This window comes from Labeo rohita, unplaced genomic scaffold, assembly GCF_022985175.1.
Source record: "Labeo rohita strain BAU-BD-2019 unplaced genomic scaffold, IGBB_LRoh.1.0 scaffold_203, whole genome shotgun sequence".
Lineage (NCBI taxonomy): Eukaryota > Metazoa > Chordata > Actinopteri > Cypriniformes > Cyprinidae > Labeo > Labeo rohita.
The window spans coordinates 16,775-71,561 of record NW_026128253.1 but is presented as its reverse complement, the minus strand read 5'-3'; the positions used below and the strand labels follow the sequence as shown (position 1 = coordinate 71,561).

General features: G+C 37.9%; 1 protein-coding gene across 1 annotated transcript; it reads left to right on the top strand.

Moving 5' to 3' along the window:
* The first annotated feature begins 25,058 nt into the window (after nt 1-25,058).
* LOC127159247 (stonustoxin subunit alpha) lies at nt 25,059-49,107 on the top strand. Its single transcript, XM_051102135.1, has 3 exons — nt 25,059-25,228; nt 47,931-47,977; nt 48,373-49,107. Exons 1-3 carry the CDS (start codon nt 25,068-25,070, stop codon nt 48,894-48,896), a joined length of 732 nt encoding a protein of 243 aa, XP_050958092.1. The 5' UTR covers nt 25,059-25,067; the 3' UTR covers nt 48,897-49,107.
* The last annotated feature ends 5,680 nt before the right edge of the window (nt 49,108-54,787 follow it).

Sequence of the window (54,787 nt, the reverse complement as noted above, 5' to 3'; positions counted from 1 at the left end):
AGACAGGAGCAAAGATATCCACAGTGGAACTAGTGACATCCATAGCAGAGCGGAGAGTTCATGATAGGTCTCCTTGGCCGTGACATGACAGGCAGAGAGTTCATGATAGGTCTCCTTGACCGTGACATGGCGGGCAGAGAGTGCATAGGAGGACGCCGCCCCCATAGGAGGTGCTGCAGCCGGAGCCGCAGACTCGTGGTTAGACATGGCAGTGGATGAGCTGACACCTCTGGAGGCATAGGCGCAAATTCTTGGACAGACGTGGCAGTGAGTTCATGGGTGGATGCCACCTCCTTAGGAGGTTCTACAGAGCATGCTGACACCTCAGGAGGTACTGGCGCAAATTCTTGGACAGACGAGGCCGCTGGAGCAGACTCGTGGATAGACGAGGCCTCTGGAGCGCAGTGTGTGGCCCACACGCTCAAAATGGCAACAGCCATTACAGGCAGCACAGTAGATAGTGGGATGCCTGTCGGCCTTGAGGGTGTGGATGCTGTGGACTCGTGGCTTGGGAGCGTGGGCTCTGCGTGGCTTGGGAGAGTGGGCTCTGCGTGGCTTGGGATGTCAGCTGATATGTGACGAGGCTCTGGGGGGTCCGCTGAGACGTGACAAGGCTCTATGAGGTCAGCTGAGATGCGACGAGGCTCTAGACAATCAGCTGAGATGTGACAAGGCTCTTGGGGGTCTGCTGAGACGTGACGAGGCTCTAGGAGATCAACTGAGACGTGGCGAGGCTCTTGGAGGTCAGACGGGACCTGGCGAGGTTCTGGCATGACGGCCGTGGCTTGGCGAGGCTCCATACTAGCAGCCATGTTGTGAAGAGGCTCCGTTAGAAGCGCAGCTGAGACTTGACTTGACTCAGGGAGGTCTGCCGTGGTTTGACTTGACTCGGAGGTCTGCCGTGGCTCGACTTGACTCGGGGAAGTCTGCCGTGGCTCGACTTGACTCGGGGAGGTCTGCCGTGGCTCGACTTGACTCGGGGAGGCCTGCCGTGACTTGACTTGACTCGTGAAGAACAGCTGTGACTTGACCTGGCTCGTGAAGACCAGCTGTGACTTGACTTGGCTCATGAAGGTCAGCTGCGACTTGACTTGGCTCATGAAGATCTGCTGTAACTTGGCTTAGTTCATGGAAATCAGCTGTGGGTTGGCATAACATAGACAACCCAGCTGTAACTCGACTTGACTCAGGAACAACAGCTGTAACTTGACTTGACTCATGGGGAACAGCTGTGACTTTGCTTGACTCATGGGGAACAGCTGTGACTTGGCTTGACTCATGGAGAACAACAGCTCTGTCTTGGCTTGACTCATGGAGAACAACAGCTGTGTCTTGACTTGACTCATGGAGAAGAGCAGTTGTATCTTGGCTTGACTCATGGAGAACAGCTGTGACTTGGCTTGACTCATGGAGAACAGCTGTGACTTGGCTTAATACAAGAACTATAGCTGTAAATTGACGTGGCTCAGGAAACACAGCTGTCACTTGACTTGGCACTGAAAGTGCAGCCCTGACTTGACTTGACACCGGAGGATCAGGCATCACTTGATTAGTTTTGGGTGCGGCAAACATGAGATGAGATTCAAATGAGATGATTGATGTGGCTCAGGCATGGCAGCCATCTTGGCCGGGGACTCAGACGGGGCGGCCATCTTGTGAACAGGCTCAGGGATGGCGGCCATCCTGTGCACAGGCTCAGGGATGGCAGCCGTCTTGTGGACAGGCTCGGGGATGGCGGCCATCTTGTGGACAGGCTCGGGGATGGCGGCTGTCTTGTGGACAGGCTCGGGGATGGCGGCCAATTTGTGGACAGGCTTGGGGATGGCAGGTTTGGCGTGAGCGGTCCCTGGAGCAGCAGGCATGGCGTGAGCAGGCCTTGGAGCGGCAGACGTGACGTGAGCAGACTGGCTTGGTGGATGCAACTTGATCAGGCTTTAGCTTGGCAGGCTTGGCATGAGAGGTCTCTGGCATGATGTTAACAATACCAGACATGATGCGTAAGGATTTAGGTGTGGCTGGTACTGGAGGATGGTATGGTTTGTCATTAGCGATCCCCACAGTAAATGCCGATCCAGCCAGCAACAAAGCATAGTCAATATAACGGACTAGAGACCAGTGGCGGTGATGACTTGGCATTTTAACTGAAATGTCCTCGTCCAAACCAAAGAAGAAAATGTCCTTAAGAAAGCTGTCTTGAAAATCCATCCAGTGACAAAGCTCACAAAAGTCCATAACATACTGTTCAATGGGCCGGTTACCTTGACGGAGTTTAACGCGGCGTGATGCAGGATCCATGGTTGATCTGTGTTACTGAAAGCCGCTGGATCTTTGGTAGGCGAAGTATTCTGTAACGGGACCCCAGGGAAGCGTGTAAGATCCAGATGCGAGCTTTATTATAACAAAGCGTAGTCAAGACAGGCAGGGTCGATCACCAAACAAACAGTAATACCCAGGGCAAGACAAAAGCAAAATCCAAATAAACAGGCAGAAGGTCAAAATCAGTCCAAAAGTAACAAAGAAGCAGTCCAAAAGTAACAAAAAAACAAGGCTATGAAACTAGGCAAAAACTATGGCAATGAACTAGACAAAACTATGGCAAAAAATAAGACAAAAACTGACAATGAACCAAACCGTGGAAATAACAAAACAAGGCAATGAACACAGGGAAAACGCTTGGTAGAGTCCGCACAGGCAAAACAATACTTCGTGAGGGCCTGTTTGGTTTAGGCCTCCTTATATGGCCACCAAACAGGAAGTAAAAAAAGAAGCAGCAGAGGGAGTGGTAACAGTCAGTCCATGGGAGAGGGCTCCCTCTGCTGGCGTGGCATTACACAAACACAGGTCACTGTTCTCAAAACAGTGATCTGAACCACTTTGTAATTATCCTAACTGGATTGTAAGTTTTCATTCATTTCATACAAATTACAAATCATGCTAATGTTTTTCTCAAAACACTATGCATAAAATTCTTAAATGTTTTCATAATATATAAAATATAAAAATTAAAAATAAATAAATTGTAGCTTCTATTGGTTTTACACAAATCACAAGTATTTATGTATCATTTGTCCAAACACAACAAATAAAACTCTGTAATTTGTCATATCAAAGGCACATGGTATTATTTCAGTTTGCCCTAAACTAATAACTGTTCATTTAATAACACACAGAAAACACACTTTTCCTAACTGCTTACACATTCACAATTGCTTTAACTATAAAGCGGAAAATACACAAAGAGAAAGAGAAAATCTGATGACAGAAATTATCAGAGAGGTGGATGTAAAAAAGAGGAGATTGGTGTAGAAACTGTAAGAAGACATGGGCAGAGAAGAAGTGTAGAGTGAGGTGGAAGGACAGGTAGCAGGTAGAGACAAATAGTTAGAGTTACCCTATTAAACTAAGAAATTATGGCCTCTCCTTTACAGAAACTATAGGGAACAGATCTAAAGTCTTTAGAAGAGTCTTTAAAAGAGTGTCAACTTACTTATAAATACTTATTTAAATATTGTGGTATGATTTTTGATAGTGCAGATTTGTAGTCCTCCTAGGTCAACTTCTGTTCTTTACATGTAAATGTCCAAACATTCTTTCGAAATTTAAGTTTGAGAACAGGTGGACATTTAGCTGCTCTTTTGGAAGAAGAGGTCCAGAACGACACCACCAGTCACAAAGGAAGAGGCCAGTGGAGATGATGAGAGGAGCTTATCAAGAATGGATTCAACCTTCTCACACTTTTTGTTTCCTCTGTGCTGTTAGAACAGCAAGTATGTAGTGTAGATAAAATGCAGTGAAATAATGTCCTGTCAACCTGCAGTGTCTCACTACACAATAGGATGAATTGGAACAACTTCAACTTAAAGAGAAATTGAAAACTTTAAATAACATGTTCATATAACAACAAAACATAAGTTCTGTCAACTTTCTGTGTGATGCGCATGTGCCAGAAACTCTACGTCATGATGACGTACTGTTGTAACGAAGTTGAGAAAGACGCGCTATCTGCCATTTTCTGCACAAAAAGTTGCTGATCATACAAGAAAAGACGAAGGAGCCTGCATTTGAATGAAAACAGATGGACTTTATGGACTGCAAATAATGAATTGAGTAAGTATTCCTTGATTTGTGCTTTCTTTAATGTTAATTTAGGCTTGTTTCGGTCACCCGCCGTGTTCTGATTTCAGGCAATCACATTTTGCGAACGAGTACAGCTTGATTACTGATAGGTTACGCCATTAAGTTCGAAAGTTCACTGACATGCTGTGCCGAGAACTGTTGAACACGAACAGCTAATACTGAGCACACGTTACAGAATTTGGCAAAATGTAAGTTAATAACAAATAAAACGTACGCCTACTGGAAAATGCAAATGCTATTAGTTATATCAAACAGCACTTTTAACATGATGAACATGCTATAACTGTTCAGTGAAAACGTAAGTGGAATTTGATATTTACTTTTGTATGCACGTTGTTAAGCTTTATGAGTTTGTTTTTGTACAAAGCTAATGAAGACTAGTTCAATTTATATCTATTAGACTTGTAAAACATCTGTTTGCACATCCTTGTGTGCTTTTGCAAAACGCTAATGTAAGAAACTTTTCCAAGATGACGATGATGATGATTTAACTGAAGTTATGATTACAAATTACTCTATTTGAATGGGTTTGAGCGTATTGTCATCCGCTGGGACGGCATCATTACATGAGTAAGTAGAAGAACTGGTGAACGGGTTAATTAAAACGAACGGCCGAAAGAACCTGGTCACGGAAAAGAACCGGACTTCCCATCACTATTACAATTGTGGATCAAGTTAATGTTGATAAATAGATAAAACAGTGTAAAGTTTTATATAAGTGATTTTTGAGCGTGTTCATTGGATCTTCTTATCGTTATTTTTTTATCTTAGAAATACGAATGACCAGTAATATCTAAAGCACCGCTGTCAGTCCATATTTGTGTTTTACACAAATATCCTGCATTATGTTTTAATTTAGTACTGTTAAGGACTGTCACTGAGACCCTGGCATCTTTGTTAAATTTGTAAATGTATTTGTTTTTATAGATCAGCAAATAAATCACCTGGCTTGTGTCTTTTTTGAAGGCCAAGATGATCATCTCTCAAAGCTGATACGGTTTTTCAGGTCAAAGTGTGATGAGGACATTCCAGATATGACTTCAATATTGAAGAGCCTTGATAAGGATGTGAGTCTATTTATGTTAAAGCAGTCTTTCTCTCCCCAAAATGACAATTCTGTGATCATTTACTCACTTTCATGTTCAAACCTCTATGATCTTTTTTCTTCTATGGATCATAAAACTAGTGATAGTGACATCTTTTCATACAATGACTTCAGAGTAAGTGTCTAAAAAGTAACTTATATGATTTGTGCGTAATATTCCAAGACTTTCAAAATCATACAATATTTTTGTATGATGAAAACCTAAAAATTAAAGTCTTTGTTTACAAGAATGTTTGATTGTATTAGCTTCTACATAAATATCAGACCTCACTGGTTCTTGCAAGTCTTTTGATCGAGTCATTACATAAGAACTAATGAGGTTTGATGTTGTTGTATTATGTCATAGTAAAATCAAATCTGACATTAGTTCATTACACAAAGTTATTATCAGAAAACTTTTAAAATAGGCAACATGACTAATCCACTACTTTTACTGCATTTTTTATAGTGTTGACATGTCCTTTATAGAGCTTAACAGCTTAACACTGATAATTTTCATTGTATGGAATGAAGATATTAATATTTTTGCATGTGTTTGGAGTGGCATGTTAGTGAGTAAATGACAGTTATCATCTTTGGTAACCTATCCTTTTAAGTCCTTCAAAGTGTTACAAAGTGCATGGTACATCCACTATTACATCTTATTTTGGTGCTGAACAAGAAGGTAACAAACAACTGTTGTTGCATCACATCACTGGTGATTTATTTACAACAAATGTATATGCATAAAAAGCATCAGAAACAGAGGGAGAGCGAGAAACGATAAATGAATAAAGAAAAACATAGGATTGAACAAATAAAGCTGGTACTTTAACCATCCTATATTTTACAGACAACAACCAAAGGATGAGGACAGAAGCATGGCTGGGCCTGCCGTGGTACATGCAAGAGACTCCTTCAAAATTCATTAAGAGATATGCAAGGTAAGCTGAAACATGTAAGGCCCTTAAAACAGCATTTTCAAATGAAAATGATCCTCATCTACACTGGTGTTTTCGCTGCATTTCAGAAATGATCTCCGTCTACACTACACAACTGAAAATGCATGTCACATGACCATTCATGCAAGTACAATCATAGCTATGTATAGGTAAATGCCCTATTATTTAGATGGCGGATGTGTCTACGTGCTTGAAAGCGGTTGAATGGGGAATCTACCTATACATATCTATGGTGTACAACGAGCATGATGTTATTGTTTACACGGTCATCAAGGATACACAGAGTAAACGTGGGCAGCCATGCCATCATTTTAAAAAGTCTCAGTTTTGGTCCATTTACACTGACATGCAACCCCAGAGTTTTCAAACTAAAACAGGGTCTGCAGCATTTTCGAAAGTCTCCATTTTTGAAGGTCAAAAACACCAGAGTAGTGTAAACGGTAACACTTTATTTTGATAGTCCACTTTAGACATTCTACTAACAGTAAGTAATTTTGCAACTGCATGTCAACTAGTCATTAGAATATTAGTAGACTGTCTGCTTAATATATTTTGTAACACTCTTCTAAACTTTGCAAGTACAGGTGCTGGTCATATAATTAGAATGTCTTTAAAAAGTTGATTTATTTCACTAATTCCATTCAAGAAGTGAAACTTGTATACATTCATTCCACACAGACTGATATATTTCAAGTGTTTATTTCTTTTAATTTTGATGATTATAACTGACAACTAATGAAAACCCCAAATTCAGTATCTCAGAAAATTAGAATATTACTTAAGACCAATACAAAGAAAGGATTTTTAGAAATCTTGGCCAACTTAAAAGTATGAACATGAAAAGTATGAGCATGTACAGCACTCGATACTTAGTTGGGGCTCCTTTTGCCTGAATTACTGCAGCAACACGGCGTGGCATGGAGTTGATCAGTCTGTGGCACTGCTCAGGTGTTATGGGAGCCCAGGTTGCTCTGATAGTGGTCTTCAGCTCTTCTGCATTGTTGGGTCTGGCATGTCGCATCTTCCTCTTCACAATACCCCATAGATTTTCTAAGGGGTTAAGGTCAGGCGAGTTTGCTGGCCAATTAAGAACAGAGATACCATGGTCCTTAAACCAGGTACTGGTAGCTTTGGCACGGTGTTCAGGTGCCAAGTCCTGTTGGAAAATGAAATCTGCATCTCCATAAAGTTGGTCAGCAGCAGGAAGCATGAAGTGCTCTAAAACTTCCTGGTATACAGCTGCGTTGACCTTGGACCTCAGAAAACACAGTGGACTAACACCAGCAGATGACATGGCACCCCAAACCATCACTTACACTGGACCTCAAGCAACGTGGATTCTGTGCCTTTCCTCTCTTCCTCCAGACTCTGGGACCCTGATTTCCAAAGGAAATGCAAAATTTACTTTCATCAGAGAACGTAACTTTGGACCACTCAGCAGCATTCCAGTCCTTTTTGTTTTTAGCCCAGGCGAGACGCTTCTGACGCTGTCTGTTGTTCAAGAGTGGTTTGACACAAGGAATGCGACAGCTGAAACCCATGTCTTGCATACGTCTGTGCGTAGTGGTTCTTGAAGCACTGACTCCAGCTGCAATCCACTCTTTGTGAATCTCCCCCACATTTTTGAATGGGTTTTGTTTCACAATTCTCTCCAGGGTGCGGTTATCCCTATTGCTTGTACACTTTTTTTCTACCACATCTTTTCCTTCCCTTCGCCTCTCTATTAATGTGCTTGGAAACAGAGCTCTGTGAACAGCCAGCCTCTTTTACAATGACCTTTTGTGTCTTGCCCTCCTTGTGCAAGGTGTCAATGGTCGTCTTTTGGACAACTGTCAAATCAGCAGTCTTCCCCATGATTGTGTAGCCTACAGAGCTAGACTGAGAGGCCATTTAAAGGCCTTTGCAGGTTATTGAGTTAATTAGCTGATTAGAGTGTGGCACCAGGTGTCTTCAATACTGAACCTTTTCACAATATTCTAATTTTCTGAGATACTGAATTTGGGGTTTTCATTAGTTGTCAGTTATAATCATCAAAATTAAAAGAAATAAACACTTGAAATATATCAGTCTGTTTCACTTCTTGAATGGAATTAGTGAAATAAATCAACTTTTTGAAGATATTCTAATTATATGACCAGCACCTGTATATGTCAACTTATTGTACTAACCCTAAACCTAACCTAACAGTCTGCTCTGATAGTAGACATGTAGTTGCAAACTAATGAGAATTAGTTGACATGTAGTTGCAAAGTTCCCTCCCTGAAGGAGGGAACGGAGACGTTACGGCGAGTGACGTATTTGGGATCGTACTTGGGAGCCCAATCACCTCTGAGCTAAAGAGAAAAGGCTTGCACGGCAAGCCACTCCCCCGTATATACGGGTATATAAGACGGCGGTGTGCATCCACTCATTCAGGTTTTTGCTGAGGAGCCGAGCCGAAACCCAGCATTCAGCGTAGTTCAGGATTGTGGCAAGGGGACGTAACGTCTCCATTCCCTCCTTCAGGGAACGAGGGTTACAGATGTAACCTAGACGTTCCTCCTCAGTCGTTCACTCCGATGTTACGTCGAGTGACGTATTTGGGATCGACCCATGGAAAACGCCACAATGCTGAACCACGTCACGTGGCTGAAAGCAAATGCTGACAAGCAAGCGTGTCAGGACAAATGGTTTGACACGTAACCTTCCCAACCCCCTGTAGGCCGAAGAGGACTACCAGGGGTGCCAGATTTCTGAAGCAACTGTTGGGGGGGCGGAGCACATTAAAAATTTGAATAATGTGGGATAAAGAGATTTTTTTTTTTTTTTAGGGAAATGCGGGTTCAGAGAGTTTTCCCATGGAACAACACTGAGACAGGATGCCACAACCGGAGGGTGAAGAAGGTCCCTACCGGAGAACAGTCACGGACTACTCTATAGTCCGGGCTGCGGGGCATGGAGGACCCGGTGTTCAAATAAAAAGGAACAACTGGGAAGGCGGCGCACGGATCCATAAGGAATGGCGCAGCAAGCCGACACCGAGCCTACCTCCCTGCGTTGGTGTTATGTTAACACACGGGAGGAAACAGGCTCTACGCGGAAATTATAGAATCTCGTGAAGGTGTTAGGTGTCGCCCAGCCTGCAGCTCTACAGATGTCTGCTAGAGAGGCGCTGTGCGCCAACGCATAGGAGGAGGCAACACTCCGAGTGGAGTGGGCTCTAACTCCTAGGGGGCATGGCTCACCTTGGGACTCGTACGCCAAGGTGATGGCATCTACCACCCAATGGGCCAACCTCTGTATGGAGACAACATTCCCCTTCTGCTGCCTAAGCGTGGCGATGGTCATGCGCTCGCAGTGCACACATGACGCCTCCGCGAGCCCTGCCTCAGCATGATCGCAGCCCAGACACGTGAGGCAGAGATCGTGCCCATCAAAAGAGGCCATATATGCCCCGCATCCATTTGCCCATGGCCGGAAAGACATCCCGCGAACGAGAGGCTTTCAACGGCCTTAGGAAAATTGCTCTTTTAGGATCGGAATGCCCAGGGAAGGGCTGAAGCAGCGCTTCACTGGAGTGCACAATTGCCGGCGTTGGAGAGCCGGCACACATGATCGAGCCGGGAAGAACTTCTTTCTCTTTCTTCGTCGTGGCGAACTCAGTAGGCGAGAGCTCTGAAACAGAAATCTGAATGAGTGGATGCACGCCGCCGTCTTATATACCCGTAAGTATGGGGGAGTGGCTTGCCGTGCAAGATCCACTCGTCAATTTTCATTGGCCTTTTCTCTTTAGCTCAGAGGTGATTGGGCTCCCAAGTACAATCCCAAGTACGTCACTCGACGTAACGTCGGAGTGAACGACTGAGGAGGAACTATAGGTGCAACCTTAGCAAAAATTAAGCATTTTAAAACGAATATGCACTAGTGTAAATGCAGCCTAAGGGGAAATTGAACATTAGATCTCTTAATTTGCAGGGGTCTGGGGACTACGTTTGTGTTATTGCTTTTAAGTAATAGTGCCTTGTTTTGTTTACATTCTATGGAGCCCAGTGACTGAAGAGAATGGGATCAAGGGTGTGGTGATTGGAATCCTAGTGGTTGCGGAAAACGTGATGAAACCTCTCCCAGGCTTCTATGACATTGCCCTGGTGATTGAGGAAGAAGTGGTAAGGTGTCACCTGAGTGATTATACCTAATGCTTTTCTGAACCTGATGGGCCTGGTGTACACATTAAACCTCGACTATCCAAAGGAATTAAAAGTCACTTTTGAAGTGATACAGCACCTGTTCATTGGAATCAGATCAGACTCTTGTACTGCAAGAGTTCACTCTCTGAAAAGCAAGTTGCTGTGATAAGACAGAAAACAGAATAAATCTTTTTTACTTTATGCTACTGTTTATACTGTTTAGTCATTGTATTGGTTTAAACTTTTAAGAACATTGTTGTTTTAGATCTCATTTTTTTAAGTCGAACATTGGAATTTTTTTTTTTAAACTGACTTCTTTTTTGTTACCTTGTAGTGCTTCCTCTTTCATTGTCATGTTTCTATAATTGGGAATTTACAGTTTTTGAACAGTTTAATATGAAGTATTTTTAACACAGCTTATTGTGAATTCTTCATGTACACTTGTTTTTGCAATAAAAAATATCTGACAATGACAAGGACAGTTATTTGTACTATTTTAGCACTAAGATGGGTGTGTGGATAGAGAAGTTTGCATGTTTTTGTGTGAGCTGTGTATATGTGAAGGATTTTCTTTCATAGTGTTTTTGCAAGACAATTATTTATGTTTGTGTTTTTGAATGCAATTTTGCAGTTGTGTTGATTTCATAATGTCACGAATCTGGTCGGTGTCCCGCTGTCCGCTCACCACCAGATGTCACTCTCACCCCATCATCACACTCTGACTCTTGTACCACACCCCGGACTACATCTCCCGTCATGCATCACGCTGATTGCGTCAGCACATGTGACCAATCAGCAGCACCATAAAAGCCCCATCTTTCCCCCATGCTAGTCACGGATTGTTGTTGTATTGTTGTATTCCCATTGTTAGCGTTTCCTAGTTTCTTGTTCCTAGTTCCTAGTTCCCAATGTTTTGTTCCTCCCGCCTGGTTATCTCGTTTTTGACTGTCTAGCCGCCTGCCTTTTGGACTATCACTTGTAAAGGATAATTCTCTACATCTTGCCTGCGTTTCCCCTGTTGCTCCTGTTTGACCCTGCCTGCTCGACTATGTATCTGTCTCGTCCATTAAATAAAGGCTCGCACATGGATCCGCTCGCCTCTCGTCTCGTTTACTCCGTTACACATAAAAAATCTGGTTCTAGATATCCAAAACTTCTTGCCAATGTCCAGTAAACTCAAATAGTTAAGTTATGATTTTGAGGAAAAATTAATAATTTATGTCAGTTAGACTGTTACGGGATGAACGAGACGAGAGGCGAGCGGATCCAATTGCGAACTTTTATTTAATGGACGAGGCAAAGACATGGTCAGACAGGCAGGGTCAAAATCACAGCAAACAGGTATGTTGGGGCGATGCACAATAGAAGTCTGTGAGTCAGGCGTGGGTCGATCCGTGGCGAACATAATCCATAAAGGGGCTGAGCGAAGGGAATAATCCGTAAACACGAGCGAGGGTTCAAAAGGCAGGCGGCTAGACAGACGAGAACGAGAAGACCAGGCGATAGAACTAAACACTAGGAACTTGGAACCGGAAACTAGGAAACACAACAATAACAACAACAATACTCCGTGAGTGCACTGAGGGGGAGCGGGGTTTTTAAGGACGCCTGATTGGTCACGGGGACTGACGCAATAAGAGCGGTGGAGGATGGGAGATGCAGTCCGAGATGCCTAGTGACAGTCAGAGTGTGTAAGTGATGCGAGAGTGACATCTGGTGGTTGGTGGACAACGAGACACAGACCAGATTCGTGACATAGCCCCCCCCCAAGGAGCGGCTTCCAGACGCTCGAGGGAAACAGCAGTCCAGGGGAGCGGTGGGGTGGGAGCGAGACAGGGCGAGGGCTGGAGGACCAGGTCCATGAGGGAAGCCCAGAGATTGAGGCAGGACCGACAGAGCAGGTACCCTCCAGGGTGGGGCCGGAGGCGGAGCAAGAGCCCTCCAGAGCGGAGGTGGAGCAGGAGCCTTCCAGGGCGGAGCCGGAGGCGCAGGAGCCCTCCAGGGCGGAGCCGGAGGCAGAGCAGGAGGCGCAGGAGCCCTCCAGGGTGGAGCCGGAGGCAGAGCAGGAGGCGCAGGAGCCCTCCAGGGCGGAGCCGGAGGCAGAGCAGGAGGCGCAGGAGCCCTCCAGGGCGGAGCTGGAGGCAGAGCAGGAGACCCCGGGACCTTCCAGGACGGAACCGGAGGCAGAGCAGGAGGCGCCGAGGCCCTCCAGGGCGGAACAGGAGGCGCCGAGGCCCTCCAGGGCAGAACAGGAGGCGCCAGGGCCCACCAGGGCTGAGCAGGAACCCGCATAATAGACTGGGACCTGGGGAGAACAGTGACAGAGGAGGCAGACAGAACGAGGGAAGAAGCAGAGAGTTTGTAGGGGGGCGCCACCTCCAAGGGAGGATCCACAGCCACGGCTGACACCTCAGGAGGCATTGGCGCGGCTTCTCCAACTGACGGGACCTCTGGAGCAGACTTGGGACCAGACGGGACCTCTGGAGCAGACCTGGGACCAGACGGGGCGTGACTTGAGTCTGGGCCGTCAGGCGGGGCGTGACTTGAGTCTGGGCCGTCAGGCGGGGCGTGACTTGAGTCTGGGCCGTCAGGCGGGGCGTGACTTGACTCTGGGCCGTCAGGCGGGGCGTGACTTGACTCTGGGCCGTCAGGCGGGGCGTGACTTGACTCTGGGCCGTCAGGCGGGGCGTGACTTGACTCTGAAACCGCTTCGGGAAGACCGGCCATGATGGGTGCCGACTCAGGAGCAGAAAACATGACGTGACCAGGCTGTGGCTTGACTGAGATGGCCTGAGCAGGCTGTGGCTTGGCTGACGGGGCTTTAGCAGGCTCTGACGTGGCGGCCATCTTGTGCGGTGGCTCTGGCGAGGCGGCCATCTTGTGCGGTGGCTCTGGCGTGGCAGCCATCTTGTGCGGTGGCTCTGGCGTGGCAGCCATCTTGTGCGGTGGCTCTGTAACTTGACTTGAGACAGGAAACACAGTTTTAACCCGACTTGACACAGGAACAACAGTTCTCACTTGACTTGCCTTAGGAAGAGCAGCTCTGACTTGACTTAACACAGGAAACACAGCTCCAGCTTGGTTTGACACAGGAACAGCAGCTGTAGCTTGACTTGACTTGGAAACTTGACTTGAATCAGGAAACGCAGCTGCAACTTCATATGGCTCAGGTATAGCAGCCGTGACGTGACGGGGCTCCGTTCTCGCCGCCATTTTGCGAATGAGCTCCAAGTTCGCCACCATTTCGAGAAGCCGATCCAGCGCGGCCACCCCTGCTTGAGCGTGCTCCAGCAGAGCCGCCATGTCGTGAGCAGGCCAGGCGGCCGGCGTGTTCGTGGCGTCGCGCTCCGGCGCGGCCGCCATTTTGCGAGCCGGCTCCACAGTAGCCGCCATTATATGACCGCGCTCCGACGCGCCCGCCACTCCGCGAGCAGGTTGCGCGATCGGCATCACTGGGGTATCGCGTTCCTCATTAGCGACACCCACCATGAAAGACGAGCCCACAGTCAAATAAGTACAGTCCATACCTGGATGATGTCCGTGAAAAAAGTTGCTGGATCCTTGTATGACGGAGTATTCTGTTACGGGATGAACGAGACGAGAGGCGAGCGGATCCAATTGCGAACTTTTATTTAATGGACGAGGCAAAGACATGGTCAGACAGGCAGGGTCAAAATCACAGCAAACAGGTATGTTGGGGCGATGCACAATAGAAGTCTGTGAGTCAGGCGTGGGTCGATCCGTGGCGAACATAATCCATAAAGGGGCTGAGCGAAGGGAATAATCCCTAAACACGAGCGAGGGTTCAAAAGGCAGGCGGCTAGACAGACGAGAACGAGAAGACCAGGCGATAGAACTAAACACTAGGAACTTGGAACCGGAAACTAGGAAACACAACAATAACAACAACAATACTCCGTGAGTGCACTGAGGGGGAGCGGGGTTTTTAAGGACGCCTGATTGGTCACGGGGACTGACGCAATAAGAGCGGTGGAGGATGGGAGATGCAGTCCGAGATGCCTAGTGACAGTCAGAGTGTGTAAGTGATGCGAGAGTGACATCTGGTGGTTGGTGGACAACGAGACACAGACCAGATTCGTGACATAGACATGGTTCATAGTTGTGAAAACATTTTTTCCAGTTGACTTAACTAAAAAATGTAAATGCTCATTAATTGATACAGTACGTTGGCTCAATTTACTGCAAATTAATTCAACAACTACATGTATTTTGAGCGAACTTAACACCTAATGTCTGCTAAACTTAACACTTAGTGTTTGCTAAGTCAAGTTGTGTCAACAAATCATTTTTTACAGTGTGCAGATGAAATTCCCTTCCAGATGTAAATGAAAGGCAAGATCAATAATTTAGTGTAATTCATGTACAACAGGAAACACACACACACATACATTTGTACATAAATGTGTGTGTGAAATATCAGGACACAAATTTGTATAATGACATGGGTATGACGTAGGTATTACAAGGAGAGGGTGACTTATGAGGACATTGCCCCATGTCCCCATTTTTCAAAAGGCTTATAAATCATACAAAATGAGGTTTAATGTGAGGCAATGGAAGCACTATAGTCAGGATTGTTATACTGCATCTTTACACAAACAGACTGACATTACCCTGAAGAGAACAGTTATCTGTTATAATGGGCATAGTCTCTGAACTTTTAAGCACCCTTTGGGTCCCTTTAGATAGCACAAATAGTGTACCTTGTAGTTTACATTTAGAAAAGCGACCTGTGCATATACCAGACGGTCACCAGACTCCTCCACTTTAGTAATATCATCATTCAATCCTTCATCTCTGGATGTGAAATAGTCCATTATAACATGGTTTAGGTCACTGACATCACCAACATTGAGCAGATTGAGACGAGCAAGATTGCTTTAATTGAGCAGCTACTTAAAACTCAAAATTCTGCCATCTCACTATATTAAAAAATAAATAAATAAACATTTTGTGCTGTAGTTTACACAGGACTGGCGGTAAATGTGCATTTCAAATACATTTATTAGTGTTAGGAGGATAACCCCTAGAGATGAAACATCTCATTTTCGAGGGGGTCCTCAAGACATAGGACAAAAACAATACAACACATGTACATTCACACTCGCTCAAACTCTCCCTCATCCCACCTCGGCCACCCCACCCACCCCACATACTCATTATTGAAAACAAATACATGTAAACAAGAGAAAACACATATGTGTATGTAAGTATTACTGTAGGAAGCATGACAACATGTAGCCCATACACATATGTATATACACATATTCACATAATATACATACACACACCTACACCCATACTAACATATACTCATAAATAATGATTAAATAATAAATAAATAAATAGATAAATCCAGTCACACATAAGAAAAACATTTACAGCAATACTTTGCTTGCAAATAGGTGAAAAGCGATATTTTGAAGGAATACAAAGAAGTGATAGATCTTAGAGACCCAGGCAGACTATTCCAATCTGAAGGAGCTTTAAATTTAAAGGTACGTCTACCAGTCTCTTTACAAATGTTTGGCACAGTGAAAGGGGATTCTCAGTATGTCTCAATCTATATCTAGATCTATATGGAATTAAATATTCCTTCAGATAAGAAGGACAATCATAATACACACATTTAAAAAGAACCTGGTACCAGTGATACTGTCTTTTGGCCTCTGGTGATAATAAGTTCAGTGAGTCATACAATACACAGTGGTGAGTAGTGAAGGGACATCTCAGGACAAATCTACAAATATTATTAAAAGCAACAGTTAGAGGTTTCAAGTTTGATTCTGAGGTGTTTTGGTAGACAACATCTGCATAGTCTAATAAAGGAAATATTAACTGTGACACAATTCTCAGCCTAGTAAGTTGAGTAAAACAATTAATAGAGCAATACAGTATTCGTAGGTTACAATTAATCTTTTTCACAACAGAATTAATATGACACCTGAAAGAAAGCTGTGAGTCAAGCCAGAGGCCCAGATATTTAAATTCAGCAACTTGTTCAAGTGGAGTATCGTCTAAGAATTTGAGTGAAAAATTATTACTTTGGTTCAAGGAGGCTGATCTAGTAGCAAACAGCATGCTATATGACTTTTTCTTATTTAATAGTAAATGATTGGACTGGAACCAACGTTGAATAGCATTAAAATTAGACTGTAGTAAGGATTGAGTCTTAGAGACCAAGACATTAGATGAGTATATCACTGTATCATCAGCATACAAATGAATACTACAGTCTGAGCAAATTTGTGGAAGATCGTTTATAAATAAAGAAAAAAGAAGAGGCCCCAGGGAAGAACCCTGGGGGACACCTTTCTCCATTATCACGGACTGAGATATACAACCATTTAAACAGACATGCTGACGTCTACAGTGAAGATAAGAGTTGAACCAAAGAAGAGAGTCTTTAGAGAGGCCTATTGCTTGTAATTTATCAAGAAGCAGATAGTGGTCAACCATATCAAAGGCCTTAGAAAGATCTATAAATATTGCACCAGTAGACATGTTATTGTCAATGGCAGATGAAACGTCATTTGTAAATTTTAAAAGAGCTGTGGATGTAGAAAAATTTGGCCTGAAACCAGATTGGTTGGGTGACAAAATAGCAAAATCATTAACATATTTAAATAATTGTTTAAATATTATTTTTTCAAATACTTTTGCTACACTACTAATGATAGAAATTGGTCTATAGTTATTAGGATCAAGAACATTGCCACCCTTGTATATTGGTGTAACTCTGGCAGACTTCCACATTGATGGAACCACACAGGTGGATAATGATAGGTTAAATAAATCTGATAAAGGAAATGCCAGTACATGAGAAGCAAGCTTAATAAACTTGATCTCCAGGCCATCAGGGTCAGCATTACCAGACTTTAATTCAGAGATTGCCTGCTCAACATCAGTAGGGTTTATTGTAACAAATGAGAAAGAGCTATGCCGCTCATTTGCCAGACCAGAATAGGAAAAATTAGAGAATTGTGAGCTACAAATAGAGGAAAAATGTTGATTAAAAGCATTGGCAACTGCAAGAGGATCACTGATAATGTCATTGTTCACTTTAATTTTGGTAGCAGTACTTTTAGTAGAATTGTTGAGTAAAGAATTTATATTTCTCCAAAACTTCTTAGGATTACTGAAATTGTTGGATAACAAATTTTTATAATAGTTTGATTTGGCATTTCTTGTTTTAGTTGTACACATGTTTCTAAGTTGTTTGTAAACAGCCCCATCTGCTGAGTCCTTTGAATGTCTGTACTTTACCCACGCCTTGTCTCTTTGTTTAAATAAATGTATTAAGTCAGAATCCACCCATGGTAAATGATGGCCCTTAACCTTTACTGAAATCCAAGGGGCATGTTTATCAATGACTTTAAGGACTTCAGTGTGGAAAAAATGCCAAGCATCTTCAATAGACGGAATAAGACGGAGCCTATACCAGTTTATGTCCAGCAAGTCTTGTATAAAAGACTCTGGATTAAAATGTTTGCTCTGTCTTACCCTGATTACCTTAGGAGGTAGGCAAGGTAGTTTGATTTTCCACACACAGAACACCATGGAGTGATCACTAAAACAATCGGGTAAAACTCCTGAATCAATAATTCTGTGAGTATGAGTGACCAGAACCCAATCTAATAAAGATTTGGATCTGTGGTCAATTCGAGTAGGTTGACTGATTAATTGAGTCAGGTTTAAGCTTTCAAAAAAGTGTCTATCCTTTAGAGATGAATGATCTAACCAGTTAATATTAAAATCTCCAAGGATAATCATCTCATTTGAGTTGCCCACTGATTTAATCGTGGTTCCTATACAGTGTATTGACTCTATGGGGGAATTAGGGGGTCTGTAGATATTACCTATGATTAGCTGTTTATTTGCGTGAAAACTAACTCTGACAAAAAGACATTCAAAATGTACTGGGATTTCTTTTGGGATTATAATTTCGGAAAATAATTTCGAGGAAACATAGGTGACTACCCCTCCACCACGTCTACCCCTATCAGCTCTATACAAGACATAACCGTTCAATTTAATTTCCTCATCTAAAATATTATCATTCAACCAGGTCTCAGACAGTGTGATAACACTAGGTTTATTGTAAGCAAGCCAGGCCCTCAAGAGATCAATTTTGTGTAGCAAGCTTCTTATGTTCAGGTGAATGACAAATAAGCCTTTACCCATGTAAACTATTCAGAGACATGACTGAGAAAGTAGAGGGGGGGAGCAAGGAAAGAGAGAGAGCACTCAAACACCCACACCCACACACACACACACACACACACACACAGAAACAGAGAGACCAGCAGGGCCAAAACATGAGAGAATGCAGATACTGTCTGCTAAGTTTCTTAATACATGAAGTGAAAACCTAGATATTTCCTTTTTCTTTCCCTTTCCCTTTTCTTTTCTTTTTTTCCCTTCCTTTCTTTCCTTTTTTCTTCCTTTTTTTCATCAAAGAGGTCTGCATCAAGCCCAAGTTATCCAGTCCTCAATCATATTCACACCGTAAAAAAAAAAAAACCATGGCCAAAATTATATAACCTACTAATCGGCAACAAGAGACAGGTAGCAAAGCTACTCAAATCAAATAATTGGGTTCACTTCAATAGTTATACAAGCCATTCATGCCACAAAGTAACATCACAATCAAATCAGTTCATCTCATACCTCAGAAATCAGTCATTGGAGTGAGTCTCACAATCTTGAAGAAAGAACTCTACTTCTTCAGGGCTTTTAAACTTAACAGCTTTGCCCGCTGCAATAATCTTCAATGTGGCAGGGTAAAGAAGAGAGTATTCCATCTTCATTTCGCAGAGCTTTTTCTTGATACCATCAAACTGCCGACGTTTAAGGACAATTCCAGTGCTATAATCAGGAAAGATGTGGACGAAAGATGTTTGTCTTTATATTTTAATTCACTCTTCTCACGTGAGAGACGTAAAATCCGTTGTTTGTCCTGGAGACTGAGAAGTTTCACAAGGATCGGCCTTGGACCAGCATTTGGCTCGTTCGTTTGTAGCATAGTGGGAGAACGATGGGCCCTCTCAATGACTAGAGGAGTCGTGAAATTCTCTTCCCCAAGAAGTAGATAGATAAGGCCTTTCATGAAGCCGAGGATGTCCTGACCCTCTGCTTTTTCCGGAACATGCAAAACGTGCAGGTTATATGCCCTACTACGATTCTCCGCATCCTCAATTTTATCACGTAGGTAAGAGTTTTCATTCACGAGTGTTTTAACCTGCTTTTGAAGTTTGGTTAAATTATCCTCATTTGAGCTTACTCTTTGTTCGAGTTCCGACATGATCACCAAGTGTGGTCAACGAGCCCTGTATTGTTTGTAATCCCAATTGAATATTGTCCATTTTCGCGTCAAAGTGGGAAAGCATATCCATTTTCATTTGCTGTATTGTGTCCCAAATTGTCTGATTGGAAATCGGCGTCTGCTCCATGACGAACTCGAGCATGTGGATCTCCGTTTGCGTAATGAAAACAAAGTTTCCTTGCGACAAACAAAGCTTATTTACAGCAAACAAGGTCCAGTTTTATATGATTTGTTGTGAGATAATGAAACTTAAGAGTTAAGGCATGAAGGTCAAAATTATCACATTTAGCAGACTAACACCCGACGTGCACACCGCCATCTTGTATTTCAGGGGGTAAAATACAAGTACATTTATACACCTTTATTATATAGGTTACAGGGTTTATTTTGGTAGGTTAACTGTTGTGGTGCACCTCCTAGTGCTTTCTTAACACAAGCGAAAGACAGTCATTTCCGATTGCTGCAAAAAATCACCAGTTCTCTGCACTAAACAAGTGCAATTTGCCAAGATATTTTCAGAGATGATAGATAAGATGTTATACAATAATAATTGAATGAAAACCTAATTTTGGCAAAAAAAGTACATTCAGCCTATTTTTCGAATTTATTCCTAAATCAGATTTGTTTGTTTAGCACATGCCAGACACTTGATTGGATTGAGATCTGGGGAACTGTGGCGAGTATCACGTCAGAGGCAGCATGATTAAGAGTCATAAATATCAAATATGTTTGCTTTGACATGATCAGGAGCAGTAAATTAATCATAATAACACCACACAATTGAGGATTTTTTTGGACAAAAAGTTATTTGTGACAAGTCTTGAATCTGGCTATTCCCCCTGATTGTTTAGGGGGCAAATCAGGTTTAAAATCTTCAAGTGTGGATTTCAGTGTTGTGTTTACAAGTGTGTCTGTGGGAATCTGCAACCAGCTTCTTATTTAATTTTAGAACAAGAAGTTTTGTTTTGAAATCTTATCTTTATATTCTGTTTTTTCACTATGTTGTTGACATAAGTTTTCAGGAGCAGTATTGTGCCACTATTGTTTGTGTGAGAGATCTAATACTTTACTTTTGCATTTAAATGCAAGATATATAATGTCCAATGATTTGGGGGAATATTTGTTTCTTCCTGATAATGTTAACCCTCTGGGGTCTGAGGGGGTTTTGGGGTCCTGGAGAAGTTTTGACATGCCCTGACATTTGTGCTTTTTTCAGTATCTTAAAAACATATTAATGGCTAAAGTCTGGTTACACTGTAATAGCACAAACCGGCCTACAATAATATGTAAGTAACATGAATGTACATGTTTGTGTTTTTGAGAAAGCATCATTTAAGTGTGGTTAGTAAAAATATGAAACACATTCAGAACATTCGTGCACAAGACTTTTGAAAACTGGATCAGAATCAGAATCAAAATCAGAATCAGAATCAGAATTCGCCAAGTGTGTGCAAACACACGAGGAATTTGTTGTGGTTTTTTTAAGGTGCTCCTGGTACATACATACATACATACAACATTTAAATAAAATAAAAACTTAAAAATAAATAATAATGTATGAAACTGGAACAGATGATTTATGTACAGGTTTGTGCATTATTTTCTCTATATACAGCTATATAAATAAGAGATGTGCATGAGTACTTACATAATAATACTACAGAAGTTTAAATAACAATACTACAGAAAGAGACAATAATTAGAAATGGAGGAAGAAATGCATAAATGAATTGTAGAACCCAGGTAATGTTCATGTTTATCTGTTTAAACTGGAGATGGCATTTGGGAAAAAGCTGTTTTTATGTCTAGATGTTTTAGTGCTCAGGGATCTGTAGCGTCTGCCTGAGGGGAGAACAAACAGGGTGCAAACAGGTTGTGTCCAGGGTGAGAAGGGTCTTGGATGATGTTTCCTGCCCATTTCTTCACTCTGGAGATGTATAAGTCCTGAAGGTTGGGCAGGTGCACACCAATGATTCTTTCTGCTGTCCTAACAGTCCGCTGCAGTCTTCTTATATCTGATTTACTGGCTGCCCCAAACCAGACAATTATAGAAGAGCACAGAACTGACTCAATGACAGCGGAGTAAAACTGTGTCATCAGAGCCTGTGGTAGATTGAACTTTTTCAGTTGACGAAGAAAGTACAACCTCTGCTGGGCTTTTTTCACAATGAAGTCAATGTGAATGTCCCACTTCAGGTCCTGGGAGATGTTAGTTCCTAGGAACTTGAATGAGTCCACTGCAGCCACAGTGCTGTTCATGATGGTGAGAGGGGTGAGTGCAGGGGGCTTTCTCCGGAAGTCCACTGTCATCTCTACAGTTTTAAGCATGTTGAGCTCCAGGTTGTTGCGACTGCACCAGAGAGACAGCTGCTCAACTTCCTGTCTGTAAGCAGATTCGTCGCCATCCCGGATGAGACCGATGACAGTAGTGTCATCTGCAAACTTCAGAAGTTTGACAGAGGGATCTTTAGAAGTACAGTCGTTTGTGTAGAGGGAGAAGAGCAGTGGTGAGAGAACGCAGCCCTGTGGAGCTCCAGTGCTGATAGTGCGGGTGCCGGATGTGAGTTTTCCCAGCCTCACTAGCTGCAATGTGAAGATAGATGATAGCTGGACAGCATAGGCTTTAAGGCAGGCTGGAGAGACACCGTCTGGGCCCTTGGCTTTCCTTGTCTTCTGCTTCTTGAAGACTTTGCAAACATCACCTTCACAGATCTTAAGGGCAGGTTGAGAAACAGTAGGGGGGGATGGAGGGGCAGGGTGTTGATGGCTGTATTGTGAGACAGTCAGGGTGGGTGTAGGGTGTCAGACCAGTCTTTTGTTTTTCAAACCTGCAGTAAAACTCATTCAGGTCTTCAGCCAGTTGTTGATTGGCCTCAGTGCTGGGGGACGGGCTCTTGTAGCTGGTGATGGCTTTCAGGCCATTCCACACTGATTTAGGGTCATTTCTTGAAAGCTGTTTTTTTAGCTTTCCCCGAGTAGTTTAACTTTGCCACTCTTATCTCCCTATTCAGTGTGTATTTGGCCTGTTTGTACAAGGCTTTGTCCCCACTCCTGTAGGCATCCTCTTTGGCCTGGCGAAGCACTGAACCAAGGTTTGTCGTTGTTAAATGTTAAATAAGTCCTGGTGGGTACACACATGTCCTCACAGAAACTGATGTAGGATGTCACAGTGTCAGTGAGCTCACCCAGATCAGTAGCTGCAGCCTCAAAAACACTCCAATCAGTAAGTTCGAAGCAGGCTTGTAAATCCCACTCTGCTTCAACAGTCCATCTCTTTACAGTTCTTACTACAGGCTTAGCAGATTTAAGTTTCTGCCTGTAGGCTGGTAGAAGATGAACTAAACAGTGATCAGAGAGTCCCAGCTGATGTGGTTGTCTAGAGTTTTTTCTACAAAATGATGTGAAAATCATCTCGTTCAGTCATTCACAAAAAAATAATATACTTATTTAAATTTTCTAAGACGTGTTTTGTGATCGAAAGGGAATATGTGAGGGAGTGACAATGGCCATTGAATATTTAGTGATTCACACCTGAGAGACAAAAGGCCCTCCCCTAATGGCCCATCAATGAGACTGTGACTGTCAGGTAAGAAACAATGTGAAAAGATTCAAAGACTGGGGTTTTAGATTATCTGTATTTTATTTACAACACAGTATAATATAAACATACATTATGAAGGTCAAAGACACATTATTAAGCACACTGATCTAACCACAGAGATGTGAACAGATGGTGTGTAATTCCTGAAAACTGTTTTCTGAATTCTGTTCAACAAGTAGCACAAGCAAATCATACCTGATATTTAAGTGCTTGCAAAACTCATCATCAGTAGACAAGGAAGTTGTTTTACCAATAGAATATCAGTGTAGTTGAAGATCTGATGTTGGTACAGTGCTCTCAGAGGAAAAGTTTGCAGGATTCATCTGTTTTGCAGGTATCAGATCACCAAAAACTGAAGCAAAACAAAAAAAACATATGTGAGCATGTTAATATCAGGAACAATTTAAAGCATCCTTGCTAAATAAAAGCATTAGTTCTATAATTTCTATCCCAAAAATATTCATATAGGTATCTAGTCACTAACATAAATAGACGAATAAATCAGTGTGCATGTTGATAGGCCTGGAACAATATTGTTACATTAGCAATCACTAATATTGCCCATGTGATTTTTATAGCTATCATATGCACACATGCTTTGTATTTATTATTATACAGTATAAAAACAACATCTGAGAAACTAAATTATTATTAAGCACATTATGTACACGTTTGAGCAGATATTTGCAGACAGAGTATTCAACAGTAAAGACTGGTCTAAGCATTCTTATACATTACTTTTATATCGTCTAAACATTAGCCCTACTTTAATGTCAATTTGTTTATGAAACATAAAACATTCCTGACGCCTTACAGATGCATTGAAAAGTTGCCTATGATATTTCAAAATGTTGCAGTCGACTTCACATATTTTAGTCAGGAATTACAGTTTTGGAAAAAGTCCAACTAGTAAATGCGTTCAAGTTTATGTCTCAACAACACATTATCTAATGCCAATAAGAAACATTACTTACACTGTATAAGATCCTCTCGTCAGCTGCTGTAGCCGCGCTCGCGATCTGTTTGTGAGATAAACTGCCTTTCCTCTCAGCGCGTCCTCATCTGAGAAATGCAAGGCTTTTTCTTCTCAGCAAGCCTTCCAAAACACGTTGCTGCCTGTTTTCACATGGATGTTTGTAATAACAATAGGCCCCATAGCGCGTGGGCGTGAACTAATTAGCGGTAATGAGCTCAGATGGGAAAAACAGGACATGGTATTGGTTTCATACGGATTACTTACACACAGAATACGTGTTTTCGATTAAACTTACTTCATTTAAAAGTAGACATTCCAAGCTTTCCATAGACATGTCTCTGGTGTTTGTGTGTCATGTATTCGCTGAGTTTTAGTTCATTTTAGTGACGCATTTCAACTGGATATTCACGGAGACTGAGAAGACTGAAATAACACCCTGTATATTTTCTTTATTTACAAAAACCACGAACATTTGTTGGTATGTTGAGCGTACACAAATAAAAGTAAACTTTCTACAGATTTAGGTGATGTATTACTTTTATGTGTCCGATGTATTACTTTTATGTGTCCAAAAATTGAGGGAGCAATTCAAGTTCTTTTTGCTGACATCTGGAAAATATGCGAGTGTTCCCGCTGGCGGGTTAGCCGACCCCAGGACGTTAAATGAGCACAAAATAATCTTTTTTGTGACCAGTTGTTTTTACTGATTACAATCAGTTCAATATTAAAAGGAACAACAAACACACTAATGTGATGTGGACTGTTGTTGTATGTGTTTGTAGGTTGTCTGGCTGTATGGTGACAGAGAAAGGCTGTCATTATGTGTCTTCAGCTCTGAGTTCAAACCCCTCACACCTGAGAGAGCTGGATCTGAGCTACAATCACCCAGGAGATTCAGGAGTCAAGCTACTCTCTGAAAAACTGGAGGATCCAAAGTGCTCACTGGACAGACTCAGGTATGTCAAGCAGGAGTTGTTTTTGGGTTTTATTGTTTAAACTTTTCAGTGTCTATGTATATCTATATGAGTCTAGGAGTTTCTATAGGATGCAACAGTATAAAGGATTTAAAGAGCACTGGTCTGAGGAATAAAATCTTAACTAAACTGATCAGACAAAACAAATTAACAACAAAACAGAACTTTAACTTCATAACTGGCCACAAAACAGGAGCAGACAGTGAAAACACAACTAAAAAACCAACCAGCTTCCTACAGTTTTCATAAATGGTAAAAATAAACAATAGCAGTTTGATGTTGCAGGATGTAATTTGGCTGTAAAGCAGCTCTTCAGAAGATGATAGTGCAGCTTTAATTCAGTTTAAGCTTTGTTCTCATACAATGGTTTTACTCAGTGCAGTTATATCAATACATTTCTAAAAGTTACGTGACTTTCAGAGTCCAACTAAACAAGCCAGGAGGTGACAGTGACAAGAAACTCAAACTCTATTAGGTGACACAAATGGAGAAAAAAAAATCTTTCAGTCTCATTTGGGGACTGGTTCTCCTCTGACCAAAGCGAATGAAGAAAGTAGAGCTGATGTTTAACTAGTAGCAGACATTTACGTTTATCATTATTTATTTAGCAGACGCTTTTATCCAAAGCGACTTACAAAAGAGGACAATGGAAGCAATCAAAATCAACAAAAGAGCAATGATATGGAAGTGCTATGACAAATCTCAGTTAGCCTATCACAGTACATGTAGCAAGGTTTTTTTGTTAATTACATAATAAATACAATAAAGAGAACAGAAAAAGAATAGAACAAGGTAGTGTTAGAGGCCCTTTTTGTTAATTATATAATAATACGAAAGAAAACAAATAAATAGAATGCAAAAAGAATAGAGAAGCTAGTGTTAGTTTTTTTTTAAGAAAACAAGCTGTTTTTTTTGTAAAGAATAGAATTAGAATAGAGAGTGCTAGAGTTAGAGGGTCAAATAAAGATGGAAGAGATGTATTTTTAGCCATTTCTCGAAGATGGTTAAGGAATCAGCTGCTCGGATTGAGCTGGGCAGGGAACAGTTAAGGGTCCCATATTGTCAAAACTCAAATTTCCTGGCTGTGACTTCTGTAAAAATTTGACGTCCAGACTACACAGTCACTGCCTTCAGTCTCCACCTCGAGCACCACCACCATCCCACCCTCCTTTTGCCAAACCCCCAGACAACATCACCTCCATGCCATTGCTGAGAAACAGCAACACGGAAACATGTCGAGAAAACGCTGTTCAGTCAATAGATGTCAGGAAGCTACATCATTGCACAGGCTTCTGAACAACATTAATATAGGAGACTAGTGGCACACCAACTTACTGTATCAGTAGGAAAGCAATAGTTACGTAGTAGTTACAATAGTTACATTCTGTGTTTGAAAAAAAAAAAAAGTAATTACCATTCTGAAACATTGTGTCGTAAGCGCTTTTGAGGAGGTGGCTGGTTGTCTCCTGCCATTGACGATTCAGGGTCTGAGTTCAGCTCAAACATGTATGGCCGAACAACATTTTCCTCAGCAGTGACCATCATTATTGTTGTTTCTATTAACCTTACTTGTATCACCAAGCCACAGCAGGCTACAGCATACATGACCCTAGTTACCTGTGGTTAGCCTGGCTGTGTGTCACTCAGAAAATAACAGGCCAATCAGAAGAGAGGCTCATGAATATTAACTAGACAGGCCAAAATCAACCTGTTCTTTACAGAGCTCCTGAGAGAGGAGCTGTAAAAATATATTGAGATGGTTTTTGGTACTTATACTGCAAATATATATTCTTAAATACAGCAAAACCTAAAAATAAAATTCCACAAAGGTGTAAAATATCTCAATAAGGTGTCAGATCACTGTCTCCAGACAAATAAGATCCAGCCCCGGACGCCAGATCCCGTCAGAAAATATCAGTTTGTCCAGTATCAGAACAACTCGTCAGCAGAGTAATCTAATACCCAAACCCTGTTAACATGGTCTGGTACCTAAAAATACCCAAAACACTATTAACAGTCTTCTAACAGCCAAGTTGACTGAGGAAAAAGCCAATGAAAGTGAAGAGCAGAAGCAGGAGACGAAGTATGATGGTAAAAAGGAGCAGAGTTTATTGAATAGTCTTAGTTGTGTATGTTTCAATGCTCAGACTTCGCCTAAAGAACACAAATGCAACGAATATTGTTATACCAAACTGATTCATAACAACATCCCATAAACCTTGAGTTTCCATAAACATTCCCTTGTATCTCTTATTCATGAAGACAAACAGCCCTTGAAACTACACAGTCATAAGACTAAACAAAAATGGAAAAAATATATAAAAAACAACTATAATATAATATAAATGACTAATCAATTCATGAATCAATAAAATTAATATATAAATGACTATAATGATTATTATAAATGATTATATGATTAAATGAAATAATAAAATGATCAAATGATTAATGATTATAAATGAATAAAGAATAAATGAAGATTATATAAAGAGAAAGCAAAACACAACACAAATGTATGGTTGCTCTGAGGCAAAACACACACAGTTTTTGCATTTGAGGATCGTTGGATCCTTCAAAGAGCAGATCTTGATCTCTATTAAACCAAGAAGAACAATATGATATTTAACAGCACTTGCATGTCAGGATACTGTACTCAGTGGAAACCTTCACAGACTAGTCATTTTATTATTAGAGCTGCAATTATATTACAAAAAAAAAAAAAAAAAATCTTTAAAGCTTCTTGTCTGATAATCTTCACAATCACCAAGTCCGCTAGTGTTGTTAGCATCACAAGCTAGCTGCTTTCTGACTGTAAACAGAGCTGCAAAGATCTTACAAGACACGCACAAACAAATCATACTGACCCACAATCTCTGAAAAATTATTAGACAGCAGTGTAACTTATCTTTCATATAACAGGTCCACATCACAGATGTCTTCTCTTACAGTTTCTATCCTGTCCAACAGAAAATTAATGTCAGTGACCCTCACTTCACAACTGATTCGACCATATAGATTATAATATAAACAGGATTATGGGTCTGTGTCTGTATTCGTTTTTGCTATAAGAATATATAAAACTATTTTTGTGTTAAATTAGAAAGTATCAAGTAGACATTACAAATTGTAGCTTTAGAAAGTAATATTTTATTTGATTCAACCAAAAATGTATTACATAAACATTTAGGCTGCAACGGCCTAATGTCAACTATGGAACACAGAAAGGTTTGAAATGACATGAGGGTGAGTAAATGATGACAGAATTACATTGTATGGGTAAACTATCCCTTTAATGTTATTATTATTGTTTGTTTATTTATTTATTTATTTAGTTATTTTAATGAAATTATATTCTAAATCTGCAGAAATCTGCCAGCAGATGGTGGTAAATGTCTTAATGAGTCATTCATTCATTCGATTCAATTCATTCAAATGGCTGATTCATTCAGGAATGAAGTAAACTGCTCTTTTTATAAATGGGCCTTTGAATCATTGATTTGTTCAGAACGCAGATTCATTCAGAAACTAAACACTGCTGTGTTGCTCAGCAACAATTCTGCTATGGCTTGAAAGGTAACATGTTCTCTGCAAAATTGAGCAAAAACACATAATATAGTGTTTAAAATATAACACAATATCAACCTCTTATTTACTAAACTGTTGTATAAAATCACATTTAAGCTTGTGATAGATCGGGACAAAATCAGCACTCATGTCATGGGCCTGTTGCTGTGCTGCCCGTGTGATATTGTGTGATATGTGATATATATAAATATGTGACCCTGGACCACAAAACCAGTCTTGAGTAGCACGGGTGTATTTGTAGCAATAATTGGGTCAACATGATCCATTTTTTTTATTAGTAAATTTCATGTTCCATCAAGATATTTTATAAATTTCCTACCATAAATATATCACAACTTAATTTTTGATTAGTAATATGCATTGCTAAGAACTTAATCTGGACAAATTTTTTGCATCAATATCTGGAATTTTAGGGCATAACTGCATTTATGGAGTTGTTGCCCTGCATTATATTTGTCAACAGTCAACTACATAAAATATAAGATGATGTAGAGGTCTGGGGGTGGGGCCAGCACGTTAACTGTGTTAAAATATTTTAATCATGTTGTTTTTAAATAACTAATTAAGTTAACACATTAAACTGGCAAACCTAATAAATATATATAAAAGCAAATCATAAAAAAACAATCATTATTGTCTGAAAATACATGCAAAACATTGAATGCAAGCATTATTGTCTGAAAAATACATGATTTTAATTATTTTCAGCGTCATTGAACGCTTGAATCTGATTGGCTGACAAACATTTATATCACTTTGTCACATGAAAAATGGCAAACCAACCATAACCCACAATGACACTGGCCAAACAAATAAATACAGTTAACAATAGGATAAACAAGATGCATTGGTCCATGTACATTGTGTTCATTTGTTTTTTGATTTAATATTGAAAAAAGAAACATGAAAAAATGTCTCCTTTTTAGTTTTTTTAATTTTCCAAAAAAAAAAACAAGAATTCAGCTTGATTTTTTTTTTTTTTTTCATTCAAGGTTGGAAAAATTAATAAACAGCCTGAATATTTGATTTCTACACATGGGCGGGAATTAACACCCTTTTCTGCTGATTGGTCAGCCGAAGATCAAACCGTGCCGTCATCAGTTCTTCCTCAGTTTTGCACAAAATAATAGTCCTGCTCACCTGCTGCTGCAGTTGTACTGATTCTTAACGCATTTATTGCAACTACATTTCATCTTTTCTTGTCAAACAACCACATGTAATGAACAGCTCGACACAACCCTACAATATACCCTCAGAACCCTTTGATATACTTTGGCAATATTCTAGACATTTTTATTTATTTATTTGTTGTGTTCCAAAAAACTAAATAAATAAAAACTAAATAAAAAAACTAAATATACATAAATAAATAAATCTAGCAGATAATAGCATCATATATTGTATAATTCTGATATGATATGATACATTTATATTGTACAACTGCTAAATTAAATTAAGCATAATAACTTTTTATATGATTGTTTGTTTGACTGTGTTTTACTTTGATAATGAACAGAACTGATATGTTGTGTGAGCACCAGAGACACCAGCGCCATCACCTGAATTTCTTTCCTCAGCAGTGGAAACATCTTAATACTCTGTCATTTATAGTCAAACAGATAAGAGCAGGACATCAATCGAAATGGAAAAATTATTATTTTTTTTTTTATTTGTGTTCATTCAAAATGACTGCAAAATATTTCCCTTTGAAAAATATATAAAACAACAGAATACTTTGTCTCCTTTAACATCTTTCTTGCCACAAACACCACTGCGCCTGTACTCTATACTCTTACCAGTATACATTGAGATTATTTGACATTAAGTGCATTATATAAATTACTTTGGAATAAATCAGCATGTTTCATGATAAAAAAAAAAAAAATAAATAAATGTGATTTACAGTCCAGAAAATACTGTAGGCTATAGCAAATTACTTTGCAGACCCCCTGGCACTTTGAGAACAGCACACAGAAGGAAGCCCTGTCTAGGCTCTGCACCGGTACGGGTTGTGTCGAGACATTTGTTAGTCTGCAGCAGCAGGTGAGAAACTTATTTTGTGCAAAACTGAGGAAGAACTGATGATGGCACGGTTTAATCTTCAGCTGACCAATCAGCAGAAAGGAACGTTTAATTCCCGCCCACTTGTAGAAATCAAATATTCAGGCTGTTAATACATTTTTCAACCCTGAACGAAAAATGAAAAATCAAGCTGAATTCTTATTTTTCATTTTTCTGGAAAAACGGAAAAACAAATACAAAAAAAAACGAATGAATGGTATAAAATCTGCATTATTTATCAACAGCAAAAAAGTCTCTGTTCCTAGGTATGAAATGATGTTTTGGATTTAGTAATGGAGGTGTTGGATGAGATGCATAAGAAATGAATCCTACTTACAATAGTGTTTTAAGGACAAAAACTGCTTCACATCCTGTCTGCATCACCACCTCAGGTGTGCATTATTTTCTAGTTATTCCTTACTTAACTAATAATTTTCCCTCAATAAACTTGTAGTTAGTAAGGTAGTTAAGTATGGAGTGGATAAAGGGATCCAAAATATATATTCATACAGAATAAGGCATTAATATGTTCTTTATAAGTACTAATAAACAGCCCATATGCTTGTAATATGCATGAAAATAAGTGTTACACTTATAAGAAGGATGCAACGTCCGTTCTTACAGCAACACATTTATTTTCTGTTAAAACAGATATGAAAAAGCACAGGTTAATCTGTTGTGTCTACCACAAAGCTCATCACGTACTGAATACTATTTCTTTGTATACTATAACATGTCTTATAGTGCAAATGTTTATGCAGATACATGACACTGGACACATTAAACATGAACTACACTCAAAAATAACTGCTGTAAATCGATGAACATCTTCATAAAACAGACCTGAATGTGTTCAGCGCCCACTCTCACACTGCATAAAGAAAAAGTATGAAAATAACATAATTTAAGCATCACAACCTCCTTTAACCCGAATACAAGTGAGTAATGCAAACTCTATAAACAACTACGAGAATTATTTAGCATATTCCCTACACAGCTACATCATTTATAACTGTCTGAAGCTGTATTAATACTCTTTTTAATCAGTTTTATTCTTCTATGAAATATGCTAATGAACTGACTTTCTTTCATGAATTAAATACTGAACACCAGTTTTTTCTGGAAATCTCACAAAATGAGAAATAAAAGCATTTTACCACTGAATCTGGCTGTAATTCTTGTTAACAGTATTTCACAAATATTTTTTTTTTTTTAAATGTAATGGCTGACAGAGCCACGCTAAATGAGGTCTTGACATGTTAATGTGTAATCACAAACACGTTCTTTCTTAACTCTCGCTACACGTCACTATACACAACTAATCTAAACACTTTATCATCACGCCTCATCTTGCTTCCCAGCTGTGATTCCCATGACAAAGTTACTGGACCGTTATTGGCGAGCATTATTTAACATTCCAGTGACGCTGGTTATAGGCAGTGGTCAAATTGTAAAATAATTTCAAGGAGGATGGTGGGGTAGGGGGCCTGTAGCTAAACATAGGTTTTCTTATCTGTGCCCTGCAGTTGTAAGCTAAGCAGTGGCTTTGCTGGATCCAAGACCTTACATATCGTCTTTGAGAAAAGTAGCTTAATGAAAAGTAGCACTGAAAGACTTGGAAGCTCTAGGCTTGACCTTGCCGTGTTATTTAAAATATTCATCTGGCTAAAGCCATGTTCACACTCTGCTGTGGAAACAACCAGTGTGTTTACCGTCTGCAAGAGGGGTTTCAGCTCTTTGGATTGTAAGCATTTACCTGTGCTCCTAACATTATCAATGTATTCCCTCATGCCTCTGAATTTACTTGCTGTTGTGGAGCTGAAAACGGAGCAGAGTTCCTGTACATCATTCTCAGCATAACGAACATCACACTCTTCTGGCCAGATAAAGGATCACACTGCATAGCTATATATAAGGAACTCAAAGCATGTAATATGTTATAATGACTCCTTTATCTATTAGCATACAGTATCAGCTTTGATTTTGGTATATAATCAGTGTAAACAGGCTATTGCAACATGACAAAAACACCAAGAATGCTTTACTTTTAAGTTAATATCTGTATTTTGCCTTGTAGCATGAACACACAGTACAGTACAGACCAAAAATTAAGAAAGACCAAATATGGTCAAACATCACATTGTGCTCCTAATTTAAAAAAAAATTAGTAGCACAATCAAAATTTTAGGAGCACATTCTAAACAATAATCCAAAAATCTGATAAAAAAATTTCCCTTCCCATTATGAGGTGATATTTGACTCCTTAAAGTGATTTACAAGGGAATTTAACTTTTGTTTTTACCTTTTCATATGTTTAATGAGGCTCAGAGGTGGCAGAAGTGCAATCATATTCCTAAATTCATTGTTGAGATTAATGTTTTAAATCAAATTGTTTTAATACAGAAACGTTAAATGATTTGAATACCTGCCAGCAGGTGGCGGCAAGAGACTGATTTAATTACTGAATCATATCATTCATTTGATTCGTTCGAACTGCTGCTTCATTTAGGAATAAAGAGTGACTGTCTTTATGAATGGGAAATTGAATCATTTCACTAGATTCGTTTTAAAAACGAGTTCATTCATAAACGAAACACCGCTGTGTTTGAATGGAGATGCGCAGCGGCTCAGTTGTGACTTGTTTCAGACTACTTTTGACGACGAAATAGAGCAAAATCAGGCAATAGTGTTATAGTCAGACAATGTAAGTCACTTAATAATAACATCTTGTTTATTTAACTGCTGTATTAAATCAGTATTTCATTTACAAACTCCCTTAAAATTAGTAAAAGCTTAGTTCGCGATATCACAAAGCTCTATTATAATCAATGACGCTGTCTATACTGAATCTTTTATCCTCATATCACATATTTTGCACTGAGCACTTCTTCTGTTTGGGCCGTCTTGTTTGAAGTTTTAAAATCCAAAGCTAACGATGAATGGCACAGCAGTCGACATGTTTGTTCGTTGTCCTCTCATGTGTGGCGGCCGCGCCTAAAATAAAAAAAATAAAAAATGTGTGGCGGCGCCCGCGCGCAGCAGATACACGTCGCGTGTTACATGGGCAGGTTATAGGTAACGGAGGGAGGGGAATAACAGCGAGCTCATCAGTTGTTTCCTAAAAATAAACATTGTTCACGAGTCCCGCAGCTCGAGTCCGAGTCGAGTCTGAAGTCTTTCGAGGACGAGTCTCAAGTCGAGTCTGAAGTCACTGTGTGTGCGACTTAAGTCGCACTCGAGTCCGAGTCTCAAACTCGAGTCCCCATCTCTGCAGTCTACTAATACTCTAATGAGAGTTAGTTGATATGTAGGTGCTTATTGTCAACAGAATGTTCAAAAGGGATCATTAAAATAAAGTGTTACCAAAAAGTCTCATACTGTTGTTTGCTCTGATAACCAGACATTCTCCTCTTTACACTTTTAGCTAAAGCATCAAATAGCAGTTGCTGATTGATGTCTGTGTCATTCCTCATATGATTTGTCAATGAAACACCTTTAAACAGCTTCATCTCCGCTGCTCTTTGTGCCTCCTGCACTCATAGACCAGGCATTTCAGTCATAGACTTTAACACACGGACCTGCTGAGAGAGACATGCATCTGCCCTGGGAAGAGTCATGTTTCTGTCCTGAAGTAACAATGATAACTCTGACAGCTCCTCTAAGGCATCATACATGACACAAAGGTGACACTACTGAGACGATTTGCTAAACCAGCAAACATGCAGCTTTCTGTGGAGTTTTGTTTTGGATCAGTCGAGGCATCTGAAAAGTGTTTGTGAAGTGCTGGATACTGTTGACATACAGCTTTGATGGTTCTATAACTAGAAGCTATCCATCTAGTGCCAAGAATCCTCCCTATATTCAGACACTGTAATGCAAGTTCTTGACAGCATGAAGTTAGTTCACGGCGGTTTTTAGCAGAAGCATGATAAAGACTGTAGACCTTGTCAAAAAATAACTGGAAGTGGTTCAGCCCAGCAACCTCTTCTACAGCATCTCCAACACTCAGTTCTAGGCAGTGGTTCATACAGTGCCGAATAAGTACGTTGGAAAACAATCTCTGCTGCAACACCTGATTTCCTTTTGAGTGTAACAGAGGCACCATCTGAAGAAAAACAAATGAAACTCTTTTAGAACAGCTTCTGTGAAACCATGGTGTGTGAGGTTTTTCAAAAGTGCTTGATAAATTTCCTCTGAATTTGTAGCTGCAAGTTCCACTAAATCTAAAATGTATGTTAGTGGATCTTGCTCTAATATAGATGATCAGCACAGATTTCTTGCTGATAGTTGTGGATTCATTTGTCAGAATGGAAGATTTTTGTTTCACTCTCAAGGATCTTTGACACTACTGTCTTTCTCATTTCACAAGTTATGTGCTGACTCATTTTTGCACAAGACTTGTCAGAGTGTAAAGTTCTTCTCATGTCTGTTCCATTCAGGACCTACAGGTCAATGTCAGTTGGCAGATCAGTAATAGGTCTTCCTGATTTGACAATGTTATAAACCGTGCGGAAAACGTCGTTGGTCAGGAAATGATCCCTCATCATCTCAGTGGTCAACATTTCTATGGTTTTGTCTTGAGCTTTTTGTCAAATGTTCTCTGCTGAGCTGTGATGATCTGATGTTCTGTGTCTGTGAACAGTATGAGACATTTTTTTAACAACATCAAAGCACTGGATCCTTTATCTGGCCAGAAGAGTGTGATGTTCGTTATGCTGAGAATGATGTATAGGAACTCTGCTCTGTTTCCGGCTCCACAACAGCAAGTAAATTCAGAGGCATGAGGGAATACATTGATAATGTTAAGAGCACAGAAAATTTATATTTTCAGTATTTCTAAAATGTAAGTCACTTTTACATTAACTTGTTTATTAAACTGTGTATAAATCAAAGATCACATTTGCAAACTCCCACATCATTAAAAAAGCTGTCACTCATCTAATTTAATCACAATCTGAGAAACTTAAACACAGCTTTATCCATATCAAATGATCTGTTATCACATCTTTTAAATTAAGACGTTTAGATTTCCATAAATTACTCTTCTTTCTAGATAGTTTTTGTTGTTTTGGGGCCCTGGAGAAGTTTTGACATGCCCTGACATTTGTGCTTTTTTCAGTATCTTAAAAACATATTAATGGCTAAAGTCTCGTTACACTGTTTTATGAGCACAAACTGGGCTACAATAATATGTAAGCAACATTAATGTACATGTGTGTGTTTCTGAGAAAACAACGTTTATGCATGGTTAGTGAAAAACTAAAGTGTCACTGAAATAAGGCCATGAAACACATTCAGAATATTTGTTCACAAGACTTTTGAGAACTGGATGTGGTAGGCTAGAGTTTTTTTCTACAAAATGATGTAAAAGTCATCACATTCACTCGTTCAGAGAAAACAATATATTGATGTAAATTTTCTAAAACATGTTTTGTGATCGAAAGTGAGACTGTGACTGTCAGGTAAGAAACAATGTGAGAAGATTCAGAGATTGGGGTTTTAGATTATCTGTATTTTATTTATAACACAGTATAATATAAACATACATAATAAAGGTCAAGACACATTATTGAGCACCCTGATCTAACCACAGAGATGTGAACAGACTTTGTGTAGTTTCTGAAAACTGTTTTCTGAATTCTGTTCAACAAGTGAAACAAGTAAATTATACCTGATATTTAAGTGCTTGCAAAACTCATCATCAGTAGTCAAGTATCTGTTTTTACACTAGAATATCAGTGTAGTTGAACATCTGATGTAAGTACAGTGCTCTCAGTTTGAAAGACAGCATGATTCATCTGTTGTGCAGGTATCAGATCACTAAAAAACAAACAACATAAGAAAAATATCTGTCAGCATGTTAATATCAGAAACATCTGTAAAATATTGCATATATATATATAGTATGATTTTGTAGTCATAGACTCACATTGTACTAAGGTAAAAAGGACATTTTATATCTGAGAAACTAATAATTATTGTTTATTACGTTAAACATCTATTCGAGAACAGAGTATTGATAAACATGATCTAAACACACACTCAGTGTAAACACTCATATTACATCCTATTGTTATATGATAAATAACTAAATAATATGATCTTTAAGTCATAAATATAAGCATGCTTTGTATGTATTATACAATACAAAAACATTTTATATTTGGGAAACAATATTATTATTGTTAAGCATAAGTGTAAACACTATTACCTTTATATCGCATTGTTTTCTATTGTACATAACGTTAAAAAAACATCTTGGTGTCGTGAGACATTTAGATGCAATGAAATGAACCGTACTTCATAACGTTTCACTTGCTGTAGTCAGGCTTAGACCCCCCCATGACGTCCTGAAGCTTCGGCTTGTTACAATACTGAGTTCTGATTGGTCAATTGGCGTTGTTAATGATTCATAAATTACCATAAGTAGAGAATTGTAATATTTTATTTACATAATGAGTTTTACATTACACACAACATTGTTAATATAAAGGGGATGGTGGGGGGGGGGGTGCTTTTTGTCATTTTTTTCAACAAGGGGGGGTGCCAAAGAGATGGCGAGTCAGGTTCGGCAACTTCATCCTTGCGACACGGATTCAGAAAACACTAGTTTAGTAACCATAGCAACAGTCACCAAAGTAATATCAAAGATGGTGACGTCGGTAAAACTGAAAGTGTTACCACTTTCTGACACGACAAGAGTCCAATGGACCCTTTTCACAAGACTGTGATGATGCATTTTAACGCCCAGATAGCAAAAATCATCTGGCCCAGACCCATCGGAAGTATGCCCAATACCGGCATGGATCCGTTTTTTCTGCATCAGGACCAGAACTGGGCCAGCTCCGGGCCAGATGTAAATTCCTTTATGGTGATTTGGCCCAGATGTGGGCCGGATCTGATCCAGTACCAAGCCAGATCCAGGCCAATACCATGTCGGATCTGGTTCAGTAACATGCCGGATTTGAGCCAGCTCATTTTGTATATATAAATAGACCTACATACACACACACACACACACACACACAAGTTGTATACACATCTAGAATTCAAATACATTTAGTTTATTTGTGTAGTATGAGGCGCCACGTAGGATTTAAGTCAAACTTCGCTTATCAATACATACATAAAACACGTGCATATACACCTATAAATTACTTGCATATACTTGTATACTGTTGGATGTTCAAAATATATATATGAAATACACGTGCACACTAATATGAAATCCATACCAATACATCTTTTATTAGTAATGAATACATATACACTTGTGAATAACTTGTATATACATATAAACTTAACGCATGCATAAGCTAATAGACACTCGCTTATACGTATAAACTTGATCCATGCATATACACCTACAACAACACGCACATATACATATAAACTCGCTGCATGCAGACACACCTGTACATACTCGCATATACATATAAACTTGACCCATGCATATACACCTATACACACTCGCACATACATATAAACTCGTATATAAACCCATAAAACACTCACGCAAACATACAAAATAAATTTCAGGTAAGACGCATGCTTGAGTTGTGTATATACATATATGCAAGTGATTTCATATGTGGATGTTCACTTTTCAGTGCAAACGGAAGGCATTTCAGTGTAAACGGAAGCAGCGGCACTTCCGGCGGAATTTAAAAGGCTTAACGTGACTTGATGCATTAAAATGCACCCACATGTATTTAGCTTCCGACGCCCATGCTTTTACTGCATGTGATAATTCATACTTAGAAAGCAGAACAGAACATAGTTAAAACTATTTAAATAGAGACCAAAATTTTTCAAGCATGATACAGAACTATAGACAACTACACAACCTATTATAGCCTAGATACTAATAACATCCTAAATATGTTATGTAGCCTAATTTGCACGCATTGGGGAGTCAAGCTCTCGACGCGGGGTATTAAAATTGCTTTTGAAGGCGCGTGCGCGTTCAACGATCGCGCGCACTCTCGGCGGTGCTGAACGGGATTTTGAAAAGTGCCCAGTGGAAATTCGCCCCTGGTACATCGTATGCTATATTAAATGTCTTTTTAAAACACTATTTTAATGCATTAAGTCACGTTAAGCATTTTAAAATGCCCCGGCATCTGGAGATTCCGCCGGAAGTGCCGCTGCTTCCGTTTACACTGAAAAGTTCACGCACATCCACATATGAAATCACTTGCATATATGTATATACACAACTCAAGCATGCGTCTTACCTGAAATTTATTTTGTATGTTTGCATGAGTGTTTTATGGGTGCATATGCGTGCAACGAGTTTATATGTATGTGCGAGTGTTTTTAGGTGTATATGCATGGGTCAAGTTTATATGTATATGCGAGTATGTACAGGTGTGTCTGCATGCAGCGAGTTTATATGTATATGTGCGTGTTGTTGTAGGTGTATATGCATGAATCAAATTTATACGTATAAGCAAGTGTCTATTAGCGTATGCATGCGTTAAGTTTATATGTATATACAAGTTATTCACAAGTGTATATGTATTCATTACTAATAAAAGATGTATTGGTATGGATTTCATATTAGTGTGCACGTGTATTTCATATATATATTTTGAACATCCAACAGTATACATGTATATGCAAGTAATTTATAGGTGTATATGCACGTGTTTTATGTATGTATTGATAAGCGAAGTTTGATTTAAATCCTACGTGGCACCTCATAGTATAGTGCTTTTCAAAATACATATTTCAATGCAGCTTTACAGAAAATGCATGTTTCTCTGTTACAACTAAAAAATAATTGAAGATGACTGTGTCAGAGTAATGTCCATATGCCACAGTATTTGTACAGTTTCTGGATAATACAAATCATATAAGTGGATAATGACTGTATTTAAGCAGAAATGGTCAATTCTGTTAAAGCAATGACTACAAGCATCTCACATAATACATAATTATCTTACTGACTTATGACACTTTTTTTGTATAGATGTAGACAATTACTGTACTGAACACTTTATTAAAACAATACACTACAAAAAATTATTTTCTTACCTAGTATTTTTGCGTTGTTTTCTAGTATATATCTACAAATTCTTGAATCAAGATGGATTTACTTTACAATTAAAACAACTTAAGATATTATGTCATTTTCTAAAAAATGTTATCAAAATTTTGTAAGTTTTTTGGTTAAAACAAGAAAAATATCTGCCAACAAAAATAATCAATAATCATTTAGCCTTTGAATTAAGATTATTTTTCTTACCCCATTGGCAGATATTTTTACTTGTTCTACAAAAGTAGATTTTTTTTTTTTTTTTTTTTTTTTTTTTTTTAGAAAACAAGACTTACTATCTTAAGTGATTTTACTTGTCAAGTAAATTCATCTTGACTCAGGAATGTTTAGATATTTATGCTGGAAAACAACACAAAATACTAAGAAAATAATTTTTTGCAGTGTATTCATATTAAAACAACTGAATTACTACAAAAGACGTGCCACTGTCCATCTTTTCATTTTTATTTTGATCATTTTTTCACAAAAAGCAAAATGAAAGTTTATTGAAAACATTACCTGAAGTAGTACATGTCTCTACTTCTAGTGCTACACAATGTGAATGAGGATAATCTGAATAATTACCAAAGGGAAATTTTACACCACAGGGAAGAAAGTTTCTTATACTGTAAATGTGTGTCACCATCATGTGCTTGAGTTGGTTCTAGTTGTAATAGTCTTGTGTAATGTCGTTTTTGAGGTAAATGTGAGCCCTCCGTCTGAATCCACAGCTTAAACACAGTTCCCTCCTTTTCGTTGTCTCTAAAAAATAATTAAATGTGGAAAAAAAATGTTATTGCCATCTCTCACAGAAAAGAAGTTTACATATAGTCCACAAGCAAAAATAGTAATTGAATTTATAAAAATGACACTGTTCAAAAGTTTACATCCCCTTAAATGTTGAAACTGTGTTGTTCCTGAAGGATCCACAGGCTGGGTTTGATTGTTTAGTGACAGTTGTTTTTAGCATTTTTGTGTTTGAACCCTTTCCAACAATGACTGTATGATTTTGAGATCCAACTTTTCACCCTGAGGTCAACTGAGGGACTCATATGCAACTATTACGGAAGGTTCAAACACTCACTGATGCTCCAGAAGGAAACACGATGCATTAAAGGATTGCTCCACAGGGTCTCATTTTCTCCTCCAACTTCAAAATTGTCCTACATCATTGTTTTACCTTTTTTTTGCAAAGGGTGTTTGACCTTCTTTGCACGTTCACTTTGTAAACACTGGGTTGGTATTTCTGCGGCGATGTAGGATGATTTTGAAGTTCGAGGGGAAAATGAGATGAGAGTTTTTCGACATATCGCTAACTGTATTGAACTGGAGTGCACAGAGTACACGTGTACCGCAGAGCTAGATAAGACAAGCATTCAAGTTTAAAAAAGTATAAATTGTAATTTTTTTTTTTAATTTAGAAATTAAAGGATTGTTTCACTAGATCAGACACTTATTCCTCAGCTGGGATCGTGTAGAGCCCTTTGAAGCTGCAATAAATCTGCAATTTTAACCTTCAAACCGTTTATCCCCACTGAAATCTACTATATGGAGAAAAATCCTGGAATGTTTTCCTCAAAAAACTTAATTTCTTTTCAACTGAAAAAAGAAAGAAATTTTTCATTCTGGAAGTGGAGTAATCCTTTAAGAGCCAGATTAATTAGTGCACATTATTTATTAGTGATTAATTAGTGAATAACTCAAACTCCGCTGAACACACACACACAAAAAAAAAAAAAAAAAAAAAAAAATGACAACAAAAATAGGGACTCACCTTACTATTTGACAGCCTCGGCTCCTGGGTGGAACCTGAAATTGAAACAGATTGTTATATGTGTGTTGCTGCACAATTTCTCAATTCATTTACTAAATTAACATGGAACATATCGTTGACAGAAATAAAAGCATCTTTTAGTAAAGATTTTATAAATAAAAAACCATACCAAACAATATAATGTAATACATGTCTGCTTCCTCAGTGCCCTTCTCTGTTTCTATAATTCAGGAAGTGTCTGAAAGAATTTTACCTGCTTAGTCAAGGGGACTGGCAGTGGCGGCTGGTGAAAATTTTTCCTGGTGGGGCTGATGTGACAATATATTTCTTTGCTTAGTCCAATATAAGAATTCAAATCAACAGTCAGACGATGATTACAATTAACAGTAATGATTTAATCTCCTCCTCAAAATCACCAGTTTCACAGATAAAGTAAATGAACAAATTTCCATTGTATAATATGCCATGCATGCTTAAGAGAGTATCAAATACAATAATCAACATCAAAGGGTATGATCAGCTGGATCACCTTTCAAGCAAAGTTGCATCTCAAAGTGGTTCACACAAAGAAAAACAGTTTTAAAAATGCAATTTAACAACAGTCTAAAACAATTAACAACAGCTATATGTCATTACTACACCCTTGTAATCAAGTTAGCAATGTGTGAGTGCCATCAAGTCGACTAAACCTCTGAAAATTCCGGGGTTTTCAGAAGTGTCCCTTTCATGTCCCCGCAGTGCAAGTTCAAAAGCACCACAAAACTTAATACAGTCAATGAGTTTAGATAAAATATGATGATTCTTATCAACCTCTTGATTGTGCCTTCTTACCACGACGCGGTGTCCTTCATCCAGCTGCGCTGCTATGCTAATGTTTCCTAGCACAGCTAGCTTGATGGAATTTTCCATATGAACTTTTGATCGTTCATGCTTTTTTATGCATTCGAAGAGGTGCTTCAAGTCGGTTTGTCCTGACTGTATCCACGTTGAATCACATTTTTCGCTTTTAAAAAGAATGCAGGGGAAACAGAAAAGTGCATTGGCTATTCCACAGCCTGTCAGCCACGACTTGCGCTCGAACCAACTCCTGCAAAAACTCCGGTTGTAGAACTTATTTTTCTCCTTGGTCTGCTGGTTAATGATAAGGTCAGGCTTGTCGGGTCCCAACTCCTTAACCCGGATTTTCTCCTCCATCGGCCTTCTTGTAAACGGGTATATAAATAAGGATCTCACAGAATTTGGTGGAAACTGCTCTTCGCTCGTTAAGTTCGCCATCATTACTCTGATTGACCGAGCCTCTCTGATTGACCGCGCCTCAAAAGAAAAAAAACCTTAAATCTCGCGGTATTTTCTGCTGCTTGGGGCAGAATTTTCAGCGCCCCAAGACCATAAAATTCTGAGAGACTGATTGGCCGCATATTTATTAATTTACCCTAGCAACAGTACATGACTGGCTATTTGGCTGCACTCAGGGGCGCTTTTTCTCACCGCCCCATGACAGAAACGATACAAGTCTGTCTGTGGAAATTCACTAGTGAATGAATGTCACTAGGTGGGAAATGTTGTATATGTTATTCATATCGCATGCAGGCACATACTGGTGGGTAAACTGAATTTAAAAACTTAATTTGTAAAAATATATTTTACATTTTTAGCCCCTCTTATCAGGGAGGGCGGTGCCCCAGCGCCCCCTATGGGCCGGCCGCCACTGGGGACTGGGCTGGTCAAAAGTTTGGACACATTACTATTTTTAATATTTTTGAAATAAGTCTTTTATGCTCCTCAAACTAGCATTTATTTGATCAAAAATACTGAGTCCATGTTACAGCACTGAAACGGATGTGACCGTGATGCGGATTTGCCGGTTTAAAAACGGATCCGACACGGAGTCCACTGCTGTCTGGGCGGTCATCATCGTTTTAAATACTAGAAATTTTTCAGATTTTAATTTTTCTTTTAAATATATGTACATTTATAACACTAAACTTTGTATTATATCACCTTTTCATCAAGTTACAAAAACGAGTTAATGCTAATGTGAGGGTGTTTCTAATGCCTCGTCTGTGGGAGAGAAGGTAAAATTGACATCATTCGCTTTTCTGACTGCTGATATCAGTCTCTCTCATTTTTTTTCTTTTGATTGAAAGTCGTGAAAACACTATCGTGGAGATTTTCTTTTGATATTTGCTCAATTTGTGACACTCTCCCATTCACTGCACTCGGATTTTACCCAACTATGACGACTTCTGCTATGACAAACCCGGAAAAGTGAGAAAGATTCATCGAGCCGTGAGTTCATCATCAAATCATCATTAACCGACAACTGTCACAGTTATCGTCGTGTGTGTAGAATGAACCAGGAAGAGAGCGGAAATCCAATAAGTGTGATTTATTATGAAAATCCAAAGAAAACATATAATCCAAAACAGCAGGGGAACAATAGGGAAACAGCAGGGTAAACGCAAGCACGACGAGAAAACTGAATAACAAAACAATCACCGACACTAACACTGGGGAACAACCAAACTTAAATACAGAGAACAACCAATCACAACAGGACAGGTAACAATGAAGACAATGACGTGGCTAACGAGGACAGGAACGGGAAAACCAAATATGGGCACACACTGGGAAAACACAAACAAACAGTCCAAAAGGCACACACGGGTCTGACAACAACAAAATGGCAATCCATCCAAACAAATTAAATATACAGCTTTTAAGAACAATATTTTTTTTTTTACCAACTTCAGACAATACAAAATGATAAAAATACAAAAGAATTAATAACAAAATAAAAAATTATAAATACATTACACTTAACTATAAATATTTTGATAAAAATGTAATTTAACAACTTAATAAAAATAAAAAAATGAAAATAAAATATTTTAAATACATTAAGAAATAAATTAAGAGCATGTTATCACACTTAACATTAAAACATTACTGATAAATTAAAATGTGTTTAAAAAAGCCGGGAAGTCGATCATCACTGCATCTGCCAAATAAGAAACAAAAACAGCATAAGAAAAGCTTTTTTGACTGTGTGTGTTGTATATTCAAACCTCTAATGAGCGAGAACAGTGCAGTCTTTTCAAATGCCTCCTTCTGCATCGGACCACCCCCTTCATGTTCAATCTGGATATGAGGGAATTTTTTAAAACTCTAAAATATAACACAGATTGAGGTTGTTAATTGTGGACAAAATTTGACATTTCAAAATAACCAGTAAAGGAATTATTTTTAAAATTTCTGATTTGCGTTGTAACTTATTGAGTATCGACACCACAATATTTGATTAATGTGACACGTTTAGAAGACTGTACCTGTCCAACATCCTTCTGGCTCCGTCTTTGAGGTTTCTTCCTTCAGTTCTGCACAACTTTGACACCTGAATAACACATGCCAGTGTCAGGCAGGTAGTATTTTATGCGTCAGTGTACAAGGGATACAAATTGTCTGGCACAACTGATTTCATAACAACACAGTGATGCTGCTGTAACTAAAACGTAGCCCAGTTCAAACATTAACCTCAAATGTACATGGAATAATTATTTCACCCCTACCGTTTTTATTACAATATGTTTTCTGATTGTACAGTTTAGGTTTTAATGCTGCATTGCACATCTGAGCTATTTGCACTATTTTAATACTGCTGCAAACGTTTTAGAATTGAAAATTTCATATTTCCATTGTATGTCATTTATATTTTTAAGCTTTAGTATCAATGTGGAAGTTTCAAACTAAATCTTATTGTACTTGTACAGTGACAAAGATATTCTATTCCATGAGCTCATGCTTTCTGTAAACCATTGTTCAGTCATAAATTCAGTAGAATAGTTCAAATAAATGATTGACTGTCAAAGATGAGAGCTTTAGAGAAGAAATGTTGCATTGGTGAGTTTTGTTTTGTTTTTTTACCATTGCTGCTCGGATCTTTTCATTTTCCAACCTTTTTTCCAGATGTTGAAACTCGTCCTCAGTTTGTCCAATTCTTCTGAGTGTGTTCACTGTAGAAATTGATATAGATTCATCTTTGTTTAGTTTGTTCTGTTGTTTGCTCTTTCGCCTTCTCTTGTGCTGTTTTAACATTGCTTGAGTTTGTAAACACGTACAAATGATCAACTTTCACTCTATCATCTATTAAAATTTGTAATTACTCCTCTGATCACATGTGTGTCGAACCATGGGGCCTAGTCACGATCACTATCAACTACCATCTGCTCAATCCCTAAGATAAAATGTGCGGTTTGTACACATGATAACAAATAATATATATAAACATTAAACATGTCAAAACGAAAACAGATACTTACAAGACCAAGTAGGAATGTCCTTTATCGTTTGCTGTTCGCTTGTTGCTTTCTGACAGGTAAACTTACTGCTCTCTTGTGTAAAAACAAAATTCAAAAGGGCAGAAATGATTATGGCGGGATCTTGCAGCAGTGATCTCTTCAATAACATTGAATATGAGCATAGAATTTATCCTCTGACTTATTCTGTGATAAGAATCCACATCAGATCACATAAGGACATTATTTCAAACACTCGACTGATGTTGAGAATTAAAAACAAGTTATAATGTTTTTTGTAACTTTTGTTTTTATAACTCTTGTTGGACAACAGGTTTAGAAAGGTTTATCAATGCATGTCATTATAATGGAAGATGCTCTGCATGTGTTGCTTTTTTAAATATAAACGGGGAGGCGTTTCCTCATTTCAGCACGTGAAATCGTGGGCACACATACAGCAAATTCTGAGAGAAATAAAACAAGGAAGTTATTTAAATACAAAACCAAAAAAACGCAATTCACAAGCGTGTATTGAACCGTGGATGTCGTACTGAACGGTTCAATATTATATTGAGAATTGCGACATCCCTAATATTATCAAATGCAAGTAAACTTTTGAAACATTTAAATTAGCATTATTTTTGTTGTAATAAACAATGCTATATTAAATAATGCAATAAAATAATCTAATATACAATATACAATACAAAATTACAAACACCTTGTAAACGCTGTTGACTTTGCTTACATGATTGAATATCATACATCTCACAAGTCATTTTGCCAAAAAATGACATGTATCCAAATTCAGGGTTATTTGGGCTAGAAGGGGGTCACACATAGCCGGACTATATCGGGTCTATAGTTAACTGAGACTGTGAAATGACGGCTATTGCTTGCTGGACTCACACTGTATGACATGACGAACAACTAGTTGTCCAGTCCTGTTCCGTTCACACAGTGTGTGTGTTCAAGAATGAGGCTGTGAGTCCTGAAAATTTACGGGTGTGAGTTTGGTTGTAGAATACAGTCGTCACACCTGTAAATAACTGTACTGTGTGTGAACGCAACCATATTCAGGACTCAAATACAGTATTGACAACTGTATTCTGCTGCTGTGTGAACGTGGTCAATATGAGCATGAGCATCATAAAGCGAGAGCGACAGACAGTCAAACAAACTATTATGATTGAAGATTAAATAATTGGACAGTCAATACTGTATAGTTTATTGTGTTACATTTCAAACTAAAATAAAAAAAGGATTACAATTTTATCTCAGGATTTTAACAGTTAATGTTTCCTCAGACCGTGACATGAACTAACCAAACAGAGCATTTATTTACAAAATTAATATAGATATAATAATGATATACACCTTAAAAAGAGCCTGTAGTGAATAATACGAAAAGTTATCTGGAGACCAGCTGACCACAACACTACAACATTCACCATGTGACTCACTAGAGACGTCTTTTGAGGACGTGCACATGACGTTTCTGGGACATTCGCCAAAATTATAACAAATGGAACGTTACCATGACGTCCTCGTGATGTTGTCATTAATAATGTCACACTGACCAAATGACGACCAACTGACAACATTCTCACAACGTACTGTGTTTGCTAGATTATCTCAACTATATGTATATTCAGGCATCACTTCTCACTGATCACGATGAAAGTTACTAGTTTTGAACACTCGTCTGCATTTTTGGGTTCAACACTCTTAATCACGGCCAAACTCAACATTCTTAATGTCTCAGCTCAGAAATTACACTCTATAGAAACACAATATACTGTTGGGTGTTATTAGAGTAATAATTATCACCTGTTAAAACAGCAACAGCCTAGCAAGCACCTTAATTACCTTAGCAACTGCATAACAACAGTTTGTTGACTGAATGTGTGTGTGTGTGTTTTCTAGTGTTGATCATGGAGGAGAATCCAGAATTACAGCAGGACTGAAGAAATGTATGTTTACACACACACACACACAACACACACATGTTGGGTTTACATGTTTTATGGGGACATTCCATAGGCGTAATGGTTTTTATACTGTACAAACCGTACTTTCTATCGCCCTACACCTACCCTACACCTAAACCTAGCCCTCACAGGAGACTGTGCACACTTTTACTTTCTCAAAAAAACTCATTGTGCATGATTTATAAGCCTGTTTCCTCATGGGGACCTCACAAATGTCCCCACAAGGTCAAATTTTACTGGTATTACTATCCTTGTGGGGACATTTGGTCCCCATAACGTGATGAATACCAGGTACACACACACACACACACACACACACACACACACAGCTGTAGTGACTGTTGTTGTGTTATAAATGTGTGTGTTCTTGTGTTCAGGGGTCTGTTTTCTCACACTGGATCCAAACACAGCAAACAATGAACTCATTCTGTCTGAGGAGAACAGAACAGTGACACGAGTGAGAGAGAATCAGTCGTATCCTGATCATCCAGACAGATTTGATTATTATTGTCAGGTGTTGTGTAGAGAGAGTGTGTGTGGACGCTGTTACTGGGAGATTGAGTGGAGTGGAGATTATGGTGTGTTTATATCAGTGTCATATAAGAGCATCAGCAGGAAGGGACGGGGTGTTGAGTGTTTGTTTGGACGTAATGATCAGTCCTGGAGTTTGATCTGCACTCCTGACAGGTACTTATTCAGACACAATAACATAGAGACTGATCTCCCTGTAGAGACCATCATCAGGAGAGTAGGAGTGTATGTGGATGTGAGTGCAGGAACTCTGTCCTTCTACAGCGTCTCTGACACAATGAGTCTCATCCACACAGAACAGACCACATTCACTCAGACGCTCTATCCTGGGTTTAATGTTTATCCTGGATCATCAGTTTCACTGTGTTGATGAATGAGAATAGACTGATGAGAGATTGTACCCATAATGCTTTGAGCTGATGATGAATCAGTAACAGTGAGATGTTATAGAGTCTCTTCATCACATGAATATGAACATGAATCAGAATAAATGTGTGTGATAAATCCTCATATAGACAGTAAGATCAGTGTGTGTGTAAGTATATTTGTGTTTTATTGTCGTGTCTCATCAATCATTTGTTTTATTACATGTCATTCATGTCATTCATTTCTTTCTATTGTTTTTGCACATAAATAATAAAACACAGTCACAAATCAACCTGAAATCAGATTTTAATTGATGTTTGTATCATGAATATAATCAATTCCTCACAAGACTGAAATGAGCTTGAAAATTAAATCAAATGAGCAAAGAAATAACAATTACAACAATCCAATTGTACTATAAAATAAAAATGGAATATTTAATAATAATAAAAACAGTAATTGCATTTTCTTTAATGTTATAACAATTACAACTAATCATTAATAATAATAATAATAATAATAATAATAATTATGATGATGATGAATTTTCATTTTCACAGATTACAATAATATTTTTGCAATTATAACATTGTTATTATTATCATAAAATAAAATTCTCTTGTTGGTTGTTGTTATTATTATGAATAAATACTTTTCATTGAAAAATACTGCAATGATATTATTGCAGTAATAAGAGTTTTTGGTGACACTTTACATTAAGGTGTCATTTGTTAACATTAGTTAATGTAATAACTAACATGAACAATACATTTATTACAGTATTTATTCATCTTTATTAATGTTAGTTCATAAAAATAAGTTCACAGTTTATTAACTAATGTTACCAAACACAACTTTTGATTTTAATAATGCATTAATAAATGCTGAAATTAACATTAACTAAGATTAATAAATGCTGTTGAATTAATGTTCATTCTTAGTTTATGTTAACTAATGTAATTAACTAATCTTAACTAATGAACCTATTGTAAAGTGCTACGGAGTTTTTTTTATTGATTTGTTTCATTGTTGTAATTTAAATAATAAATTATAATTAATATTATACATGATTGATATTTTATTATGATTATTGAAATATAAAATATTACTTTGTTTCTTAAAATATGTATTATAATTTGAAGTATAATAGCCAAAATAATCATTTGAATTTTTATTAACTACTATTGCAACAATCATATTGCATTCTAAAAACATCGGTGTTTAATAATAATAATAATAATAATAATAATAATAATTTTGTAATATATTTATTAATTTAATATAATTTGTAATAATTTTATTATAAAAATCAAGAAATGTTATGAATGCTGTAATCCTATCACACAGTAAAATAAAAATGAGCATTTAATAATAGCAAAAATATTAATTATATATTTGCATAATTTAAATGATGAGTTTATTAATGTAACGCCACACCAGCAGAGGGAGCCCTCACCCACTGACTGACTGTTGCTGCTCGCTCTGCCGCTTCGTTTGTTACTTCCTGTTTGGTGGCCATAAAAGGAGGCCATTTTTAAACAGGAAGCCACAAAGTATTGTTTTGCTCTTGCGGACTCTACCAAGCGGTTTTCCCTGTTTTCATTGCCCTGTTTTGTCATTGCCACGGTTTTGTTTTATTGTCATAGTTTTGCTTTTTGTTTCATTGCCATAGTTTTGTCTAGTTTTCATTTCCTTGTTTATTTGTTATTTACTTTTCTGGACTGCTCTCGCTGGTTTTTTGACTCTGCCTGTTTTGTGGATTGTGCTATTGTTTTGCCTTCGTCACTCTGTTTGTCTGGATACTGACCCTGCCTGTCTGACTACGATCTGTAAATAAAGCTCACACTTGGATCTTACACGCTTCCTACGAGTCCTGCTTGTTACAGTTAAGTTGTTTGTAATAATTAAAAATCAATTTTAATTAATATTTTATTGTTATTATTGTTATTATTATTATTCATTTTAAATAAACCAATAAACAAATCAATAAAAACTCTTACTATTGTGGCACTCATGTTGCACTGTAAAATAAAATGGCAGTATTTAATAATAATAATAATAGTAATAATAGTAATAATAACCAAAATAAGATTTTATTTTATTGCTTTTTATAACAATAAAGAAATGTTATGAATGCTGTAATCCTATCAGACTGTAAAATAAAAAAAGTATTTAATAACTTAAATGTTAATTATATATATATATATTGTATTATTTAAATTATCACATTTTGTATTGTAATACTCCTGTTGAAATGTACAATAAAGTCAGTATGTATTATTATTATTATTATTATTAATTATAATAAAATAATAATAAATAATAATAATAATAATAATAAATACTGACTTTTATTTTTTGGTACAACATGATTATGTATGATTATATGTATATAGTAAGTTTATTAATTTGTCATAATTAAAAATAAATTATAATTATTTTATTATTATTATTAACAAAAATATTATTTTTGCTTTTCAAATATATATAAATGATCAAATCAATTAAAACTGTTACTATTACAGTAATAATACTGCACTGTAAAAAACAGTATTAAATAATAAAAAAAATTATAATAATAATAATAATAGTAACTAAAATTATATATTTTTTATTGTATTGTTTTATTATAACAGTACAGAAATCTTATGAATGCTGGTAATCCTAACATACTGTAAAATAAAAAAAGTATTTAATAATAATCAAAATAGCAATTATATATTGTATTATTTAAATTATTACAGTTACTATTACAATACTCCTGCTGTAATGTAAAATAAAGTCAGTATTTATTATTATTATTATTATTATTATTATTATATCTGAATGTGAAGGTCAGTTTTGGTCCATCAACAGAAAAATCATGGTCATCTCTCAAATAATCAACTTTATTTAACAATCTTTGCTCAGAAGAGCTTACAGATCTAACAGATGGATTTGGATACAAAAGTTCACAGATGTATTAATGAGCTTTAAATACAAATAGACACATTTGAAAATCAATTATTCAGTGCAAATATAGCACAATACGGGTGATATGATCAGATTACTGGTGCAGTCAAATGTGTGGCAGCTGCATTTTCAACCATCTGAAGTTGATTTATATTAGATGCACTTATTCCATTATAAAAACTATTACAATAGTCAAGACCAGACACAAAAACATGAATCACTCTCTCAAACTCTGGAAAAGATAAAAAGGTAACACTTTATTTTGATAGTCCACTTTAGACATTCTAGTAACAGTAAGTAACTTTGCAACTGTATGTCAACTAGTCATTAGAGTATTAGTAGACTATCTGCTTAATATCTTCTATCACTCTTCTGAACTTTGCAAGTAAATGTCAACTTAACACTAAACCAAACCTAACAGTCTGCTCTGAGAATTAGTAGACATTTTGCTGCAAAGTTAATTATAGTTAGTAGAATGTTTAAGTGGACTATCAAAATAAAGTGTAACCAAAAACTCCAAAAAGCTCTTGTCTTGTTTTTGCCTTATAGCCCCTTTATACTTGGTTCTGTCCTAACAGTGAACTAATTAGCTAAAAAATAATTATGATATAAATATATAATAGACATTTCAACAGACATTTCAATTCACTGAAAAACACTGTGATGTTACACAAAAGTCTTTCTAGCGGTTGTTCTTTACTAACAAATGATTTATAACTTAAATATTCCCTGAATTTAATAACAAGCACATTTCTCATTCATAAATGCAGTATTACTTCAGATTATGTTCCCTATTCTAAAGTAAACGTTTGTTGTTTTCCAATAAGAGACATGAAATATTGCAATGAAATATAAAACTACAGGCTTCTTGTATTTCTTGCATATTGTGATGGATGTTAATGCAGTTCTTTAGGACCAGTTTTATTTATTTGGAATTAAAATGTGGATGCAAAAAAACACGCCATTGTGTTTTATATGTATAATATAATTTCTAATTATTATTATTATTATTTTAGATTTCAGAGAGAATTTTAGTTAAAATAATATTTCAAACTCACTCTTATCCTGTTCAACTTGTATATTTTATTTTTCAGCAAAATCCAAATGATATTTTGATGGAGATGTGATGATGTTATTTGTTTACAACACAAGTCAATGAGAACTAAAGCCTAAAACTTTCAAACTCCAAAAAGTACATAAAGGCAGTAGAAAAGCATTTTGTTCCACACGTGTTTAGTCATTGAATCCATATAGAGTATGTAGAAAATAGAGCAAAGTATAACCCTCAAGTTCCATCATGTCTTACCATTGCAGTCTCCTAGCAGGATCATTATTTGAAACTCACTTACAACTGCCTCATACTTAATTCATGCATTGTGCCAAGAACACCAGAATTTATAGTGTCTGCAAAAACACCGGCAATGTCAAGAATAAATGTGGTTCAACCAACTCCAATTAAATTTGTTCAGAAGAAACGACTTGAACCACTGACTCGAACCTTTATGCTGCTTTTATGTGGTTCATTCATGTGTATTTTGAGGATCTCCATCCAAATATTTATTCTTTGTTCCACAGAAGTAATAATGTGATACAAGTTAAAGATGGCAAAAGGGCGAGTAAGTGACAAGAAAACTGTCACTCATTTAACAAAAACACATGAGTTAGAAATATTTGACAGAACACACTTAAAATAATATATTAAAAAAGGAAAATATGAAATGAGTGAAATGTCTGTCAATCAACCATTTACTGCTAATAATGGCAGATCATCCATTTAACAGCTCTGGACCAGATCATGACTAAATTCATTTTTCATTCAACTTAAAACAACATTGTTGAAAGCAAATTCAGGTGTTTGGGGAAACGACAGCAATAAACCTTTATATGATACAATGTAAGCATTAAAAACAATGTAGAAAAGCCACTGAGCTCTTACGTGATGTGGAAGTGAATGGTGTGAACCTTCTTCCTTTTCTTCTGTTTGTTGTCTGTTATTTCAGCCTCATCAGATTCACTCAGACTGTTTTAGACAGTAAACATGCTAATTACGCTACAAACATACTAGTAACATGCTAATCATGATAGAAAAATGTTAGCAATGTGCTAGTAACATGCTAATCATGTTACCAACATGCTAGTAACATGCTAATCATGCTAACAACATGATAGTAGCATGCTAATCATAATAGAAAAATGTTAGCAATGTGCTAGGAACATGCTAATCATGCTAACAGCATGCTAATAACTTGGTAATCATGCTAGCAACGTGCTAGTTACATGCTAATCATACTAGAAACATGATAACAACATGCTAGTAACATGCTAATCATGTTAAAAACATGCTAGCAACATGCTAATCATGCTGACAACATGCTAGTAACTTGCTAATCATGCTAGAAACATGTTAACAACAAACTAGTAACATGTTAGCCATGTTAGAAACATGCTAGTAAAATGCTAATCATTCACGAAACATGTTATCAACATGCTAATCATGCTAGAAACATGCTAGTACCTTTCTAATCATGCCAACAACATTCTAGTAACTTGCAAATTATGCTAACAACATTGTAATCAGCCTATAAAAATATAAGCAACAAGCTAATCATGCTAAAACATGTTAACAACATGTTGAATCATGTTAGCTGCTTTCATACTTTTACAACTGCTTCAAACTTTCAGGCTAGGCTTTCTCAAGCAAACTTAAAGTTTGTTCTCAAACTTTACTCATCTAGTTATAATTGTGACTCTATGTACAATTTTGCAAAGAGTGTCAAACATGTATCTAGGTACAATTCACTACAGTTTCCATTCAAAATGTTCAATCTAGACTCATGGTGAAAATCACAATGTGGTTGGAAACTAATCAGTTCTGTTCTCTGCAGTACAATAATGGCCTGATTTGCACATACCCCTGTCACAGGGGGTGTAACATTGCTTCAT

Excerpts from the sequence above, each read along its gene's own strand:
- LOC127159247 (XM_051102135.1), top strand. The coding sequence starts at position 25,068 with ATGGTGACAGAGAAAGGCTGTCATTATGTGTCTTCAGCTCTGAGTTCA. Across the intron at positions 25,229-47,930 it reads TGCTCACTGGACAGACTCAG|TGTTGATCATGGAGGAGAAT; the intron begins GTATGTCAAGCA and ends TGTGTTTTCTAG. Across the intron at positions 47,978-48,372 it reads TACAGCAGGACTGAAGAAAT|GGGTCTGTTTTCTCACACTG; the intron begins GTATGTTTACAC and ends TCTTGTGTTCAG.